The 60948-nt window shown below is 45.7% G+C and overlaps 5 protein-coding genes and 1 pseudogene across 7 annotated transcripts; 1 reads left to right on the forward strand and 5 right to left on the reverse strand.

The window, feature by feature from the left end:
• Positions 1-5446: 5446 nt before the first annotated feature.
• On the reverse strand, positions 5447-10387 carry Kcns1 (potassium voltage-gated channel modifier subfamily S member 1). The gene is made up of 2 exons (XM_059259736.1): positions 9362-10387; positions 5447-6709 (listed from the first exon to the last, which is right to left on the reverse strand). Exons 1-2 carry the CDS (start codon positions 10385-10387, stop codon positions 6242-6244), a joined length of 1494 nt encoding a protein of 497 aa, XP_059115719.1. The 3' UTR covers positions 5447-6241.
• An 8238-nt stretch (positions 10388-18625) lies between these two features.
• On the reverse strand, positions 18626-24533 carry Wfdc5 (WAP four-disulfide core domain 5). Of its 2 annotated transcripts, none has more exons than XM_059259737.1 (4): positions 24449-24533; positions 20075-20215; positions 19843-19983; positions 18626-19514 (listed from the first exon to the last, which is right to left on the reverse strand). In XM_059259737.1, exons 1-4 carry the CDS (start codon positions 24531-24533, stop codon positions 19510-19512), a joined length of 372 nt encoding a protein of 123 aa, XP_059115720.1. In that variant the 3' UTR covers positions 18626-19509. The 2 variants fall into 2 exon arrangements, with proteins under 2 accessions (XP_059115720.1, XP_059115721.1); XM_059259738.1 differs by lacking the exon at positions 24449-24533 and adding an exon at positions 21363-21432 and having other exon boundaries at positions 18660-19514.
• A 10179-nt stretch (positions 24534-34712) lies between these two features.
• LOC131907915 (WAP four-disulfide core domain protein 12-like) lies at positions 34713-35052 on the reverse strand. The gene is made up of 2 exons (XM_059258976.1): positions 34974-35052; positions 34713-34873 (listed from the first exon to the last, which is right to left on the reverse strand). The coding sequence occupies exons 1-2, from the start codon at positions 35050-35052 to the stop codon at positions 34713-34715; spliced, it is 240 nt and encodes a 79-aa protein (XP_059114959.1).
• A 7205-nt stretch (positions 35053-42257) lies between these two features.
• LOC131908708 (WAP four-disulfide core domain protein 15A-like) lies at positions 42258-43523 on the reverse strand. Its single transcript, XM_059259739.1, has 3 exons — positions 43329-43523; positions 43033-43194; positions 42258-42400 (listed from the first exon to the last, which is right to left on the reverse strand). Exons 1-2 carry the CDS (start codon positions 43411-43413, stop codon positions 43034-43036), a joined length of 246 nt encoding a protein of 81 aa, XP_059115722.1. The 5' UTR covers positions 43414-43523; the 3' UTR covers positions 42258-42400; position 43033.
• A 6031-nt stretch (positions 43524-49554) lies between these two features.
• On the reverse strand, positions 49555-53326 carry LOC131908709 (WAP four-disulfide core domain protein 15B-like). Of its 2 annotated transcripts, none has more exons than XM_059259740.1 (4): positions 53212-53326; positions 50699-50869; positions 50430-50587; positions 49555-49899 (listed from the first exon to the last, which is right to left on the reverse strand). In XM_059259740.1, exons 2-3 carry the CDS (start codon positions 50781-50783, stop codon positions 50430-50432), a joined length of 243 nt encoding a protein of 80 aa, XP_059115723.1. In that variant the 5' UTR covers positions 50784-50869; positions 53212-53326; the 3' UTR covers positions 49555-49899. The 2 variants fall into 2 exon arrangements, with proteins under 2 accessions (XP_059115723.1, XP_059115724.1); XM_059259741.1 differs by having other exon boundaries at positions 50699-50864; positions 53212-53309.
• Positions 53327-58499: 5173 nt separating this feature from the next.
• On the forward strand, positions 58500-60060 carry LOC131908710 (chromobox protein homolog 3-like; annotated as a pseudogene).
• The last annotated feature ends 888 nt before the right edge of the window (positions 60061-60948 follow it).

Raw genomic sequence — 60948 nt, forward strand, 5'->3', positions numbered from 1 at the left:
CCCAGATAATGTTTTGGTTATTTATTTATTTGGCACAAAATAAAGAGTACTTCTGTTCTAGGGTAAAGAATCTCCTAAGACTTGGAGTACAGCCAAGTTAGAATTCCAAAGTTGGTAACTGGTTGTTGGCTTTGCACCTTTATGGAGTTTGGCATTGGTTGAACAGGATTGCAAGAGGCATGGCCCACTGAGAGTGTGAGTGAAACCCAGGACCCTGTAAAAATTATGCCTACAGCTCACAACCTTTCTCAGTGTAAGAGCCTGAGATTCCTACTTGCTCAAGGTTGCTTAGCTGGAAGGTGGAATCAATTTGGCCTGGAAAGCTGAAAGTAGATGGGCAGGAAAGGTTCTCTGGCCCAAACAGAACTGCAAAAACTTGTTAATTGATACCATCAGCTGTGGGTATATTTGTAGAAATAGATTGTGTGTGTGTGTGTGTGTGTGTGTGTGTGTGTGTGTGTGTGTGTGGTGGTTGTTTCAGAGGGAAAATGTAATTTGGGGCCAGTCTGATTTTGAGACAGAATCAGTTACCAGAGATTCGGCCTTCTCTCCTAGCTCCAGGAGCTGGCTGAGCTCTAGCGACAGGATGCGTTGGCTAATGAATCTTGGACCAAATGCTAGCCCACATGAATTGGACCTTACAGAATCCAGATCCTTTGGCATCCTGTAGAGGAAGGGAATAAAAGATTTCTGAAGACATTATGCTGGACTGGACTTTTTTTGTGCTTTCTTCCCATAAATCCCACTAAGTATGGCCTCCAGTGAACCCAGCATGGTTTTACCCTGGCTCCTGAAGAATGTCTAGGTCAGGAGGGCTGGGTCTCAAAATACAAGGTGGAAAGCAATCATGGAAGACACGTGACATTAACCCTTTGTCTCTGTGTACACATGCACACACGTTACATATGTGCCAGAAAGAGGAAGGAAGGGAAGGGAGGGGAGGGAGAGAAGAGAAGAGTAGGGAAGACAGGAAGGAAATGATAGAATTTCACAGACACATACATACTGGACACATACTCTTCTCATGTAACGGGCTCTGGTGTTGGATTCTGCTTTGTTGTTGGGGTTTGAAGGTGAATGTCAGGTTAACTATGGACATCAAGTAATCATGTATCTAAAGATGCCCATTTGAGACTGGGTACTATGTCCTCCACCTAGACAAAAAGTCAAGCATGCCTGGCAAGGACTCCAACAGGAAGCACAGCCATGGGCTCATGTGGACCGCTGATGTATGCCGGTTGCATAAAAAGGTGCTCACCGTTGAAGAGTTGTATGTGTGATTCTAAAGAAGGACACTGATCCACTTGCAGATCCATTGCCTCCTCTCTCTGTGGCTTGAGTTCTGCAAACTTCGAGGTTTGGGTGCCCATGAGCAGAATGCTTCCCTAGTGGATACAGCAGTGAGCTCCCTGTCACTCGGCATTTCTGATCGTATCCTCAAGAATACAAACATAAAGGGAGTTACAGTGCTGAGCTGGGTAATCAACTATATCGTCAAGGGGAAATTCCATTACTGCTACACAGAGAGAAGGCATCAAGGAGTTTTAAGCAACACCAGGGAATTCCCTGAGGCATCTCCCAGCACTTTCAAGGGTTCAGAGTCAAGGAAAAAAGGGTTAGGTCACCCTATCAGATGGTGAATCTTAATGACTGAAGGGCCAGCCAAAGGCAGGGTGAACCTGATGGGGCAAATAGATCACATTCTCAGCGCCCGCAGCAGCCTCTGGTGTCAGAGCAACGGGACGAGGCCACGGGGTCCTCAGGCTGAGGCTCTCAGCTCCTTACGCGTGTCGCAGTCACAGAGCACACTGATGACAGTCGGCCAGCTGTTTACAGAACATTGAGGTGGGATAAGTGGCACCAGTGGAAGAATGAACTTATGAATTGGATCCATTAACAGGACATGATTTGGGGGTGTTTTCCCTTCGGAGAGGGGATCTGTGTTTGGATTATATGTGACAGTTTCCACACGTGCATGCGTGAGGTGTGTTGAGAAACCCAGGGTTGGACTGTAGTGGACACCAGTTATTTTTGACCTTCCTTTAAGTGACAACACATGGCCCTGTCTTTGAATTACTAATTTCATTCCGTCTGTTGCACTTGAAAACCCAGCCCTCTGCCCTCCAGCCCCACCAGGAGAAAAGCAGCCAACTCAGCCAAACCACCATCCTTCCTGGAGGGAAACTGGATCTGTAAGCAAAACAATGCAGGGGGATGTGTAGACAAATTGCTGAACAGTCTTATTAAATAAAAAACCCAGAACCAGATAACGGGGTTAAAACCTGAGAGATCAGAGAAGTAGGAAAAGCCACAGCCAACCTCACCTTACCAACCCTCAGCTTCTAAGAGACCTACTTCCTGTATACCCATGCCTATATGCCTTTCTGTTCTGCTATCTCATTGCTCTCTCTGTCCAGCTATGTCACTTCCTCTTCCTGCCCAGCTCTGTCACTTCCTGTCTGGCTGTACAGACCTCCAAATCTTTATGGTTAACTAGTGTTGGAATTTAAGGCGTGTGCCACTACACCTGGCTCTGTTCCCAGTGTGGCCTTGAACTCACAGAGATCCTGACAGATCCCCGCCTCCTGAATGATAGGATTAAAGTTGTGTGCTACCATTGCCTGACTTCTATGTTTAATATAGTGGCTGGCTTTGTCCTCTGATCCTCAGATAAACCTTATTGGGTTGCACAAATAAAATGTCACCACAGGGATGGACCTGGGAGATGGTTCAGTGGGTAAGAGCATTTGCTGCTAGAACTCCAGCTCTGGGGGAACACACACACACACACACACACACACACACACACACACACACACACACAGTGATTAGAGGTGAATATCTGGAAGGCAGTATCCCTAGACAGAAAGATTCTGGGCTGCTACTGAGGTCCCCAGAACTCTCCTCATGGATCTTCTGCCTCAGGCCCTGTCAGTTCTTCCTTTGGGTGGACTTGATGTACTCCACTTCAGTAGGCTGAATGGTGGCCTCACATGTTCCCCAGGAATCTCTGGGACCTGTAAATGTTACCTTATTCAGAATGTGGTCTTCTTTGCAATTGTGTTTAAAAGGCTCTTGAGATGACATCATCTTAGATCATCCCCCATGAGCTCTAAATGTCATCAAAAGTATCTTTATAGGAGAAAAGTTTGGGCAAATTTAACACACAGTGGAAAATGTGATGTGATGCCAGGGCCAGAGACGGGGGTGGTGCCAAGGGCTGAAGGGGGGGGGGCTCTCCTCCTACAGTTCCCAGAAGCAGAGCCCTGCTTACACCTTGATTTTAGAGTTGTGACTTTAAGAACTATGTAATAATACATTTGTTTTAAGCCACTGAGTGTGTGGTAATTTGTTATAGAACCATTAAAAATGAATATACCTTCCAATTCTTTTTTTTTTTTTTTATTTTTTATTTTGGCTAGTTTCTAGTGTTTGCAACCATGGACTCGTACTTGTTGCTGTCACTCATAGTTTTCATTATTTGTTTCATTAACTGGTTTCTTTTTCGTGATGCTGGGGACTGAACCCAGGGTCTCATGCATGCTAGACAAGTGCTCTCTCACTAAATTACAATCTCAGCCCTTTTTATTTTGATCTTATTAAGTTTCCCAGGCTGGCCTCGAACTCACTCTGTAGCCCAGACTGAACTTCAGATCTTTCTCAGCCTCTCTAGTCACTGGGATTATAGGCCTGTGCCACAAAGCCTGATGAGTTACACTTTCTCACCATGTTAATTCCAGCTGGATTCCTGTCCATGCAAACTGTTCTGGCTGGTACTACCACAGCCAGACCACTACCACTACCACACAACGAACCTGGCAGCCAGCTCCAGGCTAGCAGAGGCAGGTGTTTGGGCACGGGTCTCTGTTTGTGTAACACTTTCCACCAATGCACTGGAGCAGCAGAGAGCCACTGCATTGCTGCTGGGATAGCAGACAACCTGCAGCAGACAGTCCCCCCGCCCCATCTGCCCCCATGCCACGTTTAGAGTTCTGTTTGAAGGATCAGAAAGTCTGGTGTGTGTTAAGCCAGGCCAAAGGAGCGTGCAGGAAGCTTTCCAGTGTGTCCCTCAGCTGGGCACAGCTGGACACAGATGTTAGGAGGCGAGTATGCTGGAAAGATAATTAACATGGTGAGCTCCCCAGAGGCCTTTTGGCTCAGCTCCTGTGTCTGCCACAATCTGGAGACTGGGAATCATGTGTTGGGCATCTGTTGTGTACTCTTGTTTGGAATACTCTTCCCTGGAACCCATTTACCCTTATTAGAGCAGGTTAGACTGTCTGTCACTTAGGAAAACATTCTCTGATGGTTTCAGGTTATGGATTCTGGTAGAATACACATGCTCCTGTTTCCTACCTAGTAAAGTTAACTGTTATGAAAGTTTGTGACTATTACATTTGAGTCTGTCTCCCCGACTAGTTCCCTTATTAGTGGAGGGACGTTTGTGTTCTCTACCATGACTACCTCTTGAACCTGGTAAGCAGTCAGGCAGAGGTCCAACAGCCAAGGCAAATCTGACAAGGTCAGAAGAGGGTGGAACATGATGGCTTGTATGAGAGGGGACAGAGGAGAAGCTGTGGGACACTGGAGAGTGCATTCCTCCTCCAAAGGCATTGGAAAACGTCTGAAATAGACTAAAATTACCATGCATCTGAAGGGAAGGTAGGTCACATGGGAAGCCTAAGCTTACGGCTCTTCCAGTAATGATCCCTTAAATGAATGAGTGACAAACCATGATGGAGTCATTGTTAAAAGTTCCCAAACCAAAGCAGGGCTGGGATGGACTGCCCTGTTGCTCACACTCTTTCAAGAGCAAGGTCTCTCTCATTTCCTCCTTCCTCCCAGTACCTGGTATCCAGCAGGCTGTAGCAATTGCTCAGTCTAGGCAATATGTACTAACCCACCCTGCCCTGATCTTGGGGATGAGCCAGATGATGTCTTCTACCTTGGGGTTCAGTGTGATGGAACTGTTGGGTCCTCAGGGAGGCCCTGATGATAGAGAAATGGGTGCTTGGTTGCAATATGTAAAAAGGTGGGGACCGGACCCCTTCACAACTTGTTCAGCCAAAGGGATAGAAGATTTGGCAGGGGAGTATAAAAGATTTACCTCTATCAAGGATGATGGGACCAGCACTGGCCAAAAAGGACAAGAATCTCAAACATTTGCCTGGGTGCTACTCATGGCAGGGCTAGAGTTCTGTGTGATGGACAGACGGAACTCCCCAAGGGTAGAATGGGAGCTGTGGTAGTCAGATTTTATTGCTGTGATAAAGACCATGACCAAAAGCAACTTGGCGAGGAAAAGGTTTATTTGACTTACATATCCCAGGTCATCGTCCATAGAGGAATGCCAGGGCAGGGATTCAGGGCAAGAACATGGAGGCAGGGGTTGAAGCAGAGACCATGGAGGAGCACAGCTTACTGACTTGCTCCCATGGCTTGTTCAGTTTGCTTATACACCCCAGGACCACCTGCCTAGGGATGGTACCACCCACAGCAGGCTGGGCCCTCCCATATCAGTCATTAATCAAGATAATGTCCCACAGGCTTGCCTACAGGTGATCTGATGGAGGTGTTTTCTCAGTTGAGGTTCCTCTTCCCGGATAACTTTAGCTTGTGTCAAGTTGACAAAGACCAAGCAGGACAGGAGCATGCACAGCAGCCCTCTGCCACCAAGAGCTCAAAGCTGAGCTGGTTATAAGTTGGTTCCTCCTCTATAATCTTCTCTCTAGGTCACCAGTTGTGACCAATGGGCTAGAATCTAGTTCTGGGGACAGGGGTTGGCTACCTTTCCCAAGCAGGTATAGAGCTGGGTCTAAGTCCCAGAAGGGTCTGTTCAGGTTTCTGTGTAAGTCAGCCCTAGGAAGAAGTACTGAAGACGGTTGTGCTATGAACCCTAGAGATTGTGTAAGGACTCGGCCTCCAGCTCCTTCCTGAGACTTAGTGTTAAAAGATGACTTCTTTATAGCAGCTCTGTGACATTTGGGTGAGCTTCAGTTCCCTCATCTGTGAAATGGGGATAATTATCTGCCAGCACAGGGCTAATGGGGCTCATATAGAGGCCATCCTCTTCCTCCTCTTGGTGCGAATCTACTTCAAAGGAGGTTGTTGTGTACTATCCTGCCTTGGGCTTAGATCTCATTGCTCAGGTGGATGACTCCCATGCAGAACTTAAGCAGGGGAGGGCTCTGCTCTGTTAGCTGACTCTGAGGCTGTGGGGAGGGAATGCAGAGCTCTGGTTTTAATAACTCTGAGGTTTTGCAGGCTCACTAGGGGCCTGGGTCTCCAGGTCTGTAGACCGCCCCTCCTGAGAAGTCTCTCGAGATGTTTCCAGAGATACCTCTGATACCCCGTCCACGCTGCTCAGTAAGTCCTCAAAAGACCGCTGTCCGCTGCTCCGCACGGCGGCCTCCAGTGCCTTCTGGCGCCGGTAGAAGTGGGAAAACTTGTTGAAGATGATGGTGATGGGGAGCGCCACCACCAAGATGCCACCTAGGATGCAGCCTGAGGCCGCCAGCTTGCCAGCCACAGTCTCCGGCACCACATCCCCATAGCCCACTGTGGTCATGCTCACGGTGCCCCACCACCAGCAGGCAGGGATTGTGTCAAAGCCCACGTTTTCTTCTTCAGCTGTGTAGGCCACACCCGAGAATACTGACACACCCACGGCCAGGTACAGCAGTAAGATGCCCACCTCACGGTAGCTGTGCTGAAAGAAAATGTGTGGACCCAAGTCAGAGCTGTCTGGACCTACATTATCGGGAGACGCTGAGGCTTACAGAGTATAAAGGAATATCCAGCATCAAATGGCAGAACTGATGGCAAGACCCTGACTCTGAACTGCACTCTTCCAACTACACTAAGCAACAAAACTCGCCGTGATTGAACGCAGGCCCGATTCCTGTGCAGATGGTACCTGCTTGGCCACACGAATTGGCATCCTGGTGTTTTTTATGCACTCACACAACCAAGAGAACCACAGTTTATATTTCATAATGCAAAGAAATGGTTCCGTGTGTGTTTGAATTGCTCTATAACATTTCTGACAAGCACAAAAATAGTGTCTGCCCCACAAGGAAACTGAGAGGAGATGAGTTCCCTAAGCTATCTAAAGAATAAATACACTTGTTTATGGGTGCCTGATTTTCAAACAAAGCAGTTCTGCTCGCCTTGTCCACCAAGGGAGTACTTGGTTGTCATAGTGGGCACAGGCTGGCATGCATGCACACAGGCCAGGGATAAGGCTTAGTATTTATCTCACAGAACGTAAGACACCCTCCTCCCCAGTGAAGAATTACCTGTCCTCAAATGTCACCAATGCTGAGAACCCCTTTTCTACAGCAGGGTCTCTCAAACTATTCTCATATAGAAGAATTATGTAGGGGGTCTGTTTAAAAGCTAAACCTCAATTAAGTAGGTCTGGGGTAGAGCCAGAGATTCTGCCTTTCTGGCAAGCTTTGAGGAAGCTGTTGATGGTCTGGGACTTCACTTTAGTAGCAACCCCCTCCCCCCTCCCCCCGCCCCACACCATGCTATGTTACATCTGTGTCTTGACTCTCACAGCTCTGGTTATCACTCTTCCTCCTTGTCGGCAAAGCTAGGAGCCTCAAGCCCTGATTCTCTGCAAAGTAGGAAGGTTTGAGGAGCAAAAGGCTCTTCCCTAGAGTGATTCTGAATTAAAGGGGTCTGGCTAACATATTTCCCCATACCTGCTTGGTACCCGAGGATTCTTCCCAGGTCACACACCAGTGGCTAGTATCCTGGCTGCCCTGCTTTATTAGGACATACAAGATGCTGTGTCATCAAGGTTGGGAGGGACTTGTGAGTGCCTTTCTGGGGATCCTTCACAGGGTTGCCTAGGGCTTGGGAGAGCACAAAAGGCTGGAGCTGGGCATGGCTGGCTTGTTCTCTGGGGTCCACCACTTATTAAGGAGCCTCCCACAAGTCCTATCACCTCTTAGAACCTCTGTTTCCACATCTGTGGTGACAATACAAGCCCCTCACAAGCTCCTCAGTGCCCTCGGAAAAACAACAACAACAAAAGAAACAAACAAAAACATGGGCCCAGAATTCATGTTCCTCAGTACCTCAAACCCCCAAGTCTCCTCCTCCTGTGTCCCCTCTGCTGACATTCACTCTGTTCCCTTATCAGATTGTGGTACATGTTGTTCATGTCCTTCCCTGAACCAGGCTAATTTCACCCCCTGAGCAGGGCCAGTGGCCAATAAACTGCAACCAGGCTTATAAAACAGCTTCACCACCTCAGGATCTTCATTTACGGGAAGAAAATAAATTATAGCATCTTCCCAAGGAAATTGTCCTAAGGACTAATCAATAACGAATGTGAAATTGGCATGGAACACTCATTCTATGCATAGTAAGTGTTAGCTCTAGGCTATTTCTAGGCTAAGAGTGACCTGAGACTCCCTGTGCCTTCCAATGATGCTAGAGGAAAGGCGTCAAAAGAGAAGCCAGTTAGCATCCTGCTTTGCATATTTGTTTGCGCTGTTTTACTTGATATTTGACAGGTACATCAAAAGCCCTTCCTCTTTTTCCCTCTCCTTCTCTCTCTTTCCTTCTCTCTCTGTCTCTGTCTCTCTGTCTCTCTGTCTCTCTCTCTGTCTCTCTCTGACAATAGTGGTTCACTTTAATTTTTAAAAGATTTATTTAAAATTATGTGTATGCTTGTGGCTATGTGCATGTGTGTCTGGGTGCCCACAGAAGTGCTGGAATCCACTGGAGCTGCCGTCAGAAGTGACTGTCAGCCACCTGATGTGGGTGCTGAAAACCAAACTCGGGTCCTCTGCAAGGGCAGAACCCGCTCTTAACCACTGGGTGATGTCTCCATTTTATTTTCTGTATTTATTTATTTTTATATAGTATTTTTTCTGTATTCTTCTGGGGGACATACGGGTAGCACCAAGCCCTTCTACTATTTATTTACTTATATATATTTTTTGGAGATTTATCTTTATTTGCATGCAGGGGTGTTTTGCCTGCATGTATATTTATGCACCACATGTGTGCAGTGCCTGTGGAAGCCAGAAGAGGGCATCAGATGGCTTGGAACTGAAGTTACAGACTGTTGCGAGCTGGGTGCCAAACCTGAATCCCTTGGAAAAGCAGTTAGGGCTCTTAATCGAGTTATCACTCCAGGTCCGGTAACCTTCTTTACAAAGTCATGGGGTTAGATCAGGGTGAATATGAATGTATATCTGGCCTCTTGCCTTATGCCTGGCTTAACAGGTAGCATGGGTACTTAGTCCATGGGTACCTGTATTTGGCAAGGCTACAAATGCAACAACTAGCCCACCCTGCCCTACATCTTCCCTCTGCCTCAACCCGGCCTCAGCCATCCTACCTTGAGTGTGGCGCCCAGCGAGCGTAGCCCAGTGGAATGGCGTGCCAGCTTGAGCACACGGAAGATGCGCATGAGGCGGAACACTTGCACCACCTTGCCCAGATCTCCAAGCTCCTCTCCGCTGGCTCCACGCCGGTCACCAAGCGCAGCGCCAGCCAGCAGTGTGAGATAGAAGGGCAGCACCGACACAATGTCGATGAGATTGAGTGGGTGGCAGAAGAAGTTGCGCGTGCTAGGAGCCAGCAGCAGGCGCGATGACACCTCGAAGCTGAACCAGGCGATGCAGAAGTACTCCAGGCGGCGCAACACCGGGTCATCGCGCACGTCCTCTGCGCTGCGACCCGCGGCCACTGCCGCCACTGCTGCCGCTGCCTCCCGGGCTTGGTACTCCGGCAAGCTGTGGATGCACATGGCTGCGATGGAGGCGAGCACCACGCCGATGGACACGCAGCTGAAGAGCTTGCTGGGCAGTGAGTAGCCCGGGTTCTCCATGGTGAGCCAGAGGCGGCGGCGCAGGCGACCGCAGCGGGCCGCACCATAGCGCGCCAGCTCCCGCTGCACGTCAGAGATCTCGTCTGGGCATGGGTCCACGCTGCTCGGTGCGTCGCTGTCCTCGTCCCAGGCGCGAGGCCGCGTCACCCGCCGCTCCAGGTAGCGTGCGCGGCAGCACGTGGCCAGTGCATTCTCGCCCAGGCCCCAGTAGTCGGCCTCCTGGCCGAAGGCGAAGACACACAGCTCGTCCAGCACGTGCAGGTGGCCGGTGCGGTAGAAGTGCAGCAGGCCGAGGAAGAAGCCCGGGTGCCGATCGAAGTAGAACTCATGTGCTGCTGCGTCATAATCATCGCACAGGCGCCGCGCCTGCTCCTCGGACGCCGCCGCCTGTAGGCGACCCAGCCGTGTGCCCGGGAAGCGTGCTAGAGCACGCGCGCTCAGCAGCCGCCGCACTCCGCCCACGTTCACACGCAGTGCCTCATCTCTTGGTCTCCAGGGCACCCAGGAGCCCGGCCCCGGGGATTCGCTCACCATGGCTCAAGTGTGCTGCCCTGTGGGTTAAAATCCATGGCTCCATCCACCAGACGGGGTGCTGGAGACTGTGTGAAGTGCCAGGCATGCAGTAGGCACCCAGATATGGAATGCCCCCTGGACTGAAGTCAGGCCTGGGTCTGAATATTCTTCACCCCCAGACTTGATGACTTTGACTAAATCACCCATCCTTCCCATGCCCAACCTATTTCCTCCAGGGTGCAACAGATGGGAGGCCTACCTTAAAGGGCTTTAGAAGCGATAGGATGACGGGATGGTCTGGCATCGGCTAGGCGCTAGTGTGGGACATCTCTCCTCTTCCTGGACAAGCTTGGGCTTAGGAAACCAGATGTGTATGGTGGCTCTTCTGAACCTCAGTATCTTCCTCTGTAGATGGGGTTAGTTAGGGCTTACTACCCAGGATTATTAAGAAAGTCAGTTAGGAGACTCTTGATTCTCAGATTGTGTTGCCTGGACTAAGAGCATCTTCATCACGGGAGTTGGTCAAAGATGCATTCTCAGTCTGCCCTGATTTTGATGACCTCTGAGGTAGGAGCCTGCACTCTGTATTTTTATATTGTTTTATTTATGTATTTGTTTATTATTTATTTGGAGACAATCTCACCATGCAGCCCACTCAGGCTGATATCAAACCTTTGATCTTTGTGCCCCAGTCTCCTGAGTGTTGGGATTCCAGACACACCCCAGTGCACCCGGCCAGTCTGTTTTTAAGAAGCCTGGAGGGAGCCGGGCGGTGGTGGCGCACGCCTTTAATCCCAGCACTTGGGAGGCAGAGGCAGGCGGATCTTTCTGAGTTCGAGGCCACCCTGGTCTACAGAGCGAGATCCAGGAAAGGCACAAAGCTACACTGTCTCGAAAAACAAAACAAAACAAACAAACAAAACAAAAAACAAAAAAAAAAAAAACAAAAAAAAACAAAAAAAGCCTGGAGGGTGATTCTAATACATGGTCAAGTCTGAGAGCTACCGGGATAGACTATGTAATAATATGCCGTGGTGTCCTTCAGACCCGACCTTAAACCTTGGCTCTGTGTTACCTTAACAGTCACATATTTCCTCATAGCCTTCCCCAACAGGGATCAGAATATCCACTTGAAAGTGTGGGTAAAATGATTGTGTGGCCTAAGATCTTTTTCAGACTCACAGAAAGAGTTTGTTAAATTATCCACCTATGCCACTGTCTTCTGGAGTCAGGCAAACCACAATTTAACTTTATCCTTAATGGACCTGGCCCTTGACTAAAACGTTTCTTCTCTAGACCTTAGTTTCCTGCAGAATACACAGTGCAGACAATAGCACACATTCCAGAGATAGCCGGGGAGGGGGTGGAGGGTGGTGGTGGTCCAGATGGTTTATGGAAACTGTCTGGCTTAGTTGATACTCCAGAAATGCTAGATTCTTCCACTGTCCACTGATCCCTGATCCTCCTGGAACTGAGGGCTGCTGGCTCATCCCTGCTCCATGAAACTGTGTAATCTCATCTGTGCTGAGCGGTCAGTAATGCCTTCTTCCAGGGGATGGGGATGGAGGGCACACCAAGCCCTGGAGCCCAGATGCCCTTCACTAACACTGGGCTTGGCTTTATGGGCATTGAGATTCCATCCTTAGTTGGCTACTGTGCTCTGGGCATTAGCTCTCTTACCTAGAACGGAGAGCATGACACTGGATGAACTCTTAAGAGAATGCATGCAAAATCCCTGGTACACAATGGGTGCTCAGTAAACATCACAATCGTGTCCCTTCTTTTCATCAGATCTGCGTTCAGATTCTGAATTTTCCACTTCCTAGCTGTTGACCTAAGTGGACCCATTGCCCTATCGAAGCTTCTGGTTTGTCCCCTGCTCTGTAGTCTGGACCACACTGGAGAGACTCTGAGGATTAAACAAGCTGATGTTTATGGTAGTGCTGTCCCCGGCCCATAATTGGTGCATCACTGGCATCCTCCATTGGCTTTGGCATCAAAACATACAGTTTTTAATCCTCTTCTATCACATGTTAGAAGGGTGGTAGAAGGGGATTTATCTGGCACTCACCTCCCTGCTGTATGAATTCAGATAATTAATTCAACAAACATTTCTTGTTAAGACTCGCAGTCAGTCAGACTGAGTGACTTTTTCAAGATCACACAGACTGTTTGTGGGCCTCTCAGGGGACTGGTTCTGCATTCTTGATACTTTCTGTGAGTACCCCTGCATGCTGGCCGCTTCTCTGAGCTCCTCACACACAGCATACTCCGTTTTATCCTGACACCACCCAAGTTTTCTAAATCCCATTTTACAGAATGTGCAAGCAAGACCGTCCCTGTCACCTCTCCCTCCTTGGAGGTCTCTGAGAAGGGACTCCAGCACCAGGAATCCCCTGGCCATCTCCGCCTCCTACTCTCCCAGCCACGCCCCTCCCCGAGGGAGGCTCCTTACCTGTCCTGGCCTCCTGGGAGTCCCGCGCGCCTGTCTCCAAAAGGCGCCTCCGGGGCTGTTTTCTGCCCCGGAGGCCCCGCTGCGCCTCACTACTGCGGAGGCCCGGCGGCCCCCTCCTTTCCTGTGTTCCCGTCCCCCGCGGCTGAGGCCGCATCGATCGCTGCCGGGGGAGGGAGGGAGGCCGCGGGCGGCCGGAGGCGCTGGTTTCTATTCTTGCCTGGGATGGATGGGGGCCTAACAGCTGGGAGTATCATTCAAAGTCGGAGCCTGGAGGAATGGGACGTTAGGGAATGGGGACACCCTTGGAGAAAGGTTTAAAGCTCTGGCCCAGGAATGGCAGAAACCACGATTTGCTTAATTTAGTGATTAATATATGCCAGGCACTAGTTCAAGTGACTTAGCCCAGGCATTTTTGACACCAATGTGGCTCTTAAGCTTTTGACTTAATATGTGACGCCCGGGTACTTGCTCAGACTGTGGCGGTCTGAGATGGGAGGCTGGGGAGGTGCTTCATCTCCTTGGAGCCCCAGCTGTGCCTGCGAAGGCTCTAGTGCCCTCTTCTCTCCAAGTGAGTTGTGAAGCCAGCAACCCATCCTTCTGTCCAGGAGGCTCAGAACTCCCACTCACCTAGAGAATCCTGATTACTTCCTTCCAGGAGGGCTGGGCAGTGGGGCACGAAGACAACTGTTACTTAGTAACGCCCATCCTCCAGCATTTCTTGGGTAGCTGATATGTGTGCTCCTTCACTCATAACAACAGTCACCAAAACGGGCCTCATCCCATCCATCATTGGCTGTGTGAGATGTTATTCCTCAGCTGGAGGTATAAGACTGAGAAGCACCTGCCTCTCTCTAGGCCATGTGGCAGAGGTTTACACCAAGTTTACAACATAGGATGTGAGCCGCCCTATGCCCTTTACAGGTTCTGGACCGGGAATGAGGTTCAGCTGGTAGAGTGCTGCCTGTTGGCCATGAAGCCCTCGGGGCTGATGTCTAGTCCCGCACTGCGCAAACCAGGCCCTGTCGTTTATAGCTGTAACTCCGGCAGTCTGCGCAAAGGTGGGAAGATAGGAAGTTCAAGGTCATCCTTGCTTGGATGATGAGTTCTAGGCCAGTTGGGATGCTAAGATACTACCTGAGTTTGTTTGTTTGTTTTGTTTCTGATAGCAGCATTAAAAAAATAAAAATAAAAAGAGGGTTGAAAAGATGGCTCAGCAGTTAAGAGCACTAGCTGCTCTTCTGGAGGTCCTGAGTTCAATTCCCAGCAGCCACATGATGGCTCACAATGGTCTATGACTATAGTCCCATGAGAGCTGATGCCCTTTTCTGGTGTGTAGACAAACATGTAGACAAAATACCATATACATAAACAGACATCTTTTTTTAAAAAAGATGAGTTTTTAAAAATAATGTATTTTATTTAACTCAATATATCCCAAATATAATTTTAACATGATATAATAAAGAAATTAATAATGAGATACTTTCTATAATCACTTTTAGGCTAAGTCTTCAAAATGTAGTATACTATGTTTTTTTATTGCAGTGTTATGAATTATCATAATTTCTGCAGCCCCTACCCTACAAATTGGTCATCTCACCATTTCTGTAATCAGAAGTCTGTGAATGGCGTAGCTAGACTCTGTACTCATCATGTGTGCTTAAATGTATGTGAGTGTGTGTATGTATGTTAGTATATGCGTGTGTGTATATGCTGTTAGTGTATATGTGTATATATGTGTGTTAGTATATGTATGTGTATATGCTGTTAATATATGTGTGTATATGTATATGAGTGTTAGTATATGTGTATGTGTGTTAGTATAAGTGTGTGCTTGTGTATGTGACTTACTGATTTGCTTCTAGAGTGTGGTGATGACATGTCCCTTCTGTGATTAGATTATGTAAGATTATGACTTCTGTTGACTTTAATGAAGCAAGTTACCATGCTGGAAGGGCAAGTAAATGAGGGTGACTTCTAATCCTGCCAGCTGGGTGTCTGGTTCCTTCACCCTCACAGAGCTGAAATGCTGCCAGCAAAGGCTTGTGAGCAAAGGCTTCTGCAGCTGAGGCTTAGATAAGACTCCCACCCAGGCTGAGTGCAGCTTCATTAGGACACTATGACCCAATAAGTGTGCATCGTTTAATCCACTTTTCTTATGGTGGCTTGATACTCAGCAACAGCTAAGGCCTTTGCCACTGGATTCCTGTGTGACCTTGAACCAAGTGTCTCCTCTTGGCTGTTTCTCTCCTTATGTGCAAATGAGAACATATCTCCATTCTGGATTTCAGAGCGGGTTAGCACATGCTGTGCCGTCCCCACAAATAACTTTCCCCATCCTTTGCTTTCAGGCTAAGTTAGCTGCAGGAACAGAAATGGACTCGCGGTGGCTTCACCAGAGAAGAGCCTGTCTTTTGTGGTAGGATACAGCTGACATAGTTGCTCAGGAGCAGCGCTGACCATCAGGCTCCTTGGGACTCCCTCCTCCACCCTCTGGTGGGGCCCTCCTCCCAGGAGTGGAGGATGCTGGCGCTTTATGCACAGCCTCTTGAGGATCCATTAGCCTTGTGTGCACACTGGCTCCTGGAATGCCTTCCCTTTTGACAAGCTTGTCTGTGCCCCTTTGTTAAAGCTCGCCCCAGGCTGCCGAAGCCTGGCACGGCTAGCAAGCGGAGAGCTGAAGTGAGAGCTACACTTGTTCTGCACTTGCCCTGTGGGCTTCACCCACTGTCACACTCTCATGAGCCTCTTCTCCTGGTGTGTACTTCTCTGTGGCATCCGGCATCCTCCACCCACCCACCCCCCCAACCCCCAGGAACACTTCTAAATCAGCCTCATCAAATGAATCTGTACGCCAAGATTCCTCCTGGGGGCGCCCAACCAAGACAGTTCTCTAGGTTGTAGGTGTAGCCACCAGGAAGTGCGAAGGGTTCGTAGGAGGAGGGGCAAAAGGCTGACTTTGTCTCATCAGTGGGATAAACAATGGCTTTCTAGGAAGGCCTTCCCAGTAGACTAATTTCTGCTTCTGACTGGTCAGTCTTGAGCCACATGGACATCTCTAGCTGGAAGGAAGCCAAGAGGGGAAAAAAGAAAGTATCTTTTAAAGTTAATTTAACTTTTTAAATCAGTATAGGATGTTATTAAAGTACACAAATATTCGGTTGTGGCTGAACTAGCATTTCAAGTTTCTGCCTCTGTGTTGCCCTGGGCAATATGTAGAATGTCATAAGCATTCCAGTAGCTGAGAGGTATGGACAATATTTCTAACTGGAGACACTATTGTTGGGAAGGAAGGAGGGGAGAATGGATGATTAGCATGTCACACTTTCCACTAAAACTCAGGGGTTGGGCTTGGACAGCTTCCCGGATCAATTAGGCCTCTCATGGCCTTCAGTAGCCTGGCAGGCCTTTGTGGGCTATGTATATCATGTAGATTCCTCGCTGGGCCTTTATCTCATCTACTAGAGTGTGAGGCATGGCCTGTAGCCCATAGTAAGTGCTCAGCAAACACAATTGAATGAATAAGGACAGGGAACAAGATTGGCGTTTGTAAAGGAACCAGGTGCTTGGCATGCCAGGAGACTTTCCACAAGGGTGGGGGAGAGAGGCAGCAGTTAGGCAGCTGAGGACTGAGGAGACACTGCGTAGACAAGGCTAGTCTCCAAGAAGCAGATGGTGAGTGGGCCAGGAACTGGGCTAGAGGGATTGCATGGCTATCAGCCACAGCCTGTGATCTGGCACCTCCTGTCACTCCAGGGACCTAGCTCAGAATTTGGAACCACTAGAGCGCCATGGGACCACTGGTCTCCAAATTTTAGCTGGCTTACATGGGAGCTTCCTTCCTGAGCCTCTGAATTTTCATCCTCTTCTCCCTCAAGAATAAAACCCAGGACAATCAGGTGTGAACCAGCAGGCCTCTGATGTCTATGATTGAGCCTGTTCACATAACCTTCTTGGAGCTGGGCGAGCCTCGCTTTTTCATCTGTGGACACTGTTATTAAAGTGTCCACCCACTGTAACTACTTAATAAAGATATAAAGAATTGGGACCCAACTGTTCCAGGTTGAATCCTAGCTCTAGTATGTGTGACTCCTTTGGCTTTGTCCAAATTAACCTCTTTGTACCTCAGTTCTGTTTGTATGTGAAACAGAGAGAAACCCAGTAGGCCTGTGAGGATTCAGTGGGATTGATTGTCCATGTGAATGAAGGGATATGGGGCACAGGGTGGGTACTCTGTGTCTGGGTTTATCATTGTCCAGGGAAGGAAATGCTGTAGTTTATTTCTGACAGCATCGCTTCCCATCATTTCCCAACTAAGAGCTGGGACAAGTCATTGTCTCAAAGCTGCTACTCCATTGTCAAACAGAGTACCGATATCTAATTTCTCCTGGTGATGGGGCGAATGATGTCATAGTGCTTTAAAGTAGGGAGCCTAGGGTGGGCACTCACTCTGGACGAGCTAGCAGTCAGTTTCCAGCAGGCTTTTGCCATGTCACCAACAGCCCCCATAGTCTCTAGACGTCCTACCACGAATACTAAGTTTCCCCTCACGAGTGTGAGGCGTGGCTGAGGAAGCTCAGCTTTAGGCTAGTGGCTTCCGGATGAGCTCTTTTTGTGGCAAAGGCTGGAAGCTTCCAGAAGGATGGAGGCTTGTGGCTGTTAGTTCTACCAAGCAGGTTCCCAGCTAGGCTTCAAAAGAAGGAGGAGTGATGTCTCAGCTCCTCCTTCTGTTCCTGTGACGAAACACTCTGACAGAAGCAGTGGAGAGGCAAAGGGTTTATTTCAGCGCACAGTTCAAGATACAGTCCTTCATCGGCAGGGGAGTCAAGGCAGCAGATGCTTGAAGCAGTTGGTCACATGACGTCTGCACTCAGAAGAGAGCTATGAGTGCATGCATGCGCTGTTCGGCTCACTCACTTCGTTTTGTCCAGCTCAGGATCCAATTCCTAGGGAATGGTCCCACCCACAGTCAAGATGGGTCTTCCCACGTCAATTAGAATATCAAGATAATCCCCCACAGGGATGTCCAGAAGCCTGTCTCTCCAGTAATTCTAGATTCCGCTAAGTTGGCAATTTATAAACTAACCATTACAGGTAGTTTATAACATTACATACACTATCCCCTAGGGAATCTGTGGAAGGGAAGGGACATGGTGGACAGAGACTATGAACCTCTGTATTATCTATGTTAATGGGATGGGTGAGGAAACTGAGGCCCAGAAGGGGGCAGAGAAATATCCAAGATGGCACACAGATCCCGTGATTCCAGAGAGCTTTCTTTTTTCCCAGATGTCACCTTGATCCATGTTGTTAGCAACTGTTACTATGAGTCAACAGTTCAGGCATTGGAATCTAGTAAGAAGGACTGTGGTAACCAGAAGGTGGAACTTGGTCCATCTTCCCGACTGCAAACAGAAGTGGTTGGTGCAGGGCTCGCCTGGGCTACACAGCAGGGTCACAAGAACAGGAGCAGGAGAGCCAGAATATTCCCAAGTCCACCTCTATAGTAGCCTGCGTCCAGCAGACAAAAGGAGGCTCCTCCACAGAGAAAGGGGCAGGGGTAACTCTTTCCCCTCCTGACAGTCCTGGGGAGGAAGGACAGTCAGGAATTCAGCTGTCTGGGTCCAAGGAATGGATAGATCCTTGCTGGCTCCTCTCAAGAAGCCCCCATTAGGCCCTGACTACAGGCTGGGCTCCAGGGAAGTCAAGACAAGTGAGACACAGCCCAGCAGCAGAGACAGACCTACTCTACACATGGCATCCCAACCGCTGGAGCACCTTTCCCTGGATGTGGGACAAGTGGAATGATCTCAGCGAGCGCTTGGCTACAACCTGAGATTCTACAGCATCAACCCTGCAGTGCGAGGCTCTCTTTTCGCTCCCAACTCTGCCCAGGGAGCTGACTCAGTCGGAGCTCTGCATCTCTGACATCTCTTTAACCCTTGTTAATCTCCATTTATTAAAACAGAGACAGGCTCTGCCTTGGCGGGTGGCCACATCTAGCTAGAATTTAATGGTATTATTTAAATCGAGCATAAATTAACTTAAGGGAACTGCTGTTTTTATTACAGTTGGCTTCACAATTCCATTCCGTTTCTGACCAGTGATCTTGCAGATCTCACTTACTGTAGTGACCCCCCTGCCACACACACACCATCCTTTGGAAATGAATTGTTACACCCAAAAGTGAGCCATTTAAATGAAGACATCAAGTAAATGATGTACAGGGCGTGCTTTACACAACATGTTATAGTGTGGCGGTTACAGATTGTAACAGCGTGTGTTTGGGAAATTCTGCTAGACGTACATTTGCGGGGAAGGACTTTTGGAGGTGGGTTCAGGGCTCCGTAGAGAAGAGGCTGCCTGAGTTGGCATTTTAAGGGGAGGAAACAGAATGTACAGGGAGATGTAAAAATGGCTATGAGGTAGGGTGGGAAGCTCAGCATGGCAGGGGATGGGGAGCTGGAGTGATGAGATGTGTCTTTAAGGTCTGCTGTGGACCTTGGCGCTCAGGAGGAGAAACCAGGAGGCATGAGTTGTAGGGGAAGTGGCAACAGGCCACTGTCTCTCAAAAGATAACAACTGCTCTGGAGAGATGACCTGGGTGGCAGGATCCCTGGCCCCCTTCGTGATCTCTTCCTGGTGGGAACCACACCTGAGGTGCAGAGCCACAGATCTTAAGCCGGAATTAGCCTAAAGAAAGGGGAAGAAAGGGTTAACTCTCCCTATGTAACAAAGTTAGATCCTATCAGTCCAACTCATGATTGCTAAGTCAGGACTCCCCCAGCCTCCTCCATAAGGGCAAACTGATGTCCAAGGCAGCTTGGGACGTGGTCTCCGCGCCCAGTAAGAAGAGAACGGAGGGAGCCCGTTTCTCTGCCATGCTAATGGGAGCCCGTGCACCCTCCTTCTCCAGCTGTGGCCATGTGTGTGTGGGGGGCTCACTTCTGAGGGAGGTGTCCTGCTGAGACTAGAGCTAGGCTGGAGGGGAAGGCATGGCCCTGGCCCCCAGGAATGGTACCTTTGCTGGGGTCTCGGCAGTCCCGGCCACAGGCGCTGAGGCAGCATCGCTTCTTACCTGAGCAGTCAAAGTCTTTGTTACACGTGTGCTTTTTAGGACTGAGGCAGTGGAGTTTATCCACGGGGCACTTGCCCAGCTTTACTGCAATACAGGAGCTTGAATGAGTCTTGCTTGTGCCCGCCAGGCCTGGGGCTTGGGGCTTGGGTGGTCGGCACGGTGAGAGGCCATTTACCTGAGACCCTGGGGACGCACTGGCGGAAACAGGCTCTGGAGCAGCACTTCATAGATGAGGGACACTGGCGGTCATTCATGCACTGGTCAAGAGTCACCTGGTGGCAAGGTCCATCGTCTGGTGGGCAGCCCCCCAATTTTTCTGCACGAGAACCCTCACATCAGGTAACCAGAGGCAGCTCAGGGTTGTGTAACAACCACTGACTTGGAGATCGCAGATTCTAACCTCTCAGTCTCTTATTTCTTGCTTGCCACCAAGATGAGTTTTATAGTTTTTCTACCATCTAGGGCTAATTTGACATTCAAGTGGCATAACAGGAGAAAAATGAAATTAAAATCTCAAGCTACAGAGATCGCTCGATTGAGAATTTGATCCTCAAAACCCATGTTAAAAAAAAAAGTGTGGCCGGGCGGTGGTGGAGCACGCCTTTAATCCCAGCACTCGGGAGGCAGAGCCAGGCGGATCTCTGTGAGTTTGAGGCCAGCCTGGGCTACCAAGTGAGTTCCAGGAAAGGCGCAAAGCTACACAGAGAAACCCTGTCTCGAAAAACCAAAAAAAAAAAAAAAAAAAGTGTGGGAGTAGGTGGAGTGGGTGATGGGGTGTGATATGCGTTTGTAATCCTAGCCCCTAGGAGGTGAAGACAGGTTGATTACTGAGGCCTGCTGGCCAGCCAGCCTGGTCTACAAGATGAGTTCAAGGTTAATGAGAGACTCTGATTCAAAAACAAGGTGGAAGTCACTTGAGAAGTGACACTCTAGTCTCCTTCAAGTTGTCCTCTGGTCTCCATGCCTCCACATATATGTGCACCTGTCCACACATATGTGCAAACATACACATCGATGCATACACACACAGTCTCACCTCAGACAATAAGATTGTGCCTGGTCTGGCCCCTGCCCACCTGCACCTCCTTGGCTTTATCCTCTGTCACCCCTACTTTCCTGCTCACAGGCTCCTGAGCTGCTCCAAGGCAGCTCGCTCTCTGCAAGGCTCTGGCTTTGCCTGGTACCGTCTCCCACCCTGGCCACTCAATCAGTTTGTTGATCTCAGTTGAAACATCACCTCTCTGCAGAAGACCCTGCTGCTCTGAGCCCATGGAGCTGGGTCAGCACTGGGGTGTGTGTCTGCAGCTGTCTGTCCCTCTCATGGGCTAGAGGCTGAGATTTGTCACCTGCTTGCCTGGTTCTCCACAAGCACAGCACAGTGCACAGCACTGAGGGTGTAGTGGTCGTTGGGAAGAGGGGCATTTGAAGGGAGGCCCGATGTTGGGTGTGTGCCAGCTGCTTACCAACGAGGCACATCAGCCCTGCTATGCCCGCCACTTCAGATTCGGGCATCAACTCTGTCTTTGAGCCTTTCCTCCTAACAGTTCTAGAATGTTCTGTCCTGGAGTTGATCTAATTAGTCTTCTTGTGATGTCACACACAAGTTGGAAATCCTACTCGTTGACACATTTTCTATGAGTTTTACACACACACACACACACACACACACACACACTCACCACTCACTATATCCATTTGGAGGGAGAAATTAAAGCCCCAAAGGGACAGTGACCTGCCTACCCCAGCACCGGCCTAGGCTGGGACTCTCAGGGTCTGGCTCCCTTTAATCAGTTCATTCTGCTGTGGCTGCTTTGAGTTTTAGGGATGGGGTTGGTCCTTGAGCTTCAGTTCAGTCTAGCATCATGGTTGGATCCATCATGATGTGATCCCAGGGACCCTCTTCCAGAAGTTCTCCCTGCCTCTATCCTGCAACCCACCCTACTCTAGCTCCATCCACCCACCAGAAGCTCCCCACTCCTTGCTTAGAGTTCAGACAGCTCCATTGGCTTGGTGGGTGTCAACCTTCTTCTTTCTGTCCCTGCCTGGGCTCTGGCTGTGCGCACAGTAGGTGGTCCCTTGTGGACGTGAGGTCAGCTTTAGTTCTTAAACTAATGGTTTAAGCTGAACTGCTGCCCCCTGCTGGAGAGTGAGCAGCTTAGCCTGGGAGGGAGCACACATTCTGAGGATTTGGGAGGGAAGAAGGGCTCTGTGTGTGTGTGTGTGTGTGTGTGTGTGTGTGTGTGTGTGTGTGTGCGCGCGCGCGCGCCGGGCTGGGCCAGGGGGTTGGAGGAAGAGTCTTTGGAGACTATCTACAGGCCAAGATTTAGTATCAAACTCACAAGCCCAGTGCAGGGATGCTCAGGCCTCAGACAGTGGGCCAAATGGAGTTGCCTGGATTCTAAGCAAGGAAGCAGAAACTCCTAGCGGGCTGCGGGTGGAGGGGTGTGCATGCTGGTGGAGCGTAGGTTGCAGGATAGAGGCCGGGAGAACTTCTGGAGGAGGGCCCAGGGGTTGGATTCCAAGGACTAGTCTGATAGGGAGGGAACAGAAAGTTGGTGTTTTAAGTGGAACAAACTGTCAGTGCCACAGTGTGGAGCCAGACATAAAAGCCTGGAGCGTACAGAGAGAGGTGCAGGGCTTTGGGTGGCCACACTTCCCAACCCGATCTCCTTACCTTCCCTCCACACCCAGGTTTCCTACTCGCTGACACATTTTCTGAGTCTCACACACACTCCCCCCCCACACTCTCACATACACACACACACACACACACACACACACACACAGACACACACAGACACACACAGACACACACACACACACACACACACACACACACACACACACACACCACAGCTGATATGTAGACTCCGTACCTCTGTAGCAACCATACCTGGGCATGGTTAAATCAATGTACTCAGCTCCACAGATGAAGGCAGATGCAGGAGCACGCCTCGCCCTTGATATACATAACTCTACACAACTGCCAACACCCTGACATTCAAAGGAGGATCGTGGGCTCCTGTAAACAGAAGTGGCTGAGCTTCCACCTAGACAAACTGAAGTTTTCCTTCCCCCAGCCCTGTCACCTTCTGTCACTGTCTGAGACTCTGCTGAGAGCCAGGCAGATGTGTCGTGGGAGAGAAACCAGGGCAGGATGGATTGACACGAGTCGGTAATGGTAAGTGTGTCACACCTGACCAGGCAGAGCAGGCCCAAGCTCTGGTGGAACCAGGTCTCTCAGCGTGGGTGTGGTGGCAGGACTGCTCTCTTAGGCCACCTCAGTCGCTCCACACATCATCACATATGCTGTACTTATGGGCATACCTGACATTTATCCTTCAAGGCCCCATTTCCTCCTGAGAGGAAAGCAAGGACCCCATTTCACAGGGAGTAAGTTGGCGACGTGAGCCTTCTGATGTGCAAGGACCACGATCAGACCCACTTCTGATGCCATCTTGGTCTTTGGCCTTGGGCAGGTGGTTTACCACTGTGCCTTGGCTTCTTTATCAGTAAACTGGATAAAACCAGTACTGACTCACTACAACACGTTGACGGTTGCCTGAATCACAGTCAACACGAGGTCTGGCCTTGGAACCTCCTTGCAGCCTTCTGCCCTCAGCCAGGGATCTCCAAGCACCATCCTCCCCAAACCAGCTCATGTCCCAGGCAGAGACCTGTGCCTCTCAGAAAGGCAGAATCCAGGGTAAAAGGAAGGGGTGCCACGTAGAAACAGCTCTCTTCATCTACCTGCCCTGCATAGGCTTCTCCAGCCTTGGAGGAGTCTTTCCACAAAAGCAAGGCCAGCTCTGCAGAAGTGAAGGTAGGTCAAAGCATTCTAGCCTGGTGGGGGGACAGAGGAGTGGCCTCCCCCAGACAGGGCGTCCCCTGTGTAAGAACACCTGTGCATCCCTCGCTGTCAACACACCAACCTGAGCTTTGTGGGAATGGCTCTGACACAGGAGGAAGGAAGAAGAGAGGCAAAAGCAGAGATTTCTCCCATCAGACCCCAAATCACAGGGGCCACATTCCTTACTAACTCCCAAGTCCCTCTATAAGTCCCTGGGGGTCCAGAGAAGGCTTACACCCCTGTTAACGAAATCAGAATGGTAGGTATGCTTTCCCCTATACAGAGAGACACATGGATGCATGCAGACATGTCCATAAGCTCAGACACACTAAGTGTATGTGTATAGATAGAGCTTTGCACAGACAGGAACAAAGGCACATATGTACCCAGAAATAGGTGTGTGTCCTTGAAAACGTTCAGATGTGACTGTAGGCACAGGCAGGCACAGAGAAAGTGGCAGAGGTCGTTGACAGGTAAAGACACAAGCATGAACAAGAGCGATGTACAGATAAAAATGTGCGCTCCTGGGAGCACTGAAGTGTGTGGAGAGACAGACAGACAGACAGACAGACACACACACACACACACACACACACACACACACAAACGCACACATCACTGATTCTCCCAAAGACCTCACTCTCCATAGAGAGGAAGAAGCCCCCAGGCCCCTGGAACAGAGGGATTCATGTCACTTACCTCCCTTGTTCCTGCACCAGGCCACAGGCAGCTGGGTCTCCAAAGCCAGGAGGACTACCAGGAGGAGGGAGCTCTGGATTCTCATGTTTCTTTTGTGGCACCCAGTAAGCTCAGGGCCCAGAGGCCCCCAAATTAACAGCTCCAGCTCCAGGGATGCCAGAGCAGTTGAGTCAGGAGAGGAGGATCAGAGGATGATTAGGGTGGCTTGTGTTTCCTTGATCTCGTCCCCACCCTGCTGCCTGATGTCTTCAAGGCAAGGGGTGTTTGTGCAAGAATTGAAGGCAGGTGGCAGAGGTCCTTTGTGTGGTGACTTGGCTCTAGTTCTGCCTGTATTGCTGACTTAGCCTCTGAGTGTTGGGCAAGTCTTGCCGTCTTTGGGCCTCAGTCTTCTCCTCTGTATCGTGGGGAGTGGAGGAGGGTTATTATGAAAGCCACGCACAGTGACTTTCAGGCAGTTCAACTTACATGGCCGGCTCTGCCTGGGAATGTAAGCCTTGGCCACCTCCACCCTCTGACTACAGGCATCTGAAACATCTGGTACAACAAGCCAGTTTATTGTGCCCAGAGATGCATAAGGAGATGGCACTGAACTTGTTCTGTGAACATGCTTACTAAGTATATAATTCTTCCATTGGTTTCCTTTGGCCAGTTCCCCAGTTACTCCCCAATGCCTGTCCAACCTGTACTGGAGATGAAACCCAGGGCCTCTCACACGCTAGGCAAGCATTCTACCTCCGAGTTGTGTTCCTCACCCCTTTAACTTTTAAGTTTTGAGACAAGGCCTGGCTAAGATTCCTAGCCTGGCATTGTCCTTGCTGCTCTGTAGCCCAGTCAGCCCAGACTTAGGATGTTCCTGCCTCAGTTTCCCGAGTAGCTTTAATTACAGGCCTGCACCATCAGGCTCAGCATAGCCCTCTTTCTTCCTCAACGTTCAGTGCAATTTTCCTACAAAGGGAATTTTACTGCTCCGTAGCATGAGCTCTGCTTGCCAGTCACCCCTGCCTTCTTCAGAATACTGAGGCATACTCTCTGAACTCATGCCTCCAGGATCTCAATTCCTAAGACTCCAAGCAAAGTCCTTTTTATTTCAGCATGTCCTGAGTTCGGCTTCATTGATGGTGTGCAGGGTGATAGTTGAGTGAGATATTTGCCCCCCTGACTCTCTTAAGGTCTTGAAGCTCCCACAGTGTCTTAGACAAGGTAGGAATCAGTTTGGATGACAAGGTGCCAAGAAATGGGGACAGCAAAGGGCCAGGGTTGGGACTTCCTTCTGGAGAAGTTGGCTCAGGTTGGCATGGTGAATGAGGCCAGGCCTAGCCTCTCATCTTGGGACCCTGTGGATGGAAATGAGACCAACATCCTTGGGGAGGCCACTTCCAAAGACATCTAGTGGCATTGCCCTTTGCCTGGGCTGGCATGGCTCTGCAGGATGGATAGAGCATTGACTGAATTCTCTGGCTAGAGCTAATGTAGGTGTCAATGAGACTCCTGTCCTCCCTGTCCCCCTGAGCAAATCACCCTCCTTTCACTAAGAGGCCACACCCTAAGTGTCACCCCGGAGATGATGGCTCTGCCCTTGGTGGAAGAGAGTAGCTTAGGCGTGGCATCCCATGGGGACCAAATGGAAACTCCAGAGCACAGTGCTCCATCAACACTGGGACAATCAAGACCTTGCCCCAACTCTCCCATTCAAAAGATGAGGAACATGTTAGCCAGATGTGGAAGTGGACTGCTCCAACAACACACACCTAATTCCTAGGTGACTTCCTGGATATTCAAAGCAGGGGAATACTTCATGTGACCCTGAGGTGACATTCCAGGGTTTGTCTCACTCACCCAGTCCCAGTCTGGGACCAAGCAGGAAGGCTTGGGTTCAACTTGAATCCTTTATGCGGTGTTTTAAGCCCTCAGGAAAGGAGGGGACCTTGTTGTGTAGGGGCTGATGATATTTTAGGATTCTTGCACGTCTTTTGCAACTTTATTTTGGTGGGGAAATTTTATGGGCTCCATTTCCCCCAGTTATAAATTGTACACATCCATTGATGACATGCTATTCCAGTTAAGATTATTTTGTAGACATTCTCCTGTGTTGTAAAGTGTTCTCTAAACACCAGGAGTTCGGATGGCAGTGTGCTGTTTTAAAAGACAAACCCACGTGAGCTGCTCTTTGCTGGAAGACGGGCAGGTTTCTGATCTTTCTTTTTCACAATCCCAGTCTGGAGTTCTGGAGTCACATCTCAGACACTTTTTAAAAATTTGTTTAAACAGAAATATTAGGTCAAAGAGCATGCTGGATTTCTCCAGGCTGCAGATATACCTGGTCAGCATTCATTTCAGAAGTCAAAAGGAAGAGGAGAACCTCCGTCTGTCCTGCATAGACACCTGCCATTTTGTCTGCCCCGTGTGTCTGCCTTTAGTAGATCCACTGCCTCCTGACCCAGCTCCTTTAATTCTGGTTGGTTGCCATATACCACGTATTTCTGCTGACACAGGAGAAAGTGCTGGATCCAGGTGAGACCACTAGATTCCCGCCCCTCACCTGCTCTCTTCTCTCCTGCCCACCCCTCACCTGTCCACCCCCTACCTGCCCTCCCCTCACCTGCTCTCTTCTCTCCTGTCCACCCCTCACCTGTCCACCCCTCACCTGTCCACCCCTCACCTGTCCACCCCTCACCTGTCCACCCCTCACCTGTCCACCCCTCACCTGTCCACCCCTCACCTGTCCACCCCTCACCTGTCCACCCCTCACCTGTCCACCTCTCACCTGTCCACCCCTCACCTGTCTACCCCTCACCTGTCCACCCCTCACCTGTCAACCCCTCACCTGTCCACCCCTCACCTGTCTACCCCTCACCTGTCCACCCCTCACCTGTCCACCCCTCACCTGTCTACCCCTCACCTGTCCACCCCTCCACCTGTCCACCCCTCACCTGCCTGCCTTTCACCTGCCCACCTCTCCATATGAGTCCTAAGCAGAGAAGGCCCTGCTCACGTGAGGACACTCCAAAGTTCTGTTGCTGCTGCCCATGGCCAGATAGTTCCTGGATACACCCAACACAGAATATTAAAAAAAAAAAAGAAAGAAAGAAAGAAAAGAAAAAGAAAGAAAAGAAAAGAAGAAAACCAATCTAAATAAAACCTCCACTAATGGAAGCTTCTCGTCTTAATTGGTCTTCCCCGGAATATTGGTGAGAGTAAACATTTCTCATGTTTCCACTTCACTTTGCTTGGAGCATTTTCCCCTTTTGTGATTGGCTTGCTTTCACATTTTGCTAAATTTTGTTGGATGTCTTCTTATTTTCATTTTTGAGCTACACGATTGTGATTTTTTTTTTAAAGAGCTGTTTATATCTTAAGGATGCTGTATGTGAATGGTACTAGAGTTGTTTGTTGGATGTGTGATGGACAGACAGACCTGGTTTTGAGTTTTAGTATTACCAAGTCCTAGTTGATCTGAACTTTGATAAACCTCAGTTGTTCTTCTATAAGATGGACAGAAATAATATTTAATCTTATAAGCTAGTTTTGAGAACTGAATAAGTTTGATAAATGCTTATTCTAATTCTCTATTCCAAATGCATCTTTCATTTTTTTGGACTTGTACCAAAGTTTTAAATTTTAGGGTAATCAAACCAGTCTTTTCACTTACATTTGCTTTATTTAAATACCTATATATCATTTCTAGTTACACAAATGAAACAATTTCATTATGAGAGTTCCATACATGCACATACTATACTTTGATAATGTTCATCCTGTGTTGCCCTTTCTTTTAAAAAAGATTGATTTCTTTTTATTTTATGTGTGAGTATTTTGCCTGCATGCATGTATGTCCTTCATATGAGCAGAGTGCTTGAGGAGGTCTGTAGTGGGTAGCCGTTCCAGCTTTGATCTGGAAGGACCACCCCCACTGAGGCTTCGGTAACTGTCACACCTACAAGGCGGAGCCGAGGGAGGACCCTTGAAGACCCCGGATCCGGATGGGCTGGCTCTCTTGGTTCCTGGACCCTGAACACTGGAGGTAGACCGAGCAGAGTTCTCCAGAGAACTCCCCTGGACTGCGCTACACCTTTCCCAGACCCTGTAACCTATCCCTTCACTTGTAAGTTACCCCACAAAATAAACCTCCCTTTTAACTACATGGACTTGCCTAAATAATTTCACCAATAGAGGTCAGGGAAAGACATAGGATCCCCTAGAAATGGAAAAACAGGAGGTTATGAGTCACCATGTAGGGGCTGCGAACTGACCTGAACCTGGGTCTTCTATGAGAAGAGCAAGTACTTTCAACTGCTGGGCCATCTTTTCAGACGCAGTAACCCAAATTTCTGTTACTCATTAGCAACCAGAACTTTGTAAAAAACCTTGTTATATATATGTCACAGGGTGTTCTAGTGTCATTTCTGTAGATGTGATAAAATATCCTGACAAGAAGCAACTTAGAAGAAAAACTTGATTTTATCTTAATTCCACCTTACAGTCCATTGTTGTGGGGAAGTCAAGGCATCAAGATGGAGAAGTCAATATAGATAGGTTACATATGGATAGGTTACATCACATTTACAGTCAGGAACAGAGAGAAACAAACCTATCCATGCTTGCTTGCCTGTGCTCAGCTTAATTTCCCCATTCTTACACACTTCAAGATTTACTGCATAAGAATAGTGCTGCCCACAGTGGGCTGGGTCTTCCCATATCAATTAGTATGAATAAGACACTACCCATAGACATGCCTACCCATTAACCTCACATAGGCAATCCCCCTTTGAGACTTCCCGGTAATTCCAGGTTGTGTCAGGCTGACAAGTGAAGCTTACCATTATAATATACTGTTGCTGGGTTTCTGTTCTTTTTCTTCAATTCTTTTTTGTTTGTTTGTTTGTTTTCAAGACAGGGTTTCTCTGTGTAGCTCTGGCTGCCCGGGAACTCTCTCTGTAGACAAGGCTGGCCTTGAAATCAGAGATCTGCCTGTCTCTGCCTCCTGAGTGTGGGGATTAAAGGTGTGTGCTACCGCTTCTTTGTTTATTCTTGATCCAGGACTGTTGTAATAGTTACAGCTTCATGATTGATGTCTAAGTGACTTCTGGTATCCATAAATTCTACTAATTTACATTGTCACTTCTTACATCATAATCTTTCATTGCCCAATATGAACTCAACAAGTATTTTATTAAGTTGAAAATAATCCCACTGATTGCTATTAACAATTTTTACCACCATTTCAAAAACATACAGAAGAGCAGTAACCCTTTTTATGAAGCTCTGCACATTCCAAACTCAACAGTAACATTTTGTGATACTTCCTCTTGTACATATCCACTGTTTTTTTGTTTTACTTCTGAAGAATTTTTAAGTAAACTCAATACGTCATACATTGTCCCTTTAGATATTACAGTATGGATCTCTAAGAAATAAGGACACTTTAGGCTGAGTGTGGTGAGGTGTACCTACAGGATGTGCAGCTAGCAGGATCCGGAGTGCCAGATTAGCCTGGGCTACATAGCAAGACCCTGCATCAACTTTAAAAGAAAGGGAAGAAGGACACTTTCTCACACAGTTTAATGTCATTGTCATATCTAATCATCTGCCTCTACAGTTGGTTTCTATTTCCCTTATTGTCCCCACCGACTTTGAGGGGCTGGAAAGACGGCTCAGTGGTAAGGGGCTCACCACTCTTGCAAAGGATCCAGTTTGATTGCCAGAACCCATGTTGGGTGGCTCACAACCTCTTTTAACTCCAGATCTAGGGCATCTGACACCCTCTTCTGGCTTTCATGACTACTTGCACTCACATGCACATACTCTTAGACACACACACACACATATACATAATTAAAAATAAATCTTTTTTTAAAAGTGAGTTTGTGCAGTTGTTGGGACCAAATCCACACAAGGGGTGCTTACTGTGTGGTTGTAACATCCCTAAAGTTTCCTTTATTCCGGAATAGACATTCTGGCTCATTTCTACCCCTCTTCCCGTCATCCTCTTTGCTATCTCTGTTTGAGCAAACTGATGAGTGTCTAGTTAGTGGCCCATATCCCTTCCTTGTGATGCCTTTCTGTAGCTAGAGTTTTCCTGCCTGGCCCACCTCAGGACAAATCTCTGTCACCCGCCAGTCCCACAGCCATTCAGACCCAACCAAGTAAACACAGAGACTTATATTGGTTACAAACTGTATGGCCATGGCAGGCTTCTTGCTAACTGTTCTTACAGCTTAAATTAATCCATTTCCATTCATCTATACCTTGCCACATGGCTCGTGGCTTACCGGCATCTTCTTATGCTGTTTGTCATCATGGCGGCTGGCAGTGTCCCTTTCTCAGCCTTCCACTTCCCAGAATTCTTCTCTTTGTCCCGCCTATACTTCCTGCCTGGCCACTGGCCAATCAGTGATTTATTTATTTACCAATCAGCAACACATTTGACATACAGACCATCCCACAGCACTTCCCCTTTTCTTTTCTTAAAAAGGAAGGTTTTAACCTTTACACATCTCCAAAGTCAGCTTGGTATATTTGGGAATTTGGGCGTAGCTTCTCTTACTACTTCCTGCTGGAGGGGGGCGCTGTATCTTATGGGGACACAAAGAATATTTTAGGATTATGGATTAGTCCATGAGGGTGTATCATCTGAGCCAGTTGCCTTGAAACGATTCTGGATGTTGGATCATCTGGGCCATGGTGTCATCGGAGACCTTTCAGGTGGTCTTGGCTGGTCAAACCTGATGTATCTTAATCTGGAACAAATCCATAGCCTCTGGCTTTCTGTGGAAACAAAAGCAGAGCCTCCTTTCCCAAGCAACATACCTTTACATCCAAATTTTGAAGTCAAGGTACCTTTAAAATATACATTTTGGCATAACTCAACAGCTTTTGTAATCAAATGTTTTTCTTCAGTTACGAATATCAAAGAGAACATAATCCAGACTCTCTGTGTGGTAGCCATCTTTACGTGGCTTATTTTTTTATATTAGTTTGAGCCTATTGCTTTAAACTGCAGCCTTCTAAGCCTGAAATGGCGCTGGCGCTATGGCTGCTGGCTCTGCCCACTTCGGCTTCCCAACATGGCGGTGGTATGTTTTCCGCCAGCTCTGGGAGCCATCAACTCTCAGAAATAGTGGGTCTATGCTTCTATCAAAGCAGCGTGTAGCCCAGAAACCTCTTTTTTTTTTTGTACTAGCAAAGGCTAAATCCACCACACAGCTTAATGTGCCACTTGCAGAGGCCTCATTCCCGCCATACTGCAGGTCGAGCATGCACACCAGGAACCCGCCATAGTAGCTCAAACACGCAGGCTGCCGTTGGCTTGAAAGAGACAACTAGGAGCTGTTTTTAGCTCCATTTTAGAATCTTTTTACTCAGGTTTTAGGTGGAAACTCTTGCCCCACGTTGGGCGCCATTTGTAGCTAGAGTTTTCCTGCCTGGCCCACCTCAGGACAAATCTCTGTCACCCGCCAGTCCCACAGCCATTCAGACCCAACCAAATAAACACAGAGACTTATATTGGTTACAAACTGTATGGCCATGGCAGGCTTCTTGCTAACTGTTCTTACAGCTTAAATTAATCCATTTCCATTCATCTATACCTTGCCACATGGCTCGTGGCTTACCGGCATCTTCTTATGCTGTTTGTCATCATGGCGGCTGGCAGTGTCCCTCTCTCAGCCTTCCACTTCCCAGAATTCTTCTCTTTGTCCCACCTATACTTCCTGCCTGGCCACTGGCCAATCAGTGATTTATTTATTTACCAATCAGCAACACATTTGACATACAGACCATCCCACAGCACCTTTCAGCTCTGCCCTTCACATTTCCGTGTACTAAATTAGCACTAGAAACTCAACAAGCTGAAAAGCACCCTGGCGGTTACCTTCCTGGGTGGTGGAGGATGTGTGTTTCCCATTTCATCACTTGAGGGGAAGTCCACGCCCGGCTCACCCATTGGTAATGTTGTTCCTACAGATTGATGTATTTCAGCTGGTACACCTCAAACCTCTCATTGTAAAGCCATGCTCCCCAACACAGGGACAAGTAGAGCATGGGATGATGAAATGGCATCCTGTAAACATTAGGAAGCTGTGGATGACCAGTTCCTGAGTCAACAACTTAATTAGGGGTGGCAAATTCTAAAGGGTTTAGATTGTAGTTAAGTATAAATTATGTTGATCAAGATGGATATCTTTGTCTTGTGGACACTTGCTATTTGGGGGAGAATAGGTGTATATATGCATTGTATTCTACATATAGTTACATATGTAACTGTTATATATTCTCTGGTACTTTCATACATGAACACAATATATTTAGATCATATCCCTCCCACTCCCTCAGATCTTTCTCCACATTCCCCTTCCAATCCACACCTTTCTCTCTGTCTCTCTTTAATAACTCAGTGAATCCAGCTACTGAGCCCATTTGCTCATGGGTGTCAGGCACCATCCACTGGGTCACAGGCACCATCCACTGGGTCACAGGCAACCACCATGGGCCACACCACTGAGGAAAACTGACCCTGGTTCCCCTAGTGGCCATCAACTGCCAATGCTCCTTAGCTAAAGGTGGGCCTCATGTGCCCCTTCCCTCTCCATGCTAGGGGACTGACTGGCCTGATTTGTTTAGGTCTTGGGCTGGTTGCACCAGCTGCTGTGAGTTCGTGAGAACAGTGACCTTGTCATGTGTAGACGACATTACCTGTAGCAATCTTCCAGGACCACTGGCTCTTCCTTGATATTCCCTGAACCTTGGTGGTGGTAGTGGTGAATATTGTGTGACACAGATAATCTCACTTAGGAATAAACTCGTCAAGATTCCATAGTCACTTTATTCTCTGGCTTTTGACCAGTTGTAAGGGCATATATTTAAAAAAACATATTATGGACAATTTTATCCTATTTATTCAAATTTTTAAAAAATGTCATTTAATAAAGTTTTACAGTTTTTTCCCAGGAATTTTGTGTATATTTCCAGAAAAAAAAAATATATATATATGTTGAACAGGGATTTATTTTATTTATTCTTCTCTCACATATTATATCCAGACTGCAGTTTCCCCTCCCTCCTCTCCTCCCAGTCCCCCTCCTCCCCTCCCCCATCCACTCCTCCTCTGTTTCCCTTCAGAAAAGGGCAGGAATATCAACCAAACATGACATATCAAGTTGCAATAAGACTGTGCACCTCCTCTCGTATTAAGGCTGGACAAGGCAACCCAGTAGGAGGAAAAGCAACCCCAAAGCAGGCAAAACAGTCAGGGAAAGCCCCTGCTCCCACTTTAGGAGTCCCACAAGAAGACCAAGCTGCACAATCATAACATATACGCAGAAGACCTAGGTCAGTCCCATGCAAGCTCCCTGATAGTTGATTCAGTCTCTGTGAGTTCTGAGAGCCCTGGTTAGTTGATTCTGTGGGCTGTTTTCTTGTGGTGTCCTTGACGTTCTGGCTCTTTCAATTCTTCCTCCCCCTCTCCCACAAATTTCTCTGAGCTCCACCTAATGTTTGGCTGTGGGTCTCTGCATCTGTTCCCATCAATAGTTGGGTAAAGCTTCTTGAACAGGGATTTTTTTAAAAAAACTATTAAGTTGTTAGTCTATTTGGGCCAGTGTAACAAATGATCATAGACTGAGTGGCTTATAAACGGCATTTATTTTTCAGAGTTCTGGAGGCTGGAAAGCCAAGGTCAGGGAGCCAGGAGATTCAGGGTCTGGAAAGGCCTGGTTTCTGGTCTTCGTACTTCTTGCTGTGTCCTTATATGGTGGAATGGCAAGGCAGTTCTCTGAGGTCCTTTCTTTAGGAGGTTTTACACCCTCAGGGCTCCAACTATGAAGGTGGAAGAGAACACAGAGAAAAGAACCTGCTTGTGCTGGGCTCAGGATTGGTAGGTGGTCCCCTCTTTTGGACACAAGGGCCCTGGGGCCAAGTTTCCCAGGGGTGCCCATTTCTCCCATCCTTTAAGACCTTCAGTGGGCTGGTGCTAAGGGACAGCAGCTTCCAGGGAAGGAAAGGATGGAGCATCACTTATGAGGACAGGCCTGGGAGGAGGGAGAGCCGAAAGGCTGGCCTTCCCTCCCGCTCCGCTCTGGGGACAGCCCTGCCACACTTCCCCTTTGTTTTCTTCTTTGTACGAAGCAGAAGTTCAAGGCCACTGATTTCTGACCCCACAAGCTCATAGCCATCTCTCCCGGTCCCTCTCCTCCAAGAACTGCTCCTCCGTGCTTTCAAGGGTAGGCAGAGGCAGGGGGAGGGGGAGGGCCATGCACAGGAGTGGGAGCTACTTACAGAGCTCTATTGGCTTCACAGGCTGCACACATTTGTAGCCACAGAGCCGGTAACAGCACTTTTCCTGACCCCCACAGTTCCCATCTCTGTTACACTGGGGTGGCTCACTCCTGGTGCAGTGTACATCGTCCATTGGGCAAACTCCTTCTTTGTCTTATTGGTGGAGGAAGCCACAAGATAAGTGGAGGGCTTCAGGCCTGTGTAATCTGGGAGCTCCCATCCCAGCTCCACCCAGCTCACCATATCCACTCACCACGGTTGACTTTATCTTCAGCTACCAGAGTGGAGGAAAGGAGGAGAACTGCGAGGACCAAGATGCTGTCTGGCCACATGCTGTCGTGTGGCTGAGGCTGAGACTGAGGCTGGGGGCTGGGGCTGGAGCTGGCTTTAAGTTATTTCTGCTGGGGGTGGCAGTGGGCGGAGCTGAAAGTTTGCTAATAATAGGGAGGCCTGTGTTCCCCAACCCTATCAGAAATGGGACTTGGGGAACTTCCAAGGGCGCGTCTGAAAGACCCTAACCCTTTAGGCTTACATCCCCCAAGCCCCAGGAAACAAGGAACTAAAAAGAAAACTAGTTCCAAGGGCCACCTGACTCAGCTACTACTCAATCACCCCTGTAACAATATAACAATGTAAAAAGATTTCTGTTAAGAGATGTGCTCAACTGTGACTGGGATAGTTGCAGGTGTTCCAGGAAGGACCACTGTGACCTTTGTAAACTCCACTCCCACCCTGGTACCCCCCTTGAGGTTTCAGGAAGAATGTACCTGTTGACGTGACTGTACCCACTCTGTGATCAGACCATGTTCTTGTGAAACGAAATTGTATGGGAATTGTAATCTTATGGCTTTTATGGGTTTTTCCTTTAAAAGCACCTACGTGACTACAGTACGATGTGGCTCTTGCTCTTAGGAGCAGAGTTTGCCCTTCTGTACAGAAGCCAATAAATTTCTCGTGCTGTTGCATCAGCTGGACTGGAGTCTGGGTTCTTGGTGCGCCCACTTGAGACCCTAAACTTTGGGGTCCAACAGCATCCATGTTTGCATAAGTAGTCTCTACTGATATCACATTACGATCAAGATGACATTATCTTACGGGGAAGGAAGGAGGCACAGAAAGGGAGCAAAGCCACTCACTCACGGACACACAGCCTGGCAGTGGCAGGACCAAGTTTCTTCAACTCTGATGCTCACCCCTGAGCCCTGTTTCTGCGTGTTCTTCCCTAGACAGAGGTCTTCATTTCTTCCTGTCATGTCTGGACTGGTCCCCCGGGTTTCTTCTCACCCCAGGGAAGGCTCTGGAACACCCAGTTTAAAACTGGCTTGCTATGTGCTCCAAACCATGACACCCTCACATGCCACCGATGAGAGCAGACCTAAGCCTTATCACCAGTTGTGTGACTGAAGACATTTCCTTTCTAAACTCCTTTCCTTAATCATAAAATGGGTGCCATAGTTTTATCTCACTCATAGCAATTACGTTTTCTTTCCTGAAATGTGCCCCCCCCAATTCCCACCCCTGTAGCATGAATCTTAAAAGTTCTTATTAATAAAATCAAACCTGAGGCCAGTTATTGGGGTGATGCTGGAAGGTCAGAGAACCAGAACAAGCCACAGCTAACCTCACCTGGCCAACTTCTCAGCTGATCTTGTTTCCTCAGACTGGAAGCTTCTGTGTCCTCATCCCAATGGCTCTCAGCTGAACTCTGCTCGAAACCTAAAAGCTTAACCAGCCAAATGCTTCTAGTTTCTGGTCTCCACGCCTTATATATCTTTCTGTTTTTGCCATCATTCCCTGGGATTAAAGGCTGGCTTTCTGGGATTAAAGGTGTGAGTCACCACGCTTGGCTGGATCCTTGAATAGATGGATTTCTGCCTCTGGAATGCTCTACCACTGCCTAACTTCTATGTTTAATATTGTGGTTGTTCTGTCTCTGACCCCAGATAAGTTTATTAGCATGCACAATATTTTGGGGAATACAATACCACACTCCCCCCCCAAAAAAAAGCCCACTCAGCATCTCCATCTCTCCAGTCTTGGACTCCAAGTCTCCTCCCTTCAGAAATATGAATCCATTATGGACTCCCGTATCGGTTTTTTTTTTTTTTGATAAGGAAGCCCAAGGCAGAGCGGTGCTGTGTGTGTGATGCAGGACAACTTTTAAAGTCTTTTCTTTGGACTGGCTCTACAGGTGAAAAAAAAATTCCTACACAAGCCCGGAAACTTGAGAGGATAAATACATAAAATGTTAAAAAGAAAAAGATGGGAAATAGAGTGATTTGAAAAAATCCTGCCCTTCATCAGTGCTTTTCCCAAGGCCAGTTCTTTGATATCTTACTCGTGGTTAGGTTACTATGCCTAAAATTTACCTTTTTGCCTTAGCTGGTGTGAGTTAGTTTTCTGTAATTTGCTATAAGTAAAGAAAGGGAGGACTCCTCCATTCCAGGAAGAGCACTAGCTCCCTACTGGGCGGTGAGCCATGACTCCAGGCTCACTAACGTGTCCTCTGTCCTAGGGCTGGAGTCTGGGGAGTTGGTGAGCATATGCATGGATGTTGGAGTGTGCTGGCTATTTGTTAGAATTCCTAACCACTCCCCCAGCTACATGACCTGTACATGAGCTAGCAAGATGCTTAGTCATCCCAGGGCCTCACATCCCACGTAATCCATGTGCTGCATGATCATGTAGTTTGCAAGCAGCATGATCACATAGTCTATGTGCATGTGTGGCATAGCTACGTAAGCCCATATGTGCATGTGTAGGGGGAGAGGGAACCTATAAAAGCGAGTTCCACTTATCCCTCCCTCCTCTTCCTGCACAGTCACTCCCATAGGCCTATGCACATCCCTTCTGTTCCCTTCCCTTAATAAACTCTTATAGTGGGTTTTGTTGTACATTGTGGCTTTTCTCGCATGGTAAACAGCACCGCTTAATGAATAACATTGTGCCACTTAATAAATAACACTATTCTTCACCCTTATCATTTTATTACTAACTTTAAAAATATGTAGAACATATTAAAAACCAGAGCAGTGACTCTCATACACCTGTATTGGATTGAACAATTCATAACAGGTTGGGGTATCCAGCTCTATAGTTGATGAAATATTTGGGACTGAGCTGCAGATGGTATATCCTCCATGATAAACACTATATCATGCAAATTCTAATAATAAAAGTCTCTAACATACAAAATGATAATCATATCTTAGAAAACTGATAATAAATGCTACATGACAATAAAAGCAACATTTGCTTTCCTGTCTCCAGAGTATACTTGTAGCTAATTTTTGATGCGATTTTTTAAAACAACAACAACAACTTTCCCATACAATAAGCTCCATAGGTGAAAGATTTTTACCCTTTGAGAACAGCAGCTTTGCACATAAAAAAAGAGCTTTTTTTGTTGTTTTTGTTTTCTTTTAGATAGGATTTCTCTACAAGTCTTGGCTGTCCTAGGAATTTGCTCTGTAGACCAGGCTGGCCTTGAACTCACAGAGATCTCCTGCTTCTGCCTCTCAAGTGCTGGGATTAAAGGTGTGTGCCACCACACCCAGCAACTTATAATAACTTAATAGAACATCAGAGAGCATAATAGACTAGAATTTAACAGACCGCCACTGCTCTAGGAGTGCCTTCTCTCTCAAACTTTCCATTTATCACTCTCATGTTTTACCTCCTTGGTGGACGTGGATGTTGTCAAATCCTGTGACTTTTGAGGTACGGCCAAAAGGTGGAGTGAAGGCATCCACATTCTTGGAACTAAATGTTACACCAGTGGTCATTTTCCCCTCTAGTTGACTTTGGCCTTGGTTTTAAAGAGCAATCTGCTGTTGTTGCTTTTATGTGGAAGAAATGTGACTCTAAATCTAACTGGAGAGCTGGGCATGAAGGTGCAGGCCTGTCGTGCCAGCACTCAGCAGGCAGCCTGGGCTACACAGTGAGACCCCTCCCATCTTACACAACAGTAACAGAAGCAACAACACACCATGACCCCCTCCCCAACCCAAACCAGCATATTCTGTATGCATGAACATATTTTTGTAGCTACAGCTAAATAACACTTTTGTCTTGTGTGTAACATTCTGGGAGACACCAAAGAGTTGTGACTGAAGGTTTTCCAGGTCCTGTTATGAAAATAGGTTATAATGAGCTGAGCCTACTTCAGATATGCAGGTCAGCTTTCCCTTCAGTGGAGGGACTGGTTTCAAAATGATAGGACTGACCCCTCTCTCTAGTTCTCCATAAGAAAATCCAAGGCTGTGAAGTTATTTACCGCAATTACTTCAACTCAGGCACACAAAGGAATTGTTTATATGGCTGGGATAAGGCTGAATATGTGTCATTTTAGTCAAAGAGAGGATAATTCTTAAAAATCATATCTATTGCCAGCTCCCAGGGGTGGGATCACTAGCTCAGGTGTGTGTTTGCTGTATTCCAAGTGTACTGTTAGGAAGAACTTTGTTCCTAGAATTTAGGAAGGCTGCTCAGTTTGCTGAAGAAGGCATACAGCCTTGCATGTGAGATGATGTAACTATTGTCCCCAACTAACAGTAATTATTTATTGGCTCACAGTGTCATTGTCACAGCAACCATAATTCAATGACAAAAATGGTTTTTTCCATGCTGAACTTCCCGTGGCAGTCCAATGAAGCACACACATCTATTGCTATTGAGTTTAAAGTGCCCATGTTCTATCAAAGAGGAGAAAGAGTTGCTCTTTGGATAACATTCTTCCCCCAGAAGAGCTGAAGTGGACTCATGGCAAAGGACTCGCTCCTGCTGGAATTTCTTTTATCTTTAAAAGTCTTATTTTATTATTTTGTGTGTAAAAGTGTTTTGCCTGCATGCATGTCTGTGTTCCATGTGCATGCATGTCTGTGTACCATGTGCATGCATGTCTGTGTACCATGTGCATGAGTGGTGCCTGAGGGGTCCAGAAGAGGGCATGGGATTCCACGGAACTGGAGTTACAGATCATTGTGAGCCACCATGTAGTGCAGAGGATAGAACCTGGGTCCTCTGGAAGTGCTCTTAACGACTAGGCTGTTTCTCTAGACCCTTTTTTAAAAATCTTTCTGTTAGTCAATGTTGCTATCAAAAGAAGACATAATTCAGTTTCACTAAGAACCCTGAAAAGTGCAATGTACCCATTTTATGTAAATGACACTAATTCTGTATATAAAACTTTACACCTTGTGACTGTTAGATCACAAAGAAGGCCCCTAAGATGGTGGTGTGGCTGCCAATACCCTAAAATGGTAACCTGAGTCACCTAGGGCAGATGGCCATGAGTAAACAGGAGCTAACCTCCAGCAGTTCTCAAAAACCCTGTGACTCAGGGACCTTGTTTATCAGAGACCTGCAATTTCCTCATTCACCCAAGACGGGCATCCACCACAGGCAAAAGGACATCTGCTATACATAAACTGGTAGGCTTGGCCTGAGGACCCTGTTCTACGCAAGACAGGAAAAAAAAAATCTCCTGAGAGGAAGGCATCTGCCCTAAGCCCTCAGGAACCTTATGAAGCTTACTTGCTTTCTCGGCTGGACTGATGCTCTCCACCCTCAGGGGACAGCTCAGCAGTTTCTTCTCCAATAAACCTATTTTTGCTACATGCAGAATGGTCTCCTGTGGTAGTTTGCTGCACTCACTGTGACTGTGTAATTATAAAAATATCAGATGAAAACTTGGTACTGAATAAGTAGTTTCCCTCAAACTTTTTTTTGTATTTGTTACAAAAACTTAGTCGGCCATGTTTGCAAATCTCTACTACCACTGTGGTTCTTAAGGAAGCTGGAAGCCCAGAAGCATGAGGTGAAGAGACTGAATCAGAAAATGTTTTATTATTAGGGAGATTAGGATGGGCCACAGAGGATCTCTTTCTTTAATCACTAATATATAATAACTTCAATTTCAAGACTATAAAGACCTTAGTTCCCTCTCTCTGGACCATCTTGTAGAATATTAACTTAAGATGTGTTACATTTGTTTACGTTGTGGAACATTTGTTGAATGATGCAAAGATGTGTTGCATTCTTTTATGTTGTATTTGTTGAACTCTGTGAAGCTGTGTTACTGTACCTGTCTAAAACACCTGATTGGTTTAACAAAGAGCTGAACAGCCAATAGCTAGGCAGAAGAGGGTTAGGCGGGGCTGGCGGGCAGAGAGAATAAATAGGAGATAAAGAGAAGAAGGAGAGAAATGAGAAAAGAAGGAGAGAGAACTCAAGGGGCCAGCCACCCAGCTACACAGCAAGCCACGGAGTGAGAAGGGAAGAAAAGGTATACAGAAACAGGGAAAGGTAAAAGCCCAGAGGCAAGAGGTAGGCAGGATAATTGTTTAGATTGAAAAGCTGGCTAGAAATAAGCTATGGTTGGGCATTCATAAGTAATAATAAGTCTCCATGTATTTGTTTGGGAGCTGGGTGAAGGCCTCACCCAAATAGCAAAGAGTAAAGAGTTAAAAACAAACAAACAAACAAACAACAACATCCCACCCTCCTCTCTGAGTATAATGCGTATGTGTGTGCATGTGGAGGTCAGAGGTCAACACTGGGCATCTTCCTCTATCAATCTCAGGCTTACTTTTTGAGACAGGGTCACTCATTGAACCTAGAGTTCATTAATTGGCTAGCTATGGCTGACCAGAGAGCCCCTGAGAGCCTCCTGTCTCCACCTCCCAGCATTGGGATTACAGGCATGTGCCACACATGGCCTGGGAATCCAAATTCAGGTCCTCATTCTTATGCAGCAGACATTTGACCTGTGGAGCATCTCCCCAGTCTTTAAACACTCCAGATGAAAGACGGTTCCTGACTTGTTTCTAACTCAAAGCTCCAAAGTTCCTAGATAAAGATGTGGGAAGGACACAGCACCTGTGTCCAGGAAGCTGTAATACACGTGATGTGCTCGTCCATTTTAGGATTTCCTCCATAAGGTACAAACACTAAAAATTTGACCCTAAAATCTCTGGAATCTGATCTATGGAAGAGAGAGAAGGGGGAGGAAGGGAAGGGAAGGAAGGAGGGGGCAGGAAGGGGAAGAGGACAGAGGAGCAGGAAGGAGGTAGAGAGGAGAGGAGAGGGTGAAGAGAGAAGTCTTACAGAGCTCCACACAGTTGAAAATACACAGTGGGTTTGATTTGTTTTGAGTGTTTCTCTGAACAGTTCGTGTACGGCAAGCTTGTGTTCAGTGTGGCCTTTAAGCAGTACGGCCGGGTGGCAGCTGATTAGGTCATGTGAGGAACACCTTCAGAAGCAATCAATGCATATATCTGGTGGAACTGGAATTCTTCCTTTGGCATAGGCTGGTGCCTCCCCTTATTTTTTTCTGCATGCACTGCTGTTGACTTTCACATGTGTTGCCACCACTGTGTGGTGCCAGTCACCTCGGGTCCCTAACTAGAGCTAAAGACAGACTGATAGTGTGTTCCTGAGCCTCCAGAACTAGAAGGGAAATAAACCTCTTCTCTATATAAAGTATCCAGCTTCAAGCAGTTGACTATGACACCAAGAAACAGTTATTACATAGAGATTTGTTTGTTTTGCTTTAATATTAATAAGCATTTAACCCACAAATAAAAGGGGCCTGTGAGACAGAGGAACTTGAGGTCAGCCATCCAAGTTGGAGCCAATGGCACCATATCTTCCCAGGCTTGGTTAAGAAAGGGTTTCCATCTAGGAAGAGAAGAATCAGAAACAGAAGCAGTTGTAAACTGTTCTGGGGACATGCTTTGGGATCCCACTGCCACCGTGGCCTGAGTCTTGCTAGGTTCTCTTCTGCCAAGAGAACTGGGATGTACTGTCTGTCAAAGAACTGGGGACTGAGGGCTGGGGGAGTCTAGGCAACTCCACTATGAAATTATGAACTCATAATCCCTTACTTTTCAACTTAAATGTGAAATACAACACACTGAGAAACGGGTCAGTTGAAAACAATCATGACAAAAAATTCAGTGATAGTTGGGTGGCTTTGGAGATAACGTTGTCCAGATGATCCCATCATACAGGGAAGTCTGATGCCCATTTCAAGCAGGACGTTATGTAGCCCAGGCTGACCTCACACTCTCTATGTAGCCAGAGATGACACTGGACTCCTAATCCCTCTCTCAACCTCTCAAGTGCTAGGATTACAGGTGTGGGACACACTTCCTGCTTGAATGTTATGTTTTCTAGGCAACCCCCAACTTGAAAGCTCTGATCCCAGTGATTTCCACAGGCGCTGAACACTCAGCTCTAAGGCAGATAAGATGGATGCACGGACACGTTTCTGGGGCAGCACCAAGTACAGCAGGTCTAGGGCCACTCACTTCAAATCATGGTTGTCCACGGTTCCACGCAGCGCATCTGACAGTAGTAGAAACAGCACTTTTTGATGCCCTTGCACCCTTTATCAAGCTTGCATAGGGCTAAGCGGACAAACGGGCAGGGGAGAAAAAATTCCGGGCAGTTCCCAGGTTTTGGCGTCGTTACTGCAGAAAAATGCCCTTGAGTGAATAGGAAGCACCGGTGGGATCACTGCAAGGACCAGCTAGCTGGTTCCACAGAATTCCCACGTGGGAAAACGCTCCCCTCCCCTAGTACCTCCAGCACCCCGCTGCATCACCTCTTTTCTTCTTTATTCTAGGCTGCACCATGCTGAGGCAAAGGAGGAGGGTTGTTGTGAACAGTGTGAGACTCCTTGGTTTCATCTCCTAAGAAAATTGCCAGGTGAACATGGAAGAAAGATCTGTTTGGATCAGCGCTGGGTGGCAGATAACCAGCAGGTGGTGCTGTGGCTCACAGGTCAGGAAAAAACAAAACAAAACAAAACGGAAGTGTTATCAGCCTGAACCGGAAGGACTTAGCTGGTTTCTTTCAAGCCTCACCCCTACCCCCTTTCCAAGGGTAAGGGAGATAATGTTCTGTTCTTAGGGTCTATCAGGGCTGGCCTGGCCTTTCCTAATTTGTAAATTTTACTGTAGGTTCAGGCAGTAAGAGGGTTGCTGCTCAGGGGCCATGTGTCCCAGCTAGCCAACCCACTCTTCTTATCACGTAGCCAGAAAATTTGAAACACCACTTCTCCAAATACTGCTCGGGTACGGGTGCACAGGAGGCTTTACTTTTTGCCATTAATGTTTAAATGCTACCTACACCATTGTAAAGATACAGCAAGACAGTGTAATGGGTTACCAGCAATATTCTTTCTAGATTTATGGAAATTTTCGTATGTGTCATGGGATTTAAGATTAAGGCTAATAAGTAATTTATCCGTTTTCCCTCTCTCTCCTCTGTCTTTCTTGGAGACAGGTTCTCCTGCTTGATATTAGAAGCCTGGCTAACTATCCAGGTCTAGTGAAGTCATAGATCTTGAGTTCTTGACCCAGCCTAGGCTACATAGGAAAAAAAGTGGGGAAAGAAAAAAATAAAGGAAAAGTGAACTCCACCAAATGTAACAATGTAGCAGTGGTATATAAATCAGCCATGTGGGCAACCATGTTTCAATGGAGGACCTCACATTCATTAGCATATGGGCAACATAAAGTTGACTCAGCTGGTTATTAAAATACAAAGAAGGGCTTGGCATTGGGAAAGGGTGGAGAGGTGGGGAAATGAGTCTGGAAGGAGTTAGGAGAAGGAGTGGAGTGAATAGAGTGGAAATACAGTATATAAAATTCTCAAAGAAGAATTAATAAAATATTTTATTAAAGATAGATAAAACAACCCCCCAAAACAAAAAATGACAAAAAACCCACTCATATCTTTAATTTGAAGATTAAAAGATAAATTTGTTAAAATGTAAAACTATAATAATTTGCTAAGGGATGTGTAATATAGAAAGCTTTAAATTATTATATAAAAATGCAAGTAACAGATGCTGTGGGGATTTAAAGATAAAGGGTCCTTATACAATTGTGGTCATGTAATCAGTTCAGTTACTATAAGAATCAATGTGGAGATTCCTCAAAAACTAAAAGTAGATTTGTCATGTGAACCAGCCATATCACTTCTGGACATTTACCCAAAGAACTCTACATATTTTAGAGATATTTGCAGATCAATCAATGTTCATTGCCACACTAGTCTCAATAGATAAGAACTCAGCCTCGGTGTTCAACCACAGAAGAATGAATAAAGAAAATGTGGTATGGTGCTCATACACAATGGGATTAAGGAAGAATAATTGCCATCTTCAGGAAACTGGATGGAACAGGAGCTCATAGTCTTCTATGGAATAATTCACATTCAAAAGACAGATGCTCCCCTAAGTGGTGGTGGTGCACACCTTTAATCCCAGTACTGGGGAGGCAGAGGCAGGTAGATCTCTGACTTTGAGGCCAGCCTGATCTACAGATCACATTCCAGAACAGCCAGGTCTATGCTAAGAAACTCTGCCTTTAAAAACAAACAAACAAACAAACAAACAAACAAAAAAGACAGATGCTTCATGATTTTTCCTCATATGGGACTGTACGTTAATTGTATGTATGTGTAAAGTAGAAAGGGGGCTGGGAGAGGGGAGGTTGAGAGCTTAAAGGAGAGGCAAGGATTAAAAAAAAAGTAATGGAATACATGTGACATGAAAGCAAATGGGGGAACTACTGGAAGTGGGAACTATTCTGTAGGTTAACAAACCATTACTTTGTTAACTTACAAAACAGAAACAAAACAAACAAGAACAACAAAATCCAAATCAGCAGAAAGGAGATGTCAAAAGTCCATGCATCCACTCTGTTGTTTTGACTCTTACAAGGAGCGTTGCCATGAATATTCTTGTATATACATACATTTTGGAGAATGTAAGTGGGATGTAGTTAGGAATGGAATTGCTGGATTGATGGAGTGGAGGGCACAGAGAGTAGATATGCTCTGCCATCATAAATATGGCCAACACCTCTCCAATACACATGTAACAATTTAAACAGCACCAGTGTGTGAGAGGAGATTTACTGCTCCTTAATTTCAGCAACACTTGATAATGTCTGCCTTTTCAGTAGCTATTCTGGGGGCCACCTAGTAGTATTTCCCCCTGTGTGAATTTATACTTCGCCTATGACTGGTTGTAGCCATTATATTTTGTCAACTTGACACAAACTAGAGTCATCTGGGAAGAGGAAACCTGAATTGAGAAAATGCCCCCATCAAATTGCCCTGTGGACATGTCTGTGGGGGCATTTTCTTGATTAATGAATGATGAAGGAAGGCCCAGCCCATTGTGGGCAGTGCTACCCTGGGTAGATGGGCCTAGGTTTTGTCAGAAGGCAGGTTGAGCAAGCCAGAGTAAGCAAGCTTGTAAGCAATATTCTTCCATAGTTTTTGTTCCGACTTCTTTTAATGATAGGCTGTATAAACTAAATACAGTCTGTGGTTTGAATGAAAATGGCCCCTATAGCCTCATATGTTTGAATACTTGGTTGCCATTTGATGGAACCATTTGGGAAGGATTGGGAGGTGTGGCCTTGTTGAAAGAAGTGTGTCACTGGAGGTGGGCTTTGAGGTTTTAAAAGCCCACATCATTCCCAGTTTCTCTCTCTCCCTCTCCCCTCCTCTTCCTTCCTTCCCTCCTCTCTCTCTACCTGGTGTTTGTGTTTTAAGATGTGAGCTCTCAGATACTGCTCCAGCACCATGCCTGCCTGCCAGGATGGTCATGACTCACCCTCTGAAACTGTGATTCTCCATAAGCTCTTCTTTCTGTAAGTTACCTTGGGCATGGTTTCTTTTCACAATAGAGAAGTAACTAAGACACCCTTCCTCCCCAAGTTGGGTTTGGTCTATGCTTTATCACAGCAACAGAAAACTAGGCAGAAATTTGGAGCAGAGAGTGGAATATTGCTGCGATGGATCAGACATTTTCTTTCTTTCTTTCTTTCTTTCTTTCTTTCTTTCTTTCTTTCTTTCTTTCTTTCTTTCTTTCTCCCTCTCTCCCTCTCTCCCTCTCTCCCTCTCTCCCTCTCTCCCTCTCCTTCTCTCTCTCTCCATTCCTTCCTTTCTTCTTTCCTTCCTTCCTTTCTTTTCTTTTCTTTCTTTCTTTTTTTTTTTGACAAGGATTAGAATTTTGAAGCTTTGGGTTGAAAAAGCCATTCAGAACTCAAAGCCCAATGAAGTGTTATGAAAGCTTGGAAGATGGGAATGTTGAGAAAAGTATGAGGGTCTACAGCCATACTATCCTGAATACACGCAATTTTGTCTGCTCTCAGAAGCTAAGCAGAGTTGGGCCTGGTTAGTACTTGGATGGGAGAAAGGTGTAGGTAGTGGAGGCATTACTTGTGAAGCTTCAGAGGGAAGCAAAGACTCTCAAGGCTGCTTGATGTGGAATGTTAGTTTAAGATGTGTTACATTTGTTCATGCTGTGGAATATTTGTTTAATGATGCAAATTCTTTTATGTTGCATTTGTTTAACTCTGTGAAGTTGTGTTACTTTGCCTATTGAAAACACCTGATTGATCTAATAAAGAGCTGAACAGTCAATAGCTAGGCAGGAGAGAATAAATAGAAGGAGAAAAAGAAGAAGAGAGAGGAGTGAGAAAAGGAAAAGGAGAGGAAGATGCCAGGGGCCAGCCATCTAGCCACACAGCCAGCCATGGAGTAAGAAGGAAAGAAAGGTATATAGAATAGAAAAAGGTAAAAGCCCAGAGGCAAAAGGTAGATGGGATAATTTAAGTTACGAAAAGCTGGCTAGAAATAAGCTAAGCTAAGGCCAGGCATTCATAAGTAAGAAGTCTTTGTGCATTTATTTGGGAGCTGGGTGGTGGACCCCCAAAAGAGTAAAACAACAACAACAACTATGGCTGTTTCTGTTTTACATTAGAATAAAAAATCTGTGGAAGAAAAAGCTGTGTTTTACAGGGGCAGTCAATGTTACTTAGCTAGGACTGAAGAATCAGCTGTGATTAATAAGAGACCAGCATCGTTGAGGTGATACCTTCTGGAGAGTATTTTCCTCAGATCTCCCACACAGAAGCTGAAGTCCTGCTGTAGGCAGCCCTACTTGGTTGGTAACGTAAAGAGTTTCGCACATGGTGCTGATCTTGAAGGCATGGGGTGGGGGGTCACAGAGAGCAGCTGAGGCTTGGCATTGAAGAGAGGCTAGAAGAGGCTATTGGTGAAGGGACAACCTCAGTAGCAGTGAGAACCCCAGGATTAAAAGTGTAATGAAGAGAAACTGAGGCACCACGAGGCAGGGTCAGAGTCTCTGAAGAGATGCCAGGAGGCTATTGGTGAGGGTGCAGCCTCAGCTTCAGTAAAGACCCCAGGATATCAGAGATGCCAGAACTGTGGAGCAGTTAAGGATAGCAGCAGCTCTGGAGTAAAGCTTGGCCCGAGATTACAAGACAAGCTGTACAAGACAAGCTATATGTGCTGTGGATGGCAGGGCTGGGCAAGTGGTTTTGACACCTTTGGAAAAACTCAGATGGCTGTATCCTTCACAGGTTTATTTCTAGTTCTTCTGTTTTCTCCCATTGGTCTGGATGTCTGCTTTAGTACCAGTTCCATGTCCTGAGTCGATGGCTCTGTAGTTGTTTTTCTTTTAGTCTCTTTTTAATATATTTCTGCCCTGATCTTTATTATTTCTTGCCATCCACTGCTTTGAGTTTGGCTTGTCATTGTTTGTCTAAGACCTTGAGGTTCACGACTAAGTTATTTATTTGAGATTTCTCTGATAATTTTTTAAAAGGCAAACATTGATAAATGTAAGTATTGTTAGAACTGCCTTAGCTGTATTCCTAAGAGTCTCCTAAATGGTGCTTTCATTTTAATTTGACTGTTGGATGCTTTAAGTTTTTTACCTGATCTTCACATTGACTCGCTGTATAAACTCTGATAGCTGCAAATTTTCCTTTGGAATTTACTTAGCTGTTTTGTAAAGGTAAAGTTGCATTCCCATTTTCATTTCATTCTATGATCTTTTTTCTTCATTCAAGAATGTATCATGCAATCCCAAGTATAATTTCTCTTGCTCTTGACTTCTAGTTTCACTGTACTGTTATCTGATAGTATCAAGAAGTTAGCCAGGCGGTGGTGGCGCACGCCTTTAATCCCAGCACTCGGGAGGCAGAGGCAAGCAGATCTCTGTGAGTTCGAGGCCAGCCTGGTCTACAAAGCGAGTTCTAGGAAAGGCACAAAGCTACACAGAGAAACCCTATCTCGAAAAACCAAAAAGAAATTATCTTGATTACTTTTTATTTATTAAGATTTGCTTTGTGACCTATGGTATAGTCTGCTTTAGATAATTCTGCTGAGAACAAAGTCCATTGGGTGGAATATCATATAGGTATCCGTTAAGTGTATTTGATCTATAGTATAGTTTAACTCTTCAGTTTCTTTTTGATTGTGAGTTTGGATGGCCTATCTAGACATGAGAAGGGTGTAGTAAAATCACTCCCTATCTTAGTATCTGGACCCATCTGACTGTTGGTGTCTTTTTTTTGAAATTGGGTGTCTCTGTGTTTTGTGCATATGTATTCACAATCATTATATCTTCTTGATGAATTGTTCTCTTTATTAATATGTAGAGGCTCCCCTTTATCTCCTCTGACCAGTTTTAAAGTCTAATTTGTCAGATATCAGATTCCCTGTGCCAGTCCCACTGTGATGGGTAGCATATTCAAACCATGATTGGAAACACCCCATTCCTTCCTTATGGTCATGCATCTTGTCACATCAATGGAGAGTATATAACAATTCTCCCATTCCTCTCATGAAATCAATTCTTCCTATAGTCTCCATACTGGAACTTCCTTTCTGTTTTGTGTGCACTCTTTCAAGTAGATCCTGCAATGCTGGGCTGTAAATCTTTCTTGTTTCTAAAATCCCAGCCTAAGGCAGTTTTTATCCTTAATCACAACAGAAAATAGACAAATGCACAACTCTTTGTTCCTTTGTTTTGTATTTATATTAACAAATGCTTAGCTTTAAAATTTTTTTATTTATTTATTATGTATACAGTGTTCTGCTTGCATATATCCCTTCAAGCCAGAAGAGGGAGCCAGATCTCATTACAGATGGCTGTGAGCCACCATGTGGTTGCTGGGAATTGAATTCAGGACCTCTGGAAGAACAGCCAGTGCTCTTAACCTCTGAGCCATCCTTCCAGCCCCAAATGCTTAGCTTTTTGAAGAGCCTGTGAGGACCGAGAAGGAACTGGAGGCCAGCTACTCTGGACTAAGACTGTACCAAATGCGTCTTCTCATTTTTGTCTAGAAAGAACAGAGATAAGAACAGATGCATACTGTGCTGGGGACATGGTTCTGGGTCACCTAGTCACCGTGCCCTGATTCCTACTGTGTGCTCTCTTTCCAAGAACACTGAGATGTGCTGTCAGGGAATTAGGGGCTGGGCATGAGTGGTTCTAAACAAGTCAAATGGGAAATTATAATTTCCTAATTCCTTCATAATTTAAAGTGTGGTGGGAAATGCTTCATTGCTATAGGATATGAAAAGGGGCAACTAAAAATAAGCATAAGAAACATCCAGTAGCAGGATGTTTAGGGATAATCTTATGCAGATGTCCTTAGTATTCAGGAAAGGGTAATATGATGCCCACCCATGCAACGGTGGTGCATTTTCTAGTGAAGGGGACAATCTCTGGACAATTCTAATTAATTCAAATGCTCTGGTTGCCACACTGTCTAGAGGTACAGACAGTTTGCAGCTCCATACAAGGCAAGGGACTCCACACAAGGGTTCCAGAAGGAGTATCAAGAGTAGCATTTATAGGGCTGCTCACCTAATCCAGAGTCGCCCATGGATCCACACAGCGCATCTGACAGTAGTAGAAACAACACTTTTTGTCTCCCTTGCAGCCTCTATCATGCTTGCACTTGGACAGGAGGACAAAAGGGCAGGAAAGATGATACTCTGGGCAAAACCCAGATTTGATTATATCTGCAGAAGAATACCGCAAGGTGACTCCAAGCACCAGTGCCAAGTGGTTCCACGGACTCATCAGAGGAAAGGCTTTCCTAACCAAGCAGATCCAGAAACACTGTGCCTTACCCGCTTTCTTCCTGAGTCCAGGCTGAGTCATGTTACAGCAAAGAAAGACTGTCACTGTGAGTAGAGAAAGGCTAAGTGACTTCATCTCCCAAGAAAGCTGTGCAGGTGAATGTAGAGGCCAGGGATGTTTATGTCAGATTCATGGGAGGGCCACCATCAGAAGGACCTATGCTTCACAGAGTAGGACAGCAGAATTAACACCTTGATAACAACATTCTAGGGTCTGGGTGGGCTGTCCTTTTCTCAGGGTATCACAAGATTGGCCTTTTCATCAGGTCTGCTTCATGCAGGATACTAGGAGTCAGTAAGAGTAAAATACTTTTTCTAGACTGGGTATCAAGACTGGCCAACTCCTGGAGTGATCATCCCATGGTTAAGAGTACTGGTTACTTGCTCTTCTAGAGGTCCTGAGTTCAATTCCCCAGCAACCACATGGTGGCTCACAACCATCTATGATGGGATCCGATGCCATTTGGTGTGCAGATACACATGCCACCAGAGCACTCATATATTAAAAAAAATACATAAATAAACATGTATTTCTTTATTACATAAGACTGGACAACCCTTTCTTTTTACTTAACATGCAGAGAAACTGTAACCCCACCCCTCCCAGCAGCACTCCTCAAGGGAGCATTTGAAAGTTTACTTCCCACACATCAGTATTCAAACAACACCCATGACATCTCGAAAATTAGGGAGGAGAATGGCCTAGCAATATACTATTAGAGTTATCAAAACATATCTATTTACATGGAACACAAGATTAAGATGCTTAACTAATATTTTATTTCTTAATTTCTTTTTTTAAATGTCATCATGAATGTGTAAAAGCTTTAGTTGTTGATGAAGTAAAAAAAAAACAAACTAATCTGAGGCCAATCTGGACTGTGGATACCTAGACAAACAACACTTGGGTTCTTTCTGCATGCCCATGAAAATGTGAGGTGTTTGATATTTGTTTAGTTGATAATCTGCTTATGTAGACAATGACCAAAAAAAAAAATAGCTATGTAAAAAGAACAACAACAAAACCCAAAACAAAACAACAAAACAGCTTCGTAGCTACATTCAAGAGACTTAGAATCCAATGTGGAAGAAAACTTAATCTTTTTAAAATATTTAGTTTTCATTTCTAATTGCACAGATAGATGTGTGTGTGTGTGTGTGTGTGTGTGTGTGTGTGTGTGTGTGTGTGTGTATGAGCGTGTAAGTGCAGGTGCCCGGGGAGGCGGGAAGAAGGCATTGCATTCTTCAGGAGCTAGATGTGTGGGCGGTTGGGAACTGCCCTTTATGTATGCTTGGAATCAAGTCCCGTGTAAGAGCAGTATGAACTCTTAATCACTGAGCATCTCCCAGCTATACATCATTCAGCTGTAATTTGTGCTGCTGTCTTCGATCTCTGGGTCACCTTGACATTGGTGACTTGTAGATTTCATTTTAAAGAAAATTTCTTTTTAGTTGGTTTAACCTGCCAAAATCTTAAAATGCCACTCTGTCCCAGAAGACTTAGTTTTTAAAAGTCTATTATTCTCTGCAACTTTAGAATGCTCAAATATGGAAAAAGATCTTACATGGAAGAAAGCTACATTGTAATCTTGCTTTAAATTTGCTGCAAGCCACAGGAAAACACAATGGAATTCAGCTACTATCACAAAAATTACCACTTGGAAAAGTCAAGGACTTCTCCAAAGGTCAAGCCATGGCTTAAGAAGTCTTGGTGATATTTTAGCTTTTGTTATATACATTAGCTGGTTCCTGCAATGATTTTCTTGTGTGCTTCCAAGAACTCCTAGCAGTGTATTTATCTAAAATACCTATCAAGCATCCAAGGCCAAACACCTGTCTCCTAGGTCAGGTGAATAGCTTTATTTCTTGTGCAATTTAGGGTGAGACCTTCCTTTCTTATACAACCTTACTAATAGACCCCTAACTTCTTACCTAACCACTTCTTGGAATGTAGACTGAGCACACAGATCCCCCTTTTGATATACTAACTGGTCATTAGCACTCAGTTGATCTCTTCTTTTACCACTCCCATTTTGAAAGTTAGAAAATATGTGAAATGATGCGCATGCTACTGTGAGCATTGCTAGAACTGATCGAACCAAAGAATCTGTTAACTCACAGACAAGTTGCTTGAAAGCATAGTCACCCTGCAAGAAAGAGCAAAAAAGAAGAATGTGTCCCCAGACACCGTGGAAAGGGCAAGTGTTTGTGTCAGTGGTATTCACGAGAGAGCAGAGAAAATTATTTGTTTTAAATCTTTCGAGGAAGCAATACCAGGAGACTTTGCAAACCCAAGGAAAGCTAAAATGTCCAGATTCAGGAGATCAAATTTCTTCTATCAGGGGTTAGTCTTACGCCATGAAGCATTCTGATCAAAATTCTGAAGATCAAAGACAGAGAGGATCATCCGAAGGCATGGAGAGACCAGAGGAGTCAACATAGAAGGAATTTCCAGTGGGAGTGCTAGGAGACTTCCCAGAAGCATGCCAATCAAAAATACTCACCCCGCAGACCTGTCCTCGGTAAATGAAAGACAGATAAAACACTTGCATGGAAATAAAAACTGAGGGAGGTTGTCTTCATAAGACCTGTTTTTCAAGAAAGGCTAAACGGAGTTTGTGAAGCCCTACGAAAAGGACGTTAATCAGTAATCAAAAATATCCAATACTTAGATGCAAACAAGCTGAAGGACAATAACAGGAACAAGAACCGAGGTGGCATCAGATAAAACAGACTAACCCACAGTTGCCGTGGAACAACAGAGCCTTGTGTATTGATAACGACCTTTCTGACTCGAGAAGCACTGGGGAATCATTTGAGGACCTGAATAAAAAGCAAAGGAAGGAAACATCCCCCACCCCATCTTTATGTCAAACTGGGGTGTCAGCCTTCTTGTACCCTTGCACCAGGATTTACCCACAGAGAAGGTGTAAGTATCTGAAACATGTACATAGCATGCTGTTGTCAGTAGAGATCCAAGTAGATGATGCAGATATCTGAGTTGAAGAGAGCAGAAGAAAGTCTGCAATGAGATGAGGCACCAGTATAGACAGAACTTGAATAGTGTACTGATTAATTACCACTGAGTTGTGTATTAAGTGTTCCACCACAAAACATTACAATGTATTAATACATTTTTCTCAAGTGCCCATGAAACAGTCTCCAAGAGAGGCCACACAAGCCCACCAAAAAAGTTCAGTATATTTACTAAGATTGAAATCATAAAGGTATCGATAAGAAAAGGAAGAGCAGAAAATAAATAGGGAGAACTAGCATAAAGTAATAAATTATCAAAAATACAACAGAAAAGAGAAAATTATCTGTAATTAGTGGAAGAGGCTAGTAACGTAGCTTTAGAACTAATGATGACATGTGCTTGTGAGATGGCTCACTGGGTGAAGGTGAGATGATGGCTCACTGGGTAACGGTGAGATGGCTCACTGGGTGAAGGTGAGATGATGACTCACTGGGTAACGGTGAGATGGCTCACTGGGTAAAGGCACTTGCTATGCAAACCTCGTGGCCGGAGTTTCGTTTCCAGATCCCATGATGGAATCAGAGAGGGTTGTCTTCTGACCTGCATACATGACTTGAATTCTTTGCCCTCTTGCATGAACGTGCACACACACACACACACACACACACACACACACACACACACACACACAAAAAAAAAATTAAAATTAAAACATTTAAAAAAAACTAAGAAAAATAACTGATCCCAAAGCTGGCAGAGGGAAGGAAATAAGAATTTAATTCTTAAATCTAAGAATTAAAGGCCAGAGAGAGCTTATAGATGGTTTTATTCCTGCCTTTTCTAAGTCTGCTATGTTTCTTCCCTTTCTCTTTTCTGGCTTCTCAGGTGTCCATAGGTGTGTGGATTTATGTCTGGGTCTTCGATCTGATTCCATTGATCCACCTGTCTATTTTTACGTCAATACCATGCTCTGTGGTAGAGCTTAAAATCAGGAATGGTGATACCTCCAAGTTCTTTTATTGTACAGGATTGTTTTAGTGATCGTGGGTTTTTTTTGTTTTTCCATACAAAGTTGAGTATTGTTCTTTCAAAGTCTGTAAATATTTTTTTTTGGGATTTTAGTGGGGATTGCATTGAATCTGTAGACTGCTTTTGATAAGATGGCCATTTTTACTATGTTAATCCTACTGATCCATGAACATGGGAGATCATTCCATCTTCTGGATCTTCTTCAAATTCTTTGTTTAAAGACTTGAAGTTCAGCTATGTTCATAGCAGCTTTATTTGTAATATCCAGAACCTGGGAACAACCTAGATGTCCCTCAATTGAGGAATGGATAAAGAAAATGTGGTACATATACACAATAGAGTATTGGTCAGCTGTTAAAAACAAGGACACCAGGAAATTTGTAGGCAAATGGATGGAACTAGAAAAAAATCATCCTGAGTAAGTCTGTAACCCAGACTGAGGAAGAAAAACATGGTATGTACTCACTTATAAGTGGATATTAGCTATAAAATAAAGGATAACTATGTTACAATCCACAGACCCAGAGAGACTAGATAACAAGGAGAGGTCTTGGGGGGATTCCCTGATCTCCCCGGGAAGGGGAAATAGAAGAGATTTTGTGAGTGGGCCAATGGTGGGTGGCAATCAGGTTGGGGGAGGTAGGGGGAGTACTGAAAGAGACTACTGGAAAGGGGGGGGACATTTTGGACTCAGGTAAAATCCTGGTACAAGGGAATCTCCCAAGAATCTACAAGGATGACCCCAGCTAAGACTCCTAGCAATAGCAGGTACATAGCCTGAACTGGCCCTCTCATGTGACCAGATGATGCCTAGCCCAATTTTCCTCAGAGAGGCTTCATCTAGCAACTGATGGAGACGGATGCAGGCCCACAGCCAAACATTAGGCAGAGTTCATGGAATCCTGCAGAACAGGGGGAGAAAGGATTGTAGGAGCCAGAGGGGTCAAGGACACTGCAAGAAAACTCACAGAATCAACTAAGCTGGGCTCTTTGGGGCTCACAGAGACTGAATCTACAACCAGGAAGCCTCCACGGGACTGACCTAGGCACTTTGCATATATGCTACAGTTGTGTAGCTTGGTCCTCTTATGGGACTCCTAACAGTGGGACCAGGGCATACTGGGTTGACTTGCCCAGCCTTAATACTTAATTCTTAGTCTTACTGCAGCTTGATATGCCATATTTTGTTGATACTCATGGGAGGCCTGCTTTTTCCTAAACAGAAATGGAGGAGGAGTGGATTGGGATGTGGGAACAAGGGGGGGGGGCTGAGGGAGGGACTGAGAGGAGAGGAGTGAGGGAAAATTGTGGCCGTGGTGTAAAATAAGTAAATAAATAAGTTTATTTATTTATTTTTTTTTAAAAAAGCTTCCCTTGAAGCTAGACATGATCTTAAAGCCAAAGGTCTGTTTACCCCTTTCCCTTTTTCTGGCTGTGATATAGAGGCAGAGGTCAGCATTCTAGAGCCTAAAAGTGAAAGCAGCATCCTTCAAGATTTAAGGGCAGGATCCTGGGAAATTGAGGAGCATCAAGATGGAGGGAATCAGTGACTCTGAGAGGCTGATTGTTGGGCTACCTTACTAGCCAGGAACTGCTCATGCTCAATTCTTCCCTAGAGAAAGCGGGTCACTAACATTGCTATATTTTAAGAATTGTTACTTTGTGAATTATCAATCAATCAATCAATCAATCAATCATTGTGTACGTTTCTTTTACAGTATATGTGGGGGGCATGGATGCATTTGCCATAGCATGCATGCAGGAGTCCAAGGACAAGAAAGTCTATGGAGCTGTTTCTCTTCCTCTGTGTTTACCAGGGTTCTAGGTATTGAACTCAGGCCATCAGGCTTGTGCATCATGTGCCTTGACCTGCTGAGCCATCTTTAGAGCCAGCCTTAAAGTTATTTTTAAAAGTTAATACACACAGTGTTGGCGTTCATTTCAGCATTTTGTCCTTATTCATGCCCCCCCCCCCCCCCCACCATACTCCTCTAGCCTTCCCTTTGCTGGTCCCTTCCTCTATCTGAATAATCCTCTCTCTTCTTCCACATCATGTGAATTCTATTGGCCCTTCTTTTCTTCCTCTCTCCTCCCGTCCCTAAGATTTTCCTCTCCTCCCATTGTCCCTTTCTATGTCCATGCTCTACACTGTGTATAATAAAAAAAATCTAGATCCCACATGTGATAGAAAACATGCAGTGATTTTCTGAGTCTGGCTTACGTTGTTTAAAACAGTTATCTCCAGGTCCACCCATTCTCCTGCAAACGTCTAGAAACTTCCACTGTGCATATGTACTTCATCTTCTGTTGATGGATATCCAGATTGTTTCCATTTCTCAGCTACTGCGTGATGCTAAGTGCAGTAATAAACCTGAGTGCTGTGGGATGTATGGCAAATGTGTTGCTAATTAATCAATAAAACACTGATTGGCCGTTGGCTAGGCAGGAAGTATAGGCGGGGCAAGGAGGAGAATAAAGCTGGGAAGTGGAAGGCTGAGTCAGAGAGACACTGCCAGCCACCACGATGAGAAACAGCTTGTGAAGATGCCGGTAAGCCACGAGCCATGTGGCAAAGTATAGATTAAAGGAAATGGATTAATTTAAGCTGTAAGAACAGTTAGCAAGAAGCCTGCCACGGCCATACAGTTTGTAACCAATATAAGTCTCTGTATTTACTTGGTCGGGTTTGAGCGGCTGTGGGACTGGCGGGTGAGAGAGATTTGTCCTGACTGTGGGCCAGGCAGGAAAACTCAAGCTACACCTGAGTGTGCATGTACATGTGTGGAATGTTGACATAGTCCTTCAGGCACATAGCCAGAAGATTAGCTAGGTCAAACTGTGGTTCTATTTGTGGTTTTTGAGGAAGCCCACATTGACTTCCATAGTGGCTGTACTAGTTTGCATTCCCATCACTAGTGTGTGAAGGTTTCTCTTGCCCCACGTTCTCATCGACATTTAAGGCAGTTTGTCATGATTTTTAGTCATCTTACCGCAATGAGGTGTAATCTCAATGTAGTTTTAATTTGCAATCCCCAATAGCTAAGAATGTTGAACACTTTTTCAGGTATTTCTTCTTTGGATAACTGTTTATTTAGTTCATTGGAGTATTCAATTTTTGCAGTTTCTTATATATTCTAGGAATTAATCTCCTGTCAGATATATTGTTGGCAAAGATTCTTCCCATTCTGTAGGGCATCCTTTCATTCTGTGTAGCTTCCTTTGCTGCAAGGAAGGTTGTGAAAAATATTTTTTAGACTTATTTATTTTATTTTATGTGTGTGAGTGTTTTGCCTGTGTATATGTGCATGTGTGTGTGCGTGTGTGTGTGCGTGCGTGTGTGTGTGTGTGTGTGTGTGTGTGTGTGTGTGTGTGTACATGCTCATGTGCACCATGTACATGTTTGGTGCCTTCAGAGGTCAGAAGAGGGCATCAAATCTTCTGGAACTGGACTTATGGATGGTTGTGAACCACCTGGGAACTAAAACCCAGTTCTCTTAACCACTGAACCATCTCTCCAACCCCCTGTTCAGAAGGTTTTAAAATTCCATGTAATCCCATTTGTCAATTCTTAGGATTATTTGCTATTGGAATTCTTTTTGAAGTCTTTGACTACACCCATATGTTGAAGTTTATTTTTCCTTTAGTGGTTTCAAAGTTTCAGGTCTTACATTAAGATCTTTGATCCATTTAAAATTCATCTTTGGGAAGACTCTGCAGGATCCATGGCCCAGAGCATCTGAGTGATGAACTCTTCAAGTCTTCAATTAAACAACAACAACAACAAAAAAATGCAAAGAGGCAGAGCCTGAAGAATTTGTGGTAGAAAAATACTAGACTGGCGTGTAATGAATGGGAAGGTGGAGTATTTCCTCAAGTGGAAGGGGTTCACAGATGCTGGGATACTTGGGAACCAGAAGAAAATTTAGATTGTCCAGAATTAATTGAAGCATTTTTTTTTTAATTCTCAAAAAGACAGAAAAAGAAAAAGATGGTGCAAAAAGTCCATCTTTATCTGACAGCGACTCTGATGATAGCAAGTCGGAGAACAGAAAAGCTGCTGCTGACAAGCCCAGGGGCGTTGCCGGAGTTCTGATCCGGACGAACCATCGGGGCCACAGCCGGCAGCGGAGAACCAATGTTTCTCAGGAAGTGAAGGGACTCAGAGGAGGCAGACTTGGTGCTGGCAAAGGAAGCAAATACGAAGGGTCCTCAGATTGTCATCGCCTTTTATGAGGAGAGGCTGACTTGGCATTCTTGTCCAGAAAATGAGGCGCAATAATTGTTTGAATATATATATATATAATCTGGATCATAGGATTTGAATTACTAGTGTGGAAAAAATAGCATTCTAATGTAAATTGAGTTTGATATGCTGGCTTTGAAGTATTGACAGTAGTTGGGATATTTTTGGTTTTTGTTCTGTATCAAAAGGCACTGATTCCTTTGAGCAAATAAAAGCTTTCTGTAGATGCTTCTTTAACAACAGAATATTTGATACCACGTTGTATTTCCTTGGCTTTAAAGGACAGCTTTTCTTAAACACTGAGAAGATTTTACAGTCACTGCTCAATCAGAATTTGTTTTCAACTGAGACACAGAAGGGCCATTCTGGGTTGTTTGTTTGTATGTGTGTATATGCATAAAACATGTAACTGTTTTTCATTTTGTTTTTTAATACTCAAAAACTGTAGATAAAAACATGTGTTGATGAGATTTCATCACTGTGAACATTTTCCTGAGGCCATAACCTTTCAGATTAAGTAAATCTGTAATTTATTGGATAGTTTTAAGCAACCACATCAGAATTTATGTATTATCACATAAATACAGTAGTTTATTTACAAAATTTTGTCCTTACAAACTCCCCCTTCAGATAGGGGAATTAGACAAAACAGTAAGACTTAAGCTGGGTGTGGTGGTGCATGCCTTTAATCCCAGCACTCTGAATGCAGACACATCTTTGATTTAGACTAGGTCAGCCTGGTCTATAGAGAGTTCCAGGTCAGCCAGGGCTACCCAGAGAATCCCTGGCTCTACAAACCAAACAAAAAGACTTAATGGGCATGTAAAGTTTCCTCTAGTGAACCATTCCTTTGTAGAAAGTTGAAATCTACTAAAAGGTTATGATTTATGGAATATCTGTTTGCTGTGGAAATGGAATCATGGTTAGAAATGATGTTGGCAATTTCAGACCCACTGACATAAATGAACAAAATTTAGTAATATGAATTAATGACTTGTATGCTTTTTCTTTACCCTGACTCATTCCTTACTGGTAGGATCAATTCTTTCAGTATTTGGGTTCTGGTTCAATGAGCCAGAAAAGTAACTTTGTAGTATCTGAATGTCATCCAACTGTATATTTACTTTATTGTAAATAATGGTGAACAGGCCGGGCGGTGGTGGCGCACGCCTTTAATCCCAGCACTCGGGAGGCAGAGCCAGGCGGATCTCTGTGAGTTTGAGGCCAGCCTGGGCTACCAAGTGAGTCCCAGGAAAGGTGCAAAGCTACACAGAGAAACCCTGTCTCAAAAAACCAAAAAAAAAAAAAATGGTGAACAGTGGTCAATAAATAGTTTTATATTCCTTTAAAATTGATTTTTATGGAGGGTGAATATATGGATCTAGTTTAATTCATTTACATGTGGCTATCCAATATTCTCCATCATTTGTCTTTTTCTTATGTATGTTTTTGGCACAGTTGTTGAAAGCTAGGGGGCTGTAGCTAATAAGGTTTTATTTCTGGGCCTTCTGTTTCATCTTGTTGATCTATGTATGCCAATACTGTACAACTTTTGTCACTATGGCTCTGTAGTATGATTTGAGATCAGGTACTGTAATGCCATTTTCACAAAATCAATTCTGCTTATCCGTGAACTTGAGAAATCTTTCCGTCTTCTGGTGTTTTCTTCAATTTCCTTCTACAGTGTCTTAAAGTTTTTATCTTAGAGAAGTCTCTTACCTCCTTGGTTAGGACTATTCCTACCAAGGAATGATTTATTTTGTTGCAGCTATTGGAATGGTATTATTTTTCTTGACTCTTTTGTGGTAAGTTTATTATTGGAAAACTACTACCTCTTGCATAATGATTTTTCTCAAGACAGAGTCTCTCTATGTAGCCCTAGCTGGCCTGGAACTCATTATGTAGGTCAGGCTGGTCTTGAACTCCTAGAGATCCATCTGCCTCTGCTTCCTTAGTGCTGGAATTGAAGTTGTGTGTCATGCCTGGCCCTTG

Source organism: Peromyscus eremicus, chromosome 4 (assembly GCF_949786415.1).
Source record: "Peromyscus eremicus chromosome 4, PerEre_H2_v1, whole genome shotgun sequence".
NCBI lineage: Eukaryota > Metazoa > Chordata > Mammalia > Rodentia > Cricetidae > Peromyscus > Peromyscus eremicus.

What these genes read in the sequence shown, in the direction of transcription:
- Kcns1 (XM_059259736.1), bottom strand. Translation starts at nt 10,387, where the DNA reads ATGGTGAGCGAATCCCCGGGGCCGGGCTCCTGGGTGCCCTGGAGACCA. An exon ending in CGCTGGGCGCCACACTCAAG is followed by an intron (nt 6,710 to 9,361) that starts GTAGGATGGCTG and finishes ATTTTCTTTCAG; the next exon opens with CACAGCTACCGTGAGGTGGG.
- Wfdc5 (XM_059259737.1), bottom strand. Translation starts at nt 24,533, where the DNA reads ATGAGAATCCAGAGCTCCCTCCTCCTGGTAGTCCTCCTGGCTTTGGAG. An exon ending in CTGGTGCAGGAACAAGGGAG is followed by an intron (nt 20,216 to 24,448) that starts GTAAGTGACATG and finishes GTTCTCGTGCAG; the next exon opens with AAAAATTGGGGGGCTGCCCA. An exon ending in GTGCGTCCCCAGGGTCTCAG is followed by an intron (nt 19,984 to 20,074) that starts GTAAATGGCCTC and finishes CCTGTATTGCAG; the next exon opens with TAAAGCTGGGCAAGTGCCCC.
- LOC131907915 (XM_059258976.1), bottom strand. Translation starts at nt 35,052, where the DNA reads ATGTGGCCAGACAGCATCTTGGTCCTCGCAGTTCTCCTCCTTTCCTCC. An exon ending in TGAAGATAAAGTCAACCGTG is followed by an intron (nt 34,874 to 34,973) that starts GTGAGTGGATAT and finishes TCCACCAATAAG; the next exon opens with ACAAAGAAGGAGTTTGCCCA.
- LOC131908708 (XM_059259739.1), bottom strand. Translation starts at nt 43,413, where the DNA reads ATGAAACCAAGGAGTCTCACACTGTTCACAACAACCCTCCTCCTTTGC. An exon ending in TAGAATAAAGAAGAAAAGAG is followed by an intron (nt 43,195 to 43,328) that starts GTGATGCAGCGG and finishes ATTTTTCTGCAG; the next exon opens with TAACGACGCCAAAACCTGGG.
- LOC131908709 (XM_059259740.1), bottom strand. Translation starts at nt 50,783, where the DNA reads ATGAAGTCACTTAGCCTTTCTCTACTCACAGTGACAGTCTTTCTTTGC. An exon ending in TGGACTCAGGAAGAAAGCGG is followed by an intron (nt 50,588 to 50,698) that starts GTAAGGCACAGT and finishes ATTCTTCTGCAG; the next exon opens with ATATAATCAAATCTGGGTTT.